Raw genomic sequence first — 60,948 nt, forward strand, 5'->3', positions numbered from 1 at the left:
GAAGCCTGACAGCTTGTCTTCGGGGACGATGATAAAATGGCTGTGCTCAGAGGGAAGGGTGTTTGATGGATATCAACTGATGGATGGAGTTGAGAAAGCAGGATGTATATCTTCAATGGAATCGGATACCTATTCGATTCTGTTGGATGGGCTGTGTCGAGGTAATCATTTGATGGAAGGCGCGAAACTTGCTAACCTAATGATCAAGAAAGGGATTGAGGTGAAATCAGATTATGTTAAAGATATTATCAGACATCTGAAAAGCTCTGGAGAAGAGGAGTTGGTGTCGCGCATTGGTAGGATTCAATGCTGATTGTGGACTGCAATTTTGTTCCAATTTGTTTCTACAAAAGTGTAAATTTTACACTTTTTTTTCCCCAAAACTTGTTTGGTGAGATTTCTGCCAACTTGATCAGGCAGTAGAAAGATTTTGTAGTCTAATTCTTTATAGAAATCTCGAGATTGATGTTCACACGTCTTCAATGCATATAAGCTAATGACAGATGTTAAACTTTGTTATAATCTTAGATAGAGATCATTTAAATTGGGTTATAATGCCCGTTAGTTAAAATCAGTCAGGTTATAATGCCCGTTAGTTAAAATCATACTAAAAAGATTGAATCCAATCAATTATTAAGGGTGTGTTTAAAAAAAATTAAAAAAAAATACTTCTGAAAAATATTTTTTGGAAAATAAATTATTTTTCAAAAAATAGTTTTTAGAATAATTTTTCTTTCCTGTGTGTTTGGTTGTATTTCAGAAAATTGTCTGGTGTTTTTGGTTCATTTTATAGAAAATAAGCAAAATTGTATAACTAAATCACAGCAAAATAATCGAGAACCAGAAATCACAACAAAATCTAGTGTATCTGGTTTCCGAAAGTTTCCGGCTGTGGGTTTTCGTCCCCACAACCGGAAACCATTTTAGATGGCGAGATTTGGAAAGAAACATACCTTGGTGGTAAGAAGATGGCAAGAAGATGAAGAAGCAGCTAGTGTAGCAAGAAGGTGAGAGCAAAGGAGATGTTCTTTGTTGGTAGAGAGAAGGTAGAGAAGTGTGGTCTTGGTAGAGAGAAGGTAGAGAAGTGTGGTCTTGGTAGAGAAAGGTTTAGAAAATGACTTCCCAAAAAAAAGAAAAAATCATTTTCCTAATCTTAGCTATTCTCCATTGATCAAAGCATTGTTTTTCATTGGCTTTATATTTTTCTCTTTGCCAAACACTAAAAACTCGAAAAATAATTTCTAAAAATCATTTTCCAAGTTTCCAGACGCACCCTTAGTCTAACTCATGATGTTATAAACTCATATATTCTCTCTTATGTGAAACTTTTTATAAGAAATCTCACGTTATCATTACCTATAAGATAGGTGTTAGACTCTTCATAAGAAATCTCAAAGGTTAATGTTTCACAAGTCGTTGCATATAAGCAGTGGTTATATGGAACAAATGCTGCATAACTTGATAAGATTTTCTTTGATTTGGCTGAACTTTGCCCAAATACCAGTCTGCAGATCAAGAAATCATTGAGAGTTATTTGGTACTAAAGAGAATAAGAAATTCTACAAGTACGTAGTACGCGCAACGAAAGAATCCTAGTCACTCAGAAAGAATTTGGGCAGTTTTTACAGTCTTGTATACGCAAACATGTTCGGAAACACAATAAATACTATAAGATCTTCAGCATAGTTGTGTTGAAAGTAAACTAATTACATTTGATGACACAACTATTACAAACAACAGGATTCCGACAAGAAATTTTAATGAATTGGAAGCTAAGGGGTGGAGGATAATATCAAAGAAGATCTTTTGCTAGTCTCACTGGTTTTTCATTCAAAAATGCCACATCACTATTTGCACCAGTAATCAGATGGTGGTCAGCCTCGTCATCACTATCTGCTGTTAATGATCCATCAGTATCTGAACCCTCATCTGCAGTTTCAACAATTTTGGAAAAGTAAAGCATATAGGAAACCGAAAGGATTACTGATAACAGGAACACTTTTCTGCGACTCAACACATGTTTGGATCAGTAATAGCACATAAGAAACTGATTGGCATACCAAAGGACCCCTACTCGTGTAGCCATTAGAGTCTTGATATTTTAATTCACAAGAGTATGATTATTCAGTTCAAAGCACTGTTACAAAAATCGGCCTAGGCGCCCCTAGATCGTGGCAATTTCCCCCTAGGCGGTTGCCTAGGGGCCTAACTCAGTCGAGTTGGCGGCGAACTATACCGAGTTAACTCGTTCAATTCGGTTGAGTTAGCCAAGTTAACTCGGCCGACTCGGCCTTCCTAATTTTTTTCATAATATATCTAATCTAATCTAAAAACATAATAAGTCTCAATCAAAGTTATACCCCTCATTTATGTCCATGTTTTTAATACTAATCATTTTGTACATTATGCTTTTAGGGTTGTACTATATAAATTTTTGAACAAAAATACCCCTACCGTTATAACTTCCGTTATCTTTTCCATTATTGCTACCATGCACATGCATCCACCATATATTTTCTTATATTCTTTAATGATAATAATATTTGTAGACATTATATATTTGATTATTATAATAAATAAATTTGATTTCATATACATTTTAATTAGTAGGGATTTGTTAGTTATTTTAAAAGATATAATATTTGGCATATGTTTTTGCGCATCGCGCATAGAAAAGACTAGTATAATATATATATATATATATATATATATATATATATACTTATTTATTTATTTAAATAAGAGAAGTAATATGACAGACACCCACACACGTGCACTGTTTTTTTCTTTTTTTGAGTTAGCTGCCTAGGCGCCCGCCTAGACTGTCTAGGCGCTACTCTACCGCCCGACTAGCGCCTAGCGCGTACTGCAACCATGCTTCAAAGGCATAGGAAACTATAACAACAATGAATATTTACTCCACAAACGAACATTCATTAAAATTTTGCCATAAACATTCATCATGAGACCTAGCGAAAACTACTATGGAACTCATTAGTGAGTTAAGGGTTGTGAATTACACAAGGACTTTCTCTATACAGGTTTCTAGTTATTAAGCTTCAGGAAATCTGGCACAGGATACACAAGCAACTAAACAGATGCCTTAGTTTCTTGTCTATGTATATCTTTATTTTAGATCAGCAGAAGTTAGCTCCAAATCAGTGTGCCCGCTTAGCATATTGGAAGGTAAAAACTTGGAAGTAACAAACAGGGGTCAAAACTAACCTGAACATGTTTGGCGATCAGGGAGACGTCTGACTGCCGCAACTTGAATATTTTCTGGTAACAGACAATTGCAGAATGAGCCTGAAACATCAATTATTGATTGTGTAAGATAATGTATTGAAGCCACTCAGCGCATACTACAATGCATTTGATATCCAAGTTATACGATTCTAATTTCAAAACTCTATAGATATCAGATTACCAATTACATGTCTAAACCAATACAGATTTCAGCTGAATTTAAAACTAAAAGACAGAACAAAATGTTCCAGTTCATAATTGTTTCCTGTATTGAATTTGGGTACCCAATGACAGGCAGACAATGCACCTTAGTGGCTTAGTTAACCCTTCAGTATAAATGTTAAAATGCAGAAGATAGTGTTCATTCTTACCTACACGGGCAAGACGATTAACCCATCCAGGAATTGGCTTTCCAGTGAGATGCATACAGACTTCATTAGAAAAATGATTGCAATTCTTGGCAATTAAATGATAAGAATCCCCATGATACTTATTAGAGAGGCGTTCCATAAAAGACCGAACTTCTGAACGAGACAGCTCTGTGCTACCCAGCAGTATTGACCGCCTAAAAATGAAGCCTGGGCAACTTCGTGGCTCCACCTCAAAAACCCCGCTGGATGGGAAATCATGTGCTCCAAATCCATACTCTAGACCATGTACTGCATTATAGGAGGAGCACAAGTATAACTATAACAACAGATGAATCTAACCATGTAAAATAACAGGAACTCTGGAAAAATCAATATCAAAACTTCACCAAACTAATCACAAATGTAGCATGTGACAAGTACAGATGCTCTCTACACGACTTGAGAAATATGGAAAACAGTAAAGTGGTACTAGCTCTCAGTTTGAAAACAGAAATCTAGGTTCCACTTTAGTGTGAATAATCATGTATCGAAGTAATTGTTCATCAAAGGGATGGTACTAAAGGAGTCCTATTCTTACTTCTTAGTGGGGCAACGATAATCGACTTGGGCTGATTTGAAAAAGCCATCCTGAAACATGTTGCATTATACTTGAAGACATGTTAGTCTACTCTTTAGGTTCTCTCGACACAGAAAAAAGAAAAGATTCTATGCTAGTTTGTATTGAATGATCCATAGATGTTTCTTCAGGAGAGGTGAGGGAAGGTTAGAAGAGAACCAAGGGATAGAGAAAAGCAGAAGTTAAAAGGGAATTTCAAATTTAAGTGGAAGGAAAAATATAGGCCAAAAGTTAGGGGACAAAACAGGCTGAACTATGAGTAGAGATGTAACTGCAATTAGAGCTGGTTACGACTAAGGGGGTCCACTATGCCTTTCACCCTGGATGAGTTATCAGTACTCTGAGGAAATATAAGCTAACTGAAAAAAAAAAAAAAAAAAAAAAAAAAAAAAAAATAGGTTCAAGGTCTCACTGGCTCACAGTGGCATAATCTGAGCCAGTTTTTGGAAGCATGGTTGAGAAAGTTATACTTATATCTACATTTGAGTCTTCTTTAACTGTACATGATTGATGTGCATTTTAATGATTTTTTTCTCTCCAAAATAAACAAAGGTCATCCCATGAAAACATTAATTTTTCTAAAAAAAAAAAAAAAAAAAATTGTTAAGACCAAATAAGACACAAGATGTGACCTTAGTAATGTATAGTTTTAATTCTTAGCAAGGTGGTTAGCTTTAATCTTTCAATCCATTTCTGGATAGATCTATGGAGTACAGATGATGAAAAACAATTAAGACACTAAAAAGGGAAAAACCTTCTAGCACATAATGCATTAAAAATTTGTCTCAGATAGACTATCTTCAACCAAATTGGCATCTTACAAACACCTTTGTCAATAACATGCCTCAAACAAAAGAAGTGACATGGAGAAACAAGAAAAGACCAAAACTTTGAAACCAGTGCATAATACTTCATTTCCCAAGGTAGTCCAGGAACTTTGAATAGCCACCGCAATGACGCATACATCTTATATCAAAACAAAAGAATTGCAAGTACTCTGCATAATAATTAATCAGGCATACTGAAAAAGTACCTTCAATACCAGAATGAAACACGCCGAGTCCAAACCAATACAAGTAGTTGTTTGCAGGTGTGAGATCATAGACATTAAGATATAACAATGCACGGCTTTTCTCAACATTTTTTTGCTGCTCCTTGCTCGGATACAATCGCATTTTATCTATTCCAAACCACCACAGTCCTCAATGCCCCCACTTCTAAGTCCTAAACAACAAAGAATATATTTCTACAACTTGAAGCTCAATTTCCACCAACTGCAGTCAATTGAAACTATAATTAATAATTAATAATTAATATAATAAATAACAACAAAAGCACTCAAAAAAAAAAAAAAAAAAAAAAAAAAAAAACCTTAGTAAATGACCAAAACGCAAAACTCAGTGGAACAAATAAATAAACAAAGCGTTATCGGCATTCACACGAGGCCATAATTACGATCAATTTTAACAAATTATATCATAGTACATTTGCACACTGGATGCAGTTAAACTGGAAAATGTGAAGATCAAGTAAATACGTTGATGAAGATTTAGTTTCTAGTAAAGACAAACAGATGGCTGTGGATGTATAAATCCGCGAGTGTATGTAATCGTGTATGTATGCATTACAACGAGAGGAGAGGGAGAGAGAGGGAGAGATTACGGAGATTTGAGAAGCGGAATTGGGAGAGCAGAGTGGCGTCGCCTTCAGATCGCCGCCGTGATTGGGGTGAGGGTGAGGGTGAGGGTGAGGGTGGGATAGAGAGCGAAATTGGGATTTGCTGGCGACTGGCGTGGGCGTGAAAATTGTTCAGTTGTCACCATGTCGGTTTTCTTTTACGCAACTATTTCCTTTTTTTTTTCTTTTTAATTAAACCATGTCGGTTTTTCATTCAAAAAATAAAATAAAAAAACCATGTCGGTCTTCTTTTTAAGGAAGTATTTCCTCTATTTTTTTATTACACGCGTCGAATTCTAAAAAATTCCAAATAAGCAATTGAACTTTTAAAAAATGATGCAATTAAACATTTTTTACTTACTATAGCTGGTTAATAATAGGTTATAGTTGATTTAGGGGGTGACAGTGGTTCTAGTTCTAAATCGACAGTTTCCAGTTTTATAGTTTCAATTTGAATTGTCGGTTCGAATCAAGTTTTTTTTTTTTTAATAAATTGTATTTCCTATACAAAAATTAATTATTGAAGTTAGAATAGTTTAAGAATATAAAATAGAATTTACCACCCCCCCGCCCCCCAAAGGTTCGAACCAGCAATTCAAATTGGAATTTTCGCTTTGTCATTTTCTGAAATCGGGAACCACCAATTAAGAACTAGAACTGTGGTCACCCTAAATCAGCTATAAGCCTATAATGTGTTGTTAACCTACTATAGAAAGTAAATTTGGTTCAATTGCATCATTCTTTCAAATTCAATGACTTATTTGAAACTTTTTAGAGTTCGATAACTTAATTGCACTTTTCATAAAAATTAAATAACTTATTTTGCATCACTACTACTACTATAAAACATAAAGGGTGAGAAGAACACATGGAATGACTTAAAAGCCCTTCATTTTGACGGTCAATAGAAAAAAAAAAAAAAAAATGTGACAAAAAGTTAAAAATATCCAACCTTTAATAAAAGTGACTAAAATATGACAAAATTTGTTAGTGAACTAAAAATGTACAACCCCGTGTACCAAAAAAAAAAAAAATGTACAACCCATAATAATTAAAAAAGGAATTAATTTGCCAATAACGTTTAGTCTAGTAACATAAAGTGACTCTTGTTAATATTTCAGTAGGTTGAGAAAGTAATTATGAATAGATACTACATTGTAACTAAGTCTACTAAAAAAAAAGAATTAATTTTTTTTTTGGCATCGAAAAGTTGACAATTGATAGTTTGACACAGTACTAGCATTGAATACTTCCTCTACAGCCATTAATATCCTCTTCCTCTTCCTAATCTTCTACATAGTCACCCTTCCTCGAATCTTTCCTGAACAACCACATCCACTCCTACAAGAATAAGATTCAACCATCATCACTGCCACATGTTCATCCTCGTCTTCGCCCCTCTCCAGCTCATATATTTGCAGTCTGGTGAAGAAAAAGGTGGAAGAGGGAGAAGCCGCCTGTCAAGTTTTTCTTCAGCCTGATGTGACATTTCAAATACACTAACTCAGCCTAACAGGTAAAAAACTTGTTTCAAATTTCATAATCATAAATTCACAATTAAACGTACTGTCAAATGACCACTTTTACTTTATCACTAATACATAAAATTCTCCCCTAGGTCCACACAAGACCACTTTTTAACAACTTCCAAATCTATGAGACTAGCACACTAAAAACAAAGCACTCGCCCGACTTCATGCTCCCACAACTTCACTAGTAAAGAAATAAGAAGGTTGTAATTGAAGCTCCAGATCTAGTCAACTTTAACATCTTCCTCGCCTGCATGTGAAAATCCATTTTGTTCACTGTTGATTTTAGAGGCTTCTCGTAACTGGATCAGAAGAATACAAATAGCAAACAGTTAATCAGTTGAAAAATAAACCCTGGAATCAACCTATCAAGACATGATTAACTGTAAAGCAATTTGAATAAGATGAGAGCAAAGACAAAAAACTTGTGTGAGACCTCCGTGAAACGAGTCAAGTCAAGATGAAAATGTAATACTTATTCTGGAAAATGTAATACTAAACAAGAATAAAGTGTTTGTTACTTATAAAGGAAAGTGTAATACTTTCAGTATAAGTATTACATTTCTATCTTGATCCGACCCGTCTCACGGATAAGGATCTGTGAGACGGTCTCAAAAGGAGTGTCACTTGAGAGATAAATAGTCTATCTGAAAACTCATGGATTACATGTCAATGAAATAAGAATAAAACAAGGCAAAAAGATACCTGCTGAAGTACTTTCTTTTGATAGCGGTAGCCCTGTGAGATTAAGGCCAAAAAAATGTAAGAAAAGGTTTGGTCTTACGGCCTATATAAATCGCTGTCGAGAATTGATCCAATATAGATTATTTATAATTTTATATACACACCTTGTCAGTTCCATAGATGTAATCACAATAGGTGAATACTGAAGCAAAATTGCTGTGACTTAGGCCACCAACATAATGATGGTAGTCATGGTGATCTGGACCACCATAAAAAGGAATATATTTTGTGGGAGTCCAAGGAAGGTCATACCTGAGTCAATATTGGCAATTGATGTATGAAGTAAATCTGAAGAACGAAAATATGACCCAAAAAAAAAAGGGCAATTGATTCTTATTCCTATTTTAATAGGAGCCAATGTAGCTTTTGTTAAAATTCCCTATCATTTCCATAATTTTTTTTACTCCAATTCTTAAGGTCAAGCATTCAAGCCAAATACCTTAATACCCCCATAGTTTAAACATAATGACGACACAAAAGCACCAAAATGGCCCAAATGAGTGCAATGATTAACCAGATATTCTCACATGATTTATTCATAACATTGCAACATTAAACCGCTTAAAGTTTGCAGTCGTAACTTTTACATAGATAACCAAACTACCAAAGCAATCAATTACGGAGTATTTTGTATGTTGGATTAATCATTTAATATAAGTTGCTTATTAAGCAAATGATCAACTTATTTACCAAGTTAGGTGAAATCAACAGAACTCAATCATTGCCCACCAGCTCAGATAGACTACATGAACCCTCATTTTCCATTAAGTTCTGTTAAAGACCAAATTCTACAGCAAAAGTCACAACTCATATTCTTCTTTGTTGTTGAGATAGATAATCAACAATCAATCAACTATGTGATATATTTTTAAAATGCCAGGCATAAATTCTTCTTTTAAAAGTGAAATTCCCCTACTTAGATGTGTCTCTCCCTTGGTTGTCTCATTGCCAATTATGTATGCAACATGTTAACATAGAAATTAGGAAGATAAGATAATCTATAGATAATCAAAATGCTAAGTATCCAAAATGTTGCTCCTCTACTGTGCCATTGAATCCAAATTTGTTATTGGTTAAATTACATTATAATTCAATATCAATTCAAAAAATTGCATGAAATAATAAATAGTGCAAAATTTTATTACAAATAAAATAAAAAAAATAAAGGACACAGCATGGTGCATTCAATATGGCTATATGTACACATCAAATAGCATGCAACTATAATAATCAAGAAGTTACTTTTCAAACTATTTCAAGGATATGTTTAGGATAATACTTTTTTATGTTGTCAATGTAGACCCATTGTGCCACATTTCACAAGGAAATTGACTGAAATATGAAGAAAACTAAAGTTATGGACAAAAATAGGAAACATTTGATTTTTGGACACACCTAGGAAAAAAACTTTTGGGAAATGTGTTTTTGGTGTTGACCGGACCATAAATGCATTTCCTAAAAGCTTTTTTTTTTTTTTCTTTTTGTATTAATTTTTTAAAAACTAATTTTTATTTATTTTTGGCCAAATGCATTTGGGAAATGCTTTAGGTGTATACATGCATGTATACATATGCCAAACGCATTTCCCAAATGCGTTTGGTAAAAAATAAATAAATAATTTCAAACCCACATGGGTCAGTCAATCTGCCGGACCAACTGACCACATGGGTTGGCATGGCTACTATACATCATTGCGAAAAGGCCTCTTGAAAGTGCATAAGCCTCTTGAGGAGAACCATTAAGATGAACAGATTTGGCATCATGCCCATATATTTTCTCAGCAAGGATTCCAGCAGTAGGAGCAACGAAAGAAGAGAAGGATTAAGGATATTTCAAATGCACAATCAAAAGCATAAATCATGGTACGGTGTTTTGAAGGCACCACTTTGGCAAACATGGGGCCGTTTGTGGCGGTGGCATTCCAGCTGATGCAAGTCCCATCAAGAATAGGGTTGTAGCAAATGTATAGTAGCTGCTTACAGATTGAGGTCAGTCAGTCCCGCATGTCCACCCATGTGGTCCGTCATTCTAGTAGACTGATCGACCCACACGGGTCAGTCAAATGGCATGACGCATGTGGGTTTGAATTTTATTTTTTATTTATTTTTGGCCAAACGAATTTGGGAAATGCATTTGGCTAAAAATAAATAAAAATTGTCAAACACATTTCGAAAAGGCGTTTGGCATATATACATACACCACACACATTTCCGATTTGCATTTGTGGTATACGTGAATATATCCCAAATGCATTTCGGAAATATGTTTGGGGTATAAGTTTTTAAAAAAAAAAATTAAATACAAAAGGAAAAAAGCTTTTGGGAAATGCGTTTATGGTGCAGTCAACACCAAAAATGCATTTCCCAACAGTTTTTTTTTTTCTAGATTTGTCCAAAAATCAAATATTTCCTATTTTTGTCCATAACTCTAGTTTTCTTCCTATTTCAATCAATTTCCGGCTCTGCAAAATAAACCTTTTAATCCTTCTCTTGATTTGGAAAACAAAGTTGTTTCACTATCCCATCCATACCATTTCACTATACTTACATAAATCCAAATTGAATAAAAACAAACATTACAAAGAAAGGGAAAATAAATGTCACTGTTTGAGGATGATTTGGTCAAACTACCAATAGAAAGAAATAATTAGCAACTCAATCAAGCTAAAACTCAACAAAAAAACAACAAAGGGAGAATTTTTCAGCAATGCTAGTACTGTGTCAATAGTCAAAGCAAAGAAAAAGAGAGAAGATGAATGCATACCCACTGTGCGTCTCAATGGCTTCAATCTGTCTCAGCCCAATCCACAACCAGAATGTAATAATGTGACCTGGGACCATGGCAGGCCCTAGAAAAGACGGGATCCCAAGGATCAAAATCTCCGCCCAGTGTGCATATGGTGCTGCAAATCCTATTGGAGCTGTGTACTCATGGTGAACCTTGTGAATATTCTCATACCCCCATTTGCAATGCATAAACCTGTGAATCCAATAGTTGGTATAGTCCTCTACTAAGAAATACACCATCAATTGGGCCACAATTTCCCATATTGGCGGCAAGGGCAAACTTGTCCTTATCCCAATCATCTACATTACCCAAAAAGAGTCAAGAACTCAATTAAATAGCATACTCTATAAGATTATCAATTATATATTTCCTAGAAGCTGAATTAAAACAAATATAAGTGGAAATACTACTTTGATAGAGGGATACGATACGAGTTGGAGAGGGCCGACGACGAGAATGAACATGCGCATGACTGATTTGTAGCAGCGGAAGGATTCAGAGAGGGTGAGATTGACTTTTGGTTGAAGCTTGTAGGAGCGGATATAGTTCTTCAGGAAAAATTCAAGGAAGTAGTAGTAGAGAGGGACAAAGGAGAATATGAGGAAGAGGAAGAGGATATTGTGGCAGTAGAGGAAGTAGTCAGATTTGGTGGCTGAGTAGTTGAACCAGATTGTCTCCACGCCCGTGAGGGGTCGGCCCAGGGTGGCTTCTGCCTCTTGTATGGTGGCGTACGGCAGCATACTAGATGCAGTTAAGCTGGAAAATGTGAAGATCAAGTAAATATGTTAATGAAAATTCACTTTCTAGTTAAGACAATGGCATATGGCACCATACTAGAAATGTGAAGATCAAGTAAATACATTAATGAAGATTCACTTCCTAGTTAAGACTAGGGGTGTAATCAAGCTGAGCTGAGCCCAAGTAGTCCATGCTAGAAGCTTGGCTTGATTCAAAAAATATAAGCTCGAGATCTACCAAGCTTTGATTTTTTGATTTCGTGCTCGGCTCTACTCTAGCTGGTCAATTTGCAATTTATAATTACAATTAGAAATTAATATATTATAAATAAATCACACAAATTAATTTTGACAAATTTCATAGTGAATATATTGTTATTTTCTAATTGATATGATATTTCTTAATCAATGACTGCAGAATGTGAGAATGTATTACCCTATCCTCTTATTACCAAGCTTGAAAGGAGAATTGATTGGTTGAAATGTATTCTCATATTATGAGAATGTATTCACTGGTTAGACATTTTCACTACCAATTCACATTTCTTAGTGGGAATAAATACATTTTCACTAACAATAACCAATGAACACAGAAGCAGTAAGAGAAAACTATCGGTACCAAAAAATAGATCTCAAGCTAAATATTTCAATTGTATTCAAAGAAGAAGAAAAATGACAAATGAATTTTCATTGCAGCAAAATGGAATTAAATTTCAAGAACAAATACTGGCAGACAGCGACAGCAAACAGTAATCAGATTGAGTAAATCAGAAGAAAAAAAAAAAAAAGGACAAATAAATTTTATAACAGCAAAGTGGAATTAATTTTCAAGTACAAATACTGGTAGACAGCTCGACCGTAAACAGTAGATTTGTGCAAATCAGAAGACAAAAAGGACAAATCAATTTTAATAACAGCAAGATGGGATTAATTTTCAAGCAAAAGTCAAACACAAATACTAGCAAACAGCTCGACAGTAAAATAACAATAAAAGTTACACAAATCAAGCAAAAATTACACAAAATAATTATTTTTTTTTAAACAAAAAAAAAAAAAAACAAAAAACAAAAAAGGCATTACCTGTGTTGAGACTTGCGAGGGTTTAGAGGCGGAACTGTGGCGTTGATGGGGAGATTGGGAGAGAATGCCGCTGATTTCAATGGGGAGATTGGATAAATTGGTAAACGACTATTTATTTACACAAATGTATGAGGTAGAATGCGATGTAGCAGACGGTAGCCGACTAGCTGGCTGTTGGAACGAAGTGGCCGCCGGGCAGAGAGATTTGGTCTGAGGAGAAGCTATGAGTGCAGGCTGCAGCTAGCCAAGGCCAAATTTTCCTGTGGAGAAGATTAAAAGATACATTTTTAACATGGGAAATGGTAGTTCACACGAAAGTGCAATTAATAATAAAATATACGGAGTATATTTCTTGTGCATTTACCCATTGAACTTTATATCAAAGTATAATTAAATTTTCAAACTTTAAAAATAAAAATACTACTTGAACTATAAAAATTTACTTCCACAGCCCTGCTAAGTGTTAAAATTTTATTAGAAGAAAAAAAAGAATATATACAAATCGTAACCCCCTTATATTAAGCAATCAAAGAATACATATCATAACGAGTAAAAAATGAATGTATATAATAGGAATACACATAGAATTACTCATTTTCATTTTAAAAAGTGCAATTAAACACTTGAATTTATCAAAATGAGTTAAATAAGTCACGTTTATAGATAACCTGTAAAATTATCACCGTTGTTGTCACAATTAAATCAATAGTCTGCCGCCGAAAGCGACCAAATGATTGTAGAGAAGGCGACACACGTCACATTCTCCATTGAAAGGCAAGTAGGCAACCCAATGATCGCTTTCTACATAGGGGGGGGCACAGCAAGAACACGAACCACACACGAAACTTGAACGGAGAAAATTGAAAAGCTATGAAACCACACCTTGGAATTTTATTTCACGAGCAGGGTTGCAATAATCGCTAAGTAGGTGAAATCATTAGAAGATTAAAACAAGTTTTCTCAAAATCATATCGAAGAAAACGACGGAAGAGCACGACAAGAACACGGACCATGCACAGAACTTAAACAGAGAGAATCGAAAAGTCAAGAAACCATACCTTGGAATTTCATTTTTACGAGTAGGGTTGCAACAATCGCTAAGTAGGTGGAATCATCATAAGAAAGTTTTCTCAAAATCAAATTAAATCAGATAATACGACAGAAGAGCACAACAAGAACACAGACGACGCAAGAAACTTGAACGAGAGAATCGAAAAGCTAGGAAACCATACCTTGGAATTCCATTTTCACGAACAGGGTTGCAACAATCGCTAAGCATGTGGAATCATCAACAACAACAATGACTTTGATGCTGTTGTTAGCACTCGCCATTTTCAACATTTCAGAGTGATGAAGGCAAGGAGTTTCAGAAGGGATAGTAGTGAGAAGTCAAAGATGTAGGAACAAAGATGAAAGGAGATAAAAGAAATTAGGAAAAAAAATGTCAACTCAACCTCCGTGTAATCAGGTAACTGGATGGGAGGTGTGGATACTGATTGCTAGGTGAAATCGCACACATTTAATTTGTTGAAGGGTGTAATTCGTCTGCATGGCTAGAAGTGACGATACCTAGGGGTGTTATGCACACACAAAAGGAAAAGCAAATATAGTTGTTCTTTCATTGTTACCTGTGTGGTGATAGATGAAATTTGTGTTTTGTGCCATAACTGCGGCAACAATGTAACAATACCTTATGTAAGCAGACATGCCATTGAAGCCCCCGCGTCTAGGTAGTTGTGAACAATGAAAATTGAATAATGTATATTTAATATTCAAAATTCTAGTTTACATATCAAGTATCAATGCAGTGTGGGTACAAGTCTCTGGATGATCCTCTGATTCTTCAATTGGATGCCTTGAACACTCCACCATTGAAGGGCCTCCGGGTTTCAAGTGGCTTGATCTTCAAAGAAGGGCTTGTATATATAGCTTGTTCTTCTTGAAGGGCCTCCGAGTATCAATGCAGTGTGGGTACAAGTCTCTGGATTATCCTCTGATTCTTCAATTGGATGCCTTGAACACTCCACCATTGAAGGGCCTCCCGCCTCTGATTCTTCAATTGGATGCCTTGAACACTCCACCATTGAAGGGCCTCCGGGTTTCAAGTGGCTTGATCTTCAAAGAAGGGCTTGTATATATAGCTTGTTCTTCTTGAAGGGCCTCCGGATTCAAATGGCTTGATCTTCAATTAGAGGTTTGAATTAACATGCATCAACATATGGAGGAGGAGGGGTTTTTACTTTCAGGATCACATTTTTATTGTGATCTCTGAATAAGTTTAAGAGTTCTTTCTATGATTTTTCCTAGGATGTCTACATAGAAATGAAATGCCCTATTTATAGCGGTAGGATAAAGAGTTTTGATAAGCTCAAACTCTTTTGATATTATCTAATTAAACAAATTAGATAATATCAATATTATCCAAAATATTTCAAATATATTCAAATATACTAATATTGATAAATAATCAATATTTATCAAAATTTAAGTGTCAATAGTAGTAACCTCCATAATTCCACGCAAACAAAATGTAAACACGAGGTCGGTGCAGGAAACAAAAAACATCATGCATGCATCCAGTGTTGTTTTGTTTGCTTGCGGGTGTCATGCATAAACCAGAGGTAACTATCCTACCTTAAAAGAAGATTTACGCTTGCAAGTGAATATCTTCTTGATGTAGAGTGGGTTATTGTAGGGATCTGTTTATAGCATGTTACTGTTATAGTGGGGAGAATTCTTGTCACAAGGTTCCTTAGTTAATGTGTGTGTAAGGCTTAGTCTAAGATTGTTAGTTGTGTTGACTACATATTTATACCTTGATCATTGTGTTGTCGTCCAACATTAGATGGGACTGGAAATCGCCGTCGATATGATGATGGAGGCGGCGACGGTCAAAATCCATGGAGCTTCATTTTTTTACACATATCAAGTATGGGTTAGCGTTTCTAGTCACGTAATCAACGATAATGCCTCTCTCCATAGCGTGGAAAACACTGATTGCAGTAGGGTTAGTGGAGAAATCTGGTTTGAGTTCATCATTTTTTAACATACATAAGAAATGGACAAGAGACTATTGAATGTACATTATTTGATAATATACAAAATAATATACCTTCAATACACAAATAATATACATTTAGTATATTAAAAATGTACATTTTATTCATGACTTATGCACTATGTGAACTATGATCCATAGAATAATGATTGATTAGTCAATAAGCAAAATGACAAATTTTACTGTGAACCATGGTTCATGTAGTAATGTGGTCATAAAGTAAGAAAATATCAAAGAGCTGCATCTACTAAAGTTCAATCCCACAACTTCCCACTTAAGAAAGTAACTTGGTGCCATTGAACTGCAAGATCCTTGGCAATTACACTTTAGTTTCATTTGAAAATATTGTTATGTTTTTCAATTTTATTTTCTACACTCAATAGTTTCATTATAGCAATACCAAAATATCATTTTAATTATACTACAATTTCATTTCACAATATACATTATTGTATGAGCTCTATTTTGTTGTTTCATTTTCTCCATACACTAGTTTAATTATAATAGGAATAAGGGTCAAATATGCCCTTGAACTACACATGAAACTACAATTGGGTCATCCAACTCAAACAAATTACAATTAGGTCCCTGAACAAGACAAAACCATACAATTAAATCAAAAGTGGCCTGTTTGACCTGATATCCGCTAATGTGGCAGTCATCAAATTTTTTAAAAAATATATTTTAATATTTTTTTGAAGGGAAAATATGTTTTTATATCTTTTAATAATTTTACATTTAAAAAAAAAACAAAAAAAAAACTCTCAAATTGTAACACCCCACTTTTATATCTCTTAATCACAACTATAATCCAAACATTAACATAAACTAAGTAGAGGAAATAATACTAAAAAGATAACTAGTGGGAATGTCACTGCCACAACCACACCTCCGTGGTGATTGCACAGACTAAGGGATAATACTAGAAATAACATAAATATCTAACTCCCAAAATAAATACTGAAAAACATAAGGGGGGAAAGTCACCCCAAAAGTCTACATCATCAAAACCATAATAACAACCATGAGTCTAAAACCCGAAAGCAAAGTCATCAACATATCTAGAGTTTAGACATCTCAAACTACGAGACTAATCTAACTCGATCTCTTCTCATTGCTGGGCCCACCTGAAAGGGGTTTTGCAAGCAACACATAGACAAATAGGAAAACAACCGTTAGCATGAAGCTAAGTATAACCACACTCAACCATGTAAATCATTATAGATATACTTTGAAAACATTTGATTTCTCTCGTAAACAACAAACTTATCTCTAATCATCTTCAGATCTATCACATACTTTCTAAATGCTTGCAACCTATAATATCAACTAGCATGCGTATAAACATATAAGACTAAACACTTAGATACTTCAACGTATAAACACTTCAATTACATTAACAAGCAACTCATGCTTACAAGTAGGATCATACTACTAAACCATATAACAGGTATTTTTATGCTCTCACATTCTCATAACATAAACTTGATATACAAGGCTTCAAATATAACAAAATAATCATGCTCGATGAACAATATTAAATCAACATTCTCATTATGTAATCTCATGCGATATTCTACTCAAATGCAATCTAGTGCAATACTATATATATATATATATATATATATATATATATATATATATATATATATATATATATATATATACTCATATGCAATCTCGTGCGATACTATAATCATACTCATATTCAATCTCGTGTGGTACTATAATCATACTCATATGCAATCTCGTGCGATACTATAATCATACTCATATGCAATCTTGTGCAGTTCTATATTCATATGCAATCTCGTGCAATACTATATATATATATATATATATATATATATATATATATATATATACTCATACACTCTTTATAAAAATATAGTACTTTCTGTGGAGGTCTCTTTCTTTATTTCTTTCTTACTTTTGAGTCTCTCTTGACTCGCTTTCTTTCTCTTGAGTCTCTCTTTACTCATTTTCTTTCTCTTGAGTATCTCTTGACTCACTTTCTTTCTCTTGAGTCTCTCTTGACTCGCTTTCTTTCTTTTGAGTCTCTCTTGACTCGCTTTCTTTTCTTCTCGCTCGTAGACGACTCAGGGTTTCACCGTAGCGTGAATTGCCCCATCGGGAACGGTGTAAGTCCGACCCAATATCTCCTACCGTCTACGGAACCAATCTCGTGGTTCTCGTGCTGTGGAATCAGGTATCGAACTTTAAGTGTGCACACCCCCTAACCAGGATTCCAAGAATGGCGGGCAGTTTTCAACCTCGTAACGTGGGAATACGCCACGTTACATATACTGGGACCGCAATGTTCATAATAATCATCCGAGAGGACATAGTCCAAACGGGGTCCTCCAAAACCTCACCGGTATAGATAATACATAGATATATCTCTCATGCATCAATCTCATGCATGCAACAACTCTACTACTCCTCAATGCAACAAAGAATGATATACCACATGCTTATGGTTTTTGAAAATATTTCTTGGGCTCACGTTGGCCCCTTATGCATTTTTGAAATATGACATATGTGAGATGCCAAATGCTCTACAACATGCTTCTAAACCATGTATAAAATAACATGAAGTACTGAAGAATATAACATCATGCTCGGTTTGCAATGTAGCAAATTCTATACATTTTTAACAACAAAAATATGCTTCATTTCTCATTGATCAAATATCACAATCTAGTCATGCTTTCATAATAAATCATATTCTCAAAGAATCATGCTTCTCTACTCAACACAAAAATATCAATATATCACAATATCAAGTATTTCTTGTTCACAGTGAACTTAGCTAAAATTATATTGTGTAGCAAATTCTTCAATAAATCATTCATATCTTATTCATTTTTTTACCCAAATTCAACAAAATCAAAGTCAAAACGTGCGTCGAGACGATCCCGAAGATCCGAGCCACAAGGGCCCGTAACACCCGGTCTAAAATGACACGTAGTTGAGCCACAAGGGTCTGGCCATTGCACAAAATCTCCTTAGATCAAAACTCAGGGACCTGGGGCGGGACTCCTCAAGAGCCGCCCCATGTGTCCCGTTGCATCATCAGGTCTAGGCGACGGCCCTCCTCTAGGGCCGTGCCCTAGACCCGTGTAACCACGACTCTAGCCGGCGGCCCTCCTGATGGGCCGCTGGTCTGATCTGGTGCACCAGAAGACTTTTTCATCTGCAATCTCAAACCAAACAAGTCCAAAACATTCTCAACAACTCACAAACAAACACTAGATCACTTCTAAGCATAAACACAACAAAATCTCATAGTTTCTACTCATTTCTACTCAATAACAAGGCTTCACAGAGCCAAATTTCAAGAAGGAATCCATGGGGTTATACCTCTTGTAGCTTCTTCTTATTGTGTGGTTCCCTATCCTTCCCTGCTCAGATGCTAACACCTTCACCACCTATTCCCTCACACAAACATAAGTATATGCTAAGCTTAAGACAACCTCAGAGATGGGAGGCAAGGGTGGATGATCAAAGAGCAAAAGGAAATTGATGGAGGAGAATGAAAGTTATAAACTTACTGCTTTGCTTCTTCTTTGTTTACAGAAAGCTCAAGGAGAGGAGAGGTAAAGAGATGGATCAAATGAAGGCAAGGTGAAATTGTTCTATTTATATGGGTGCAAAACCCTAGGTAGATCACCAATGATTGGTGGAGGGCAAAGTGGTCTTTTGACTTACATCTTTAAAATATCAGACATGGCCTTGTGGTTCACCTTGTATCACAGACCAAGGGCTAGAAATGCTAACTTTAAATACTTTGGGGTTGAAAATGAATGTTCTCAAAAAGCTATTTAGATGAACCCTTGTTTAAAGTCTTTTTGAATTCTCCCGGTGTCACTCAGATAAATTTCTCGATTTAAAACTTGGTACGTGAATTACCCGAAAATTTAGGAATTTCGAATAAAATAAGTTTTGGTGTCGAATTAACTTGAAATGTGAGAAAAATAATTTATTCACACACCAATTGATCACAAAAATTTTTAATGGAGTGAAAATGGCTATTTTGAAAATTTTTAATACCGGATTTATAAAATAAAATTTTGAGTTGTTACACAAACCCCGTCGTTGATTGCATTTCCCACCTGCCACAACCGCCGCATCCAACACCGTGTTCCGCCGTCAACGCTACTATGTATAATCATTTGTTATCTAAACTGTTCAAACCGTCTCTCAAGGCGATTCCCGACGAACTCAACTCAACCCCAACCGTAATCCAAACTACAAACCCATATCTATGGCGGTGGGTGGGTGTGGGGAGCGTCTAATAAAACCCACGTCTGATCAAGCCCACGTTGTAAGTGAATCCACCATCACATGTGATCTTTTGTGTAGAAAACTTGATTGTATAAGCACAGTTTTTCTTTTACCCAAAAGCCAATTAATTTAATAATCAGGATGAAATGTTGTTTCGCACAACTATACTCCTCAAGCATTATAAATCTCAATTAACAGAGTTAAGAAAAAACCAAAATCAGTACAGGAGCCTACTACTGCAAGCTATTCATTAACTCCCAATTTCTTTTTCTAAAAAAAATCTCAAACCCCCCTTCGTACAATGTGGGCTTGATCAGATGCTCCCCATCCTCACCCGCTGCCGTCGCACCACTAACATGGGTTTGATTGCCCGGTCAAATTGCAACCAGGGACACTTTGTTGGCTATTAGATAAGGCTAACATGGGTTTGATGTCAGGTCTTACAGTTTTGTACTACGACTGTGGTTGAGTTGTGTTCGCAGGGAAGCAACGAGAAAGGCTTTTCGAACATTTTAAATCACAAAGGATTATACATGGCAGCGTTGGCGGCTTAATGCGTTGGTGGATGTGGCGGTTGTGGGCGGTGGGAAATGCAGTCAATAGCGGGATTCGGAGTCTTTTTTTTTTAATAATAAAACTATTAAAAGATATTAAAAATATATTTTAAAATTTTGGTAACTGCCACCTCAACAGATATCATGTCAAACAGGTCACTTTTAATTTAATTGTATGATTTTTCATTGTTCAGGGACCTAGTTGTAGGTTTTTTGAGTTGGATGACCCAATTGCAATTTTGTGTGTAGTTCAGTGGCGTATTTGACCCTTATTCCATTACTAGTTTTTTTTTTTTATGCGCTTTGCGCGAATGGGATTGATGGTTTTAGGGTTTTCGGGCCCAAGGAGGTCCAACACAACCTTTGGCTGGTGGGTGCACCTTTCAGTAAAATGTATGCCTATCTCGGAGATAATGCGAGTACTCGGAACCTTTTTGGTATTCTCCCCCTCTGGGTGTTCAATCGTCTGTACTTTTACAAGAATGGAGGAGCCTTTATATAGTGGCTCCTCCTCTACCGACTTGAAGGCCTTTAATGGCCAACTTCAAGGCTAATTAAGATACGGAGCCGTTGGACGCCATTACTCGGTCGACCAACGGCTCTCCCAGGCTTGTAACGGCCCGACCGAGTCCTGCTTTCAATGTTTTAACGGCTCCCTTTTAAACGAACCTCTTCAATGCTCTCAACGGCTCCTTGAGCCGAGTCCTTTCCTGGGCTTGGGCCTCGGTCGACTCCTTGTCTCGGCCTAAGCTCCTACTGGACTCCTCTTTAGAGCTGTCAAAACGGGCCAGCCCAGCCCATATGGGTTGGCCCGTCACGGGTTCAACTAGAAACGGGACGGGACGGGCCGACCCATTTTTCACGGGTTGGGATTTTCCCAGCCCAACCCGTGTAGGACGGGCTGACGGGCTAAACGGGCCAGCCCGTTTATTATTATTATTATTTTTAATTTACGTGATTAAAATATTTATTGTCGTATTGCTTAAAAATTGAAGTCATGGCCTCTAAGTTAGTAACCAAGACTATTTCCAATCAACCACATTAACCATGGTTAACAAATATGTATATACACATATAACATATACACATATAAAAGTAGAATTTAGTTTTTAATATGTAATTATAATTTATTTAATTTATATTTAATACTAATATATTTTACATGTAATATTTTTTATTTGTAATTATAATATATAGTATTAAGTTATAAAGTTTATAAATATATAATTTATTACTTTATGTAGTTTATATAATAAATAAACTTTAAATTAATATTTATATAATGATACAATTAATTGTATTAATTAATATAGATATATATTTAGTATTGCTTGTGAATGATGTAAATAGATATATAATTATATTAAAATGTTCAACATGTGTTCTTAGTGTAGTTGGTTTCAATAGTAATAATTTAATAATAACTTAAATAAAAGATCAAGGGTTTAAGTCTTGTTAGCAATAATATTTTTAAACATTAATAAAATACCCAATTATACAACACATTTGGAAGTGGGGTGGGTGGGGATACGGGTTATACGGGCCGGCCCGTGTAACCCACGGGCCAACCCGTATAACCCGTATCCTCCACGGGTTACACGGGACGGGTTGAAAACGGGACGGGCCGGAAATCCTCCAACCCAACCCGTGTAAAATACGGGTTAAACGGGCCCAACCCGACGGGTTGGGCCCGTTTTGACAGCTCTACTCCTCTTAGCAGCTCTGAACTGGGCCCCGTGCTTGGGCCTGGGCCGACTCCCGGACTCGGCCCAATTGCTCTTCGGGCTCCTCTCGACGCTGGCCCACTTGTCCTATCTATTTTCTTTGGGCCCCTATCTCTTGGGTCGGGGTCCTCACCCCATCACCTAGTCCCTCACTTTTCCATACCCGGTCCGCTAGCCTGGGTTTGGAAAAGTAGCAACTGTCCATCTCCTTCAATCACCGTATCTTCGCCTTGAATAGCTTTCGGTAACGTCCGGATCCTCAGCCATTCCCTCCGGATCTCGCAGGGCCGTTTGGATTCTTCCGTCTAAACTTGGCACCTATAAATGACGTCCTTCCTTCTCTTTCACCTTCTCAAGTCTATCATGGGTCGTTCTCTTCTGAAAGGAAAACGGATTGACTTCAGGTCTCCTTGGCGTCCGCTGCCCTCCAAGCGGACTCGGCCTGAACGGGAACACAAGAAGAAGACTCCTCACCCAGCCCCTCAGAGGTCTCCTACCGGCGCTATGTCCTCAGCTTCTCAGCCGCCGACTCCTTCTCGACGCGAGGTCGCTCCGCCGCCACGCCATCCGCCTACTCCCACGACTGCCCGAGTGACTTCTCAAGATGGGTCCTTTGTTGAGGTGGCGGTTCCAGAGCAACTTACTTTCAGAATGACCTTCTCAATTCCGCTGGACGACCTGGACGGGCCGGTTACGGGCCTGATGAATGATGAGGATTACGCCCGCTACCTGGAGGTGTATCCGGATGACGAGGAGCCAATTGCGCCACCACTCATGCCAGCTTTCTGGGACTCGTTCTGTCCATCCCCGCCTGGACCATCGGGGGGGTTCTTTGGGGGCGACTCCTCCTCTCCTGGCGAGTGATCGTATGTACCGGAGTCGGCCATAGTTCGGATGAATTTCTTTTAGGAGCATTTTCATATTCCTTATTGTAATAAGCTCCTTGCCATTTGTATCCTCCTTTTTGCAATAATAATAATAAATGCTATCCTTGCCTTATGTTTTGTCGTGTTCTATTACGTACTCATCTGGACGACTGGTCAAGGGGTCGGTCACGTCATCAGAATCTTTTCGGTCTGACACCTGCAAGATTCCCCATATCTTGGGCGAATCCAATTTTTTCTGCGTTGGCGTGCGAATCTCGCTCTTCTCGAGCGGATCTGATGGAACTAATCTCTGACTGAGATTCACGTCATCCGTCTAATCCGGCTCAGTTATGTCAGTTATAATCTCCTCCACGATTATCGCCTAGGTATTTGCCTTCGCTGGGCTATATAAAGGCCCTTTACAGTTGATGCAAATCGCAACATTCTCCACTTTGCGAAGGTACGGCGCTATGAGTTATAGGGACGGTGATCGCCGCTGGTCCATTCGTAACAAGGAGCATGCTCGTCTGGAGCAACTGAGGCAGAAGAGGTTGGCTAACGGAGGTCGTTTGGTGGGCGACTCGGCCTCAGACCCCATCGTGGTGCCTCCAGACATGCTGGACCTGATGTGTAGGGAGCCCATTGACGTGGAGATGGAGCCTGTGGTGGAGGATCCCGAACCAATGGTGGAAGAGAAGTGGGAGGCTCCTCCCCTCTTCGGTGTGGCCATGTCGCCGAGCGCTCTGGAGAGGCCTTTGCAAATGATCGATGACGGGAAGCCCGCCGTGTATCTGGACGAAATGCCTGAGCCTGAGCCGAGTCCTCTGCCTTTCCGCTCTCAGTACCTCCTGGAAGGCCCTCCGACCGCTAGCCTGTCGACAGAGAAAGAAGCCAAGCCTTGACTCGTTTTTTCTCTTGTAATTTGCATCGGCCGAGTGCTGGGCCTTGTAATCTTCGTACTAATTAAATAAATTGTGTGTTTTTCTGTCCGACCCCACATCTTCTTAGTATTTTGTCGTCCGACCTCTGGTCTATGGGACTGATTCCTAGTCTCGCTATGGCGAGACCCTCCTGGTGAGGGAGTCGCCGAGTCTGATTGCCGACCTGGTTACCGGAGTCTCTTCGTCAACTCGGCTGATATCATTCGATGAGCCGGGTTCTACCGGGTCGTTCTAGAAGCTTCCAGCTCGTATCTCATGGGCCCAGAGGCCATGGCCCACTACGGGCTTCCGGCTTAGCAGGCCGGGTCACTTGACGTTCGACCCTAGCCTAGGACAGACGCGCCGTCTGTGGGCTAACCCTAGGCCTGAACCGTCGCCCCGCCTTTTGAGGCATTAAATGCGGCGTCCCTTCACGTCTCGTCACCTCCACTTCCTCCAACGAGAAGGTGGCACGTGGCCGTCCTTTGAAATTCCTCCCCTTTAAATAGTCATTTCGTCTCTCTTTCCATTCTCTTCTCCAGTCTTTCTTCTCAGCTTCAACTTTGAGCTTCTCCGGCCACTCTGTACTTCCTCCGATCTCTCTCCTGACTTAGGTAATGTCTTCTTCCTCACATTCTTCTTCTTCTCGTCGTTACTCGGTTGATAAACTTGAGGCGACCTCTCCCTCTTCTTCTTCTCCTTCTTCGTCTTCTTCTTCTCCTCCCCGTCGTATGGAACTTCCGGTGGACATTCCATCGACGTCCTCTCTTCGTCGTATGGAACTTCCGGCGGACGTTCCATCGACATCTTCTCTTCCACCGACCCCCTCTTCTTCGGGGGCGGTTACTCCGCTGAGCCCCGCTCCTCTAACGACGGTGGCGGCTCTGCTGGGTGGCATCGGACGGCCGCGGGGCAAGTTCGATTCCATCGTCCGCCCTTCCGGGCCACCGTCCGTTATTACTGCGGCGGACCTGGAAATGGCCCAGTACCTTCTTGGGCCCTCGGCCGTAGTCCTCGCCCCGCAAGGCCGGCAAATTTACGACCCACCCGAGGGTTGTGTCGGTATTCACCTGCACTCGGTTGCCTTTGGCTTCCGGGTTCCTCCGTGTCCTTTTCTTTCCCTTTTTTACCACCATTACAACTTAGTTCCGGGCCAACTAGTGCCCAATTCTCACCAACTCCTCACTTGCTTCGTCAACCTCTGCCACTGGTGGTTGTGCGAGCCGGACCTAGACCTGTTCCGGTATCTTTTCACCGTGAACAAGGTCGGCTCGCACTCGCCGGGCTTCGTTCAAGTCGCCGCTCGCCCGGTGCGGCAGCTTTTCGAGGGGCTGTCCGATTCCATTAAGGACTGGAAGCTCCTCTATTTCTTCGTCCGCCCTGCTTTTTCTTCCTTCACCTTTCCGACCTTGTGGCCGGCCGCTCTATTCAAGCCTTGCTCTCGACGTGCCGTTCCTTCCGATGATGCGGTCCTGGGCGGCGAGTTCTTGAAGGGCTTTGGGCCGTACTCCGTCAAGTACTGGTCCCGAGTCCGGGCCATGGCTAAGCGTGGCTTGCTACCGGAGGGTGCGGCCACCGTAGGTAGTCCTCGTTACCCCTCGTTCCTCTTCTTTTCTTATCTTGCCACATTCCGACTCGGAATACCTCATGGTTTTTCTCCCCTTTTCGCAGGTCCATACGACTCCGACTCCTCCAGCTCTGACGAAGCGGCTGAACCGACTCCCGAGATGGCGGATAGAGCCGAAAAGATGAGGCGTCGGCTGACCCAGCGCACTTCCGGCACTGTTGCTGCCTCTTCATCCCAACCGTCTCCTGCCCCCAGGCCGACTCCCCCACCACCTCGAAATGTGGTGGATTTGACTCCGTCGCCAGTGGTGTCGCCCACTCGGCAGCCGCCTCCTCCTCAGACAGAGAGCCCCAGCTCTAAGAGCCCGGCCGGTCAAACTGATGAGCCGGCTCCAAAAAGAATCCGGATGTGCCATGAGGTAGAAGAGGATGCCCAGATCTGGATGGGAGCCTCCTCCGTCCGTAAGTGGTGTGCTAACGTCCTCCTGCCTAAGGACGCGGAGGCGACTCATGCTCTGGGGGACGCGTACATCATCGAGGCCTCGATGCGTCAGTCGTACCGCGTAAGTGTTTCCCATCTAATTCCTCTCATTCGTTCTTTCCTTTTATTATCTGACTCGTGGCCGTTTCGCAGAACCTCACCTTCCAGATGGAGATGAGTAAGCGGCTGCAGAACTACAGGGCCGAAATGCGGTCTATGGCCCTCAAGCTGCGTCAGACGGAGTAGGCCTTTTTGGAAGAGCAGGCGAAGCACCTCAAGGCGGTGGAGGTGCACAATTCCGAGATGTTGAGGGTCACCCGTCAGTGGGAGGAGGAGCGGGACAAGGTGGCGACAATTGCGGCGACCTCTGTTGAGGAGTACAAGATGTCGGCCGCCTTTGAAGCGGAGGTGAAGGCGGTGATAGAGGCTCGCCAAAAGGAAATTGCTAAGGACTGGCTGTCGACACTGGACGGTGACGAGTTCTTCCTGGACTTGGGCGAGCGTGACTATCACCTCGGCTTTCGCGAGGCGTAGGCAGAGATCCATTCTGCCTTGCTGGTCCGCGACTCCTCTTTCACTCCCGAGAGCTGGGGCCTCAAGCCCGTGATAGATGCTCTTCCGGCGACTGAAGGACAGTCGGCGACTGTGGACCCGGCAGTTCTTCCGGCAGCCTCTGATCCGACGATTCTTCCTTCAGCAACACCTCCTGAGCTCGCCGAGTCCTCTCTTCAGGCCGAGGACCCTTCTTCTGTTCCCCTGACTGGACCAACGGCAGGGGCTCAAGTCGAAGGGATTGATGTCGACACCCCCTCCCCAGTAGTTTAGGGCTATTCTTTTGAGATAGTCCCTTTTGTAAAGGCTGGCCTCCTTCTCGGGCCTTTTTTAACTTTAATAAAATTCCCTTTTTCTCTTCCTTTGCGTATTATCTTGGGCTCGACACCTTTTCTTTAACCTTGTTTCTTTAATTGCTCACCGAGTCCCTTCAATCGAGGCGACTCTTCATGGCTTTTTCCACGGAAGCGACTAAGGGTCTGGCCCCTTGTTTCCTAACTCTTTCTCGCCGAGTCCCTCAGTCGAGGCGACTCCTTAGGCTTTTTCTTTCTCAGAAACGTTTAGGGTCAGTGCCTCGTTGTTTCTTTAAATACTCGCCGAGTCCCTTAGTCGGGGCGACTCCTCTTGGCTTTTTCACGGAAACGACTAAGGGTCTGGGCCCTTGTTTCCTAACTCTTTCTCGCCGAGTCCCTCAGTCGAGGCGACTCCTTAGGCTTTTACTTTCTCAGAAACGTTTAGGGTCAGTGCCCCGATGTTTCTTTAAATACTCGCCGAGTCCCTCAGTCGAGGCGACTCCTCTTGGCTTTTTCACGGAAACGACTAAGGGTCTGGGCCCTTGTTTCATAACTCTTTCTCGCCGAGTCCCTCAGTAGAGGCGACTCCTTAGGCTTTTTCTTTTTCAGAAACGTTTAGGGTCAGTGCCCCGATGTTTCTTTAAATACTCGCCGAGTCCCTCAGTCGAGGCGACTCCTCTTGGCTTTTTCACGGAAACGACTAAGGGTCTGGGCCCTTGTTTCCTAACTCTTTCTCGCCGAGTCCCTCAGTAGAGGCGACTCCTTAGGCTTTTTCTTTCTCAGAAACATTTAGGGTTAGTGCCCCGATGTTTCTTTAAATACTCGCCGAGTCCCTCAGTCGAGGCGACTCCTCTTGGCTTTTTCACGGAAACGACTAAGGGTCTGGGCCCTTGTTTCCTAACTCTTTCTCGCCGAGTCCCTCAGTCGAGGCGACTCCTTAGGCTTTTACTTTCTCAGAAATGTTTTAGGGTCAGTGCCCCATTGTTTCTTTATATACTCGCCGAGTTCCTCAGTCGGGGCGACTCCTCTTGGTTTTTTCACGGAAACGACTAAGGGTCTGGGCCCTTGTTTCCTAACTCTTTCTCGCCGAGTCCCTCAGTCGAGGCGACTCCTTAGGCTTTTACTTCCTCAGAAACGTTTTAGGGTCAGTGCCCCATTGTTTCTTTATATACTCGCCGAGTCCCTCAGTCGAGGCGACTCCTCTTTGGCTTTTTCACGGAAACGACTAAGGGTCTGGGCCCTTGTTTCCTAACTCTTTCTCGCCGAGTCCCTCAGTCGAGGCGACTCCTTAGGCTTTTACTTTCTCAGAAACGTTTTAGGGTCAGTGCCCCATTGTTTCTTTATATACTCGCCGAGTCCCTCAGTCGAGGCGACTCCTCTTTGGCTTTTTCACGGAAACGACTAAGGGTCTAGGCCCTTGTTTCCTAACTCTTTCTTGCCGGGTCCCAGGAGTGGTTAACCGTAACTCGTACTTTTATTCAAGTCTTTCAAGACCCGCGGGCCCAAACATGTTTTGTCCCTTTCTATTGATAAAACTTCTTCAGGTGGATAACGTTCCAAATTCGATCCACGGGCTTGCCCTCCATGGTTTCCAGTTTGTAGGTCCCCGCTTGGACAACCTCGGCGATGCGGTATGGTCCCTCCCACTTGATCACAAGCTTACCCCCTTCTGTGGGTTGACTGGCCTGTCGATCCCGTAGCACGAGGTCGCCGACCTGGAAGGCTCGCGGACGAATCCGCCGATCGCGATATCTTTTCACCGCCTGTTGGTATTCAGCCATTCGCGCACTCGCGGCTTTCCTCTTTTCTTCAAAGAAATTTTTCTCAATTCGAAGACTCTCTTCGTTCTCCGTGTCTGAATAGGTACGGACCCGGTGAGTGGGCTCGACCACCTCAATTGGAACCTTGGCCTCAAAGCCATACGCGAGGGAGAACGGACTCTCTCCCGTTGCTCGTCGTTGGATGGTGCGATAAGCCCATAGGACTCGGTCAAGCTCATCCGCCCAATTCCCTCGAATGTCTTCCAATTTCTTCCGAATTCCATCCACTAGCGTTCGGTTCACATTCTCGACTTGTCCATTGGCTTGTGGGTATGCTACCGACACCTTAGTGTGGCGAATTTCATGTCGGCGGCAGAAGTCGGTGAATGCCTGGCAATCGAACTGTCGTCCGTTGTCGCTAACGATGTGCTCGGGCAGGCCGAAGCGGCAAATTACCCTTTTCCACAAAAAGCGTCGGCATTGGTACTCGGTGATGGTGGCCAGTGGTTCCGCCTCGACCCACTTGGTGAAGTAGTCGATAGCTACGACACAGAACTTCAAGCCTCCGGGGGCGACTGGCAATGGGCCCAGTAAATCAATCCCCCACTTGGCAAATGGGATAGCGGTGGTGACCGGCGTGTAAAAAGTAGCTGGCCGAGTATCTTTCTTGGCGAATGCCTGGCAAACGCCGCACTTGGATATCCATTCAATACAGTCTCGCATCATGGTGGGCCAATAATATCCTTGGACGACTAACTTCCGAGCGAGTGTGTGGGCACCCTGGTGCGCGGCACAGATGCCCCTATGGGCTTCGTCTATTATTTTCTCGGCCTCGGGCCTGAGCAAACATCTTAGCAAAGGTCCTCCGAACGACCGTTTATATAACTGCCCATCAACGATCTGGAAAGAGGGGGCCTTTCGTCGAACCCTCGCGGCGACTCCCGGGTCTTCCGGTAACTCGCCTTTTTCTATGAATCGCCGGATGTCCTCTATCCAGAACATCTCGGGATTTTTCTCTCGGTCCCATTCCTCGCTAGTCACTTGCTGGACCCTTAGCGGTGCTTCTTCGATGCTTGGTCGACTTAGCTCCTCTTTCTGACAGATTTTTACCAGGTGGTCCGGTACTCCTTCCAAGGCAATCTTGGACAATATGTCAGCTTCTATGTTATCCGTTCGAGATATATACTCTATTTCGTAGGCTCCGAACTCTTTTAGCATCTCAACCGCGCGTTCTCTATATAGAGTCATCCGGGCATTCTTTGCCTCGCATGTGCCTGAGATCTCCCCGACTACTAACTTAGAGTCAGTCTTGACTCGTAACCTCTCGACCCCTAAGGCCCTGGCGACTCGGAGGCCGTTTAACACAGCTTCGTACTCGGCCTCGTTGTTGGAGGCTTGGAACAGATAGCTCAGGGCGTAATACAGTCGGAATCCTTCGGGGGTGATGAGCACAACACCTCCTCCGCAGTGCTGTCGACTTGATGCTCCGTCCGCATGCATTTCCCACCATTCGCCTAGGCAGCTCTCCACGGCGCGTTCCTTTTCTTCCTCACTCGCGGTGCATTCGACCAAGAAATCGGCCAAGGCCTGACCCTTTATGGAAGGCCGGGGCTGGTATTCAATCCCGTATTGGGTTAGTTCTACGGCCCATTTTACCAGGCGGCCGGACGACGATGGGTTTCGCAAAACACTTCCGAGAGGTTGGTCTGTTAGTACTCGGATGGTGTGGGCTTGGAAGTAGGGCGCCAACTTGCGCACGGTAATCACCAACGCGTATACAATTTTTTCCAAGGCGGTATACCTTGACTCGGCAGCCTTCAGAGACCGGCTTACGTAGTAAACCGGGTGCCGGACTCGCTCTTCCTCTCGGACCAACACCGAACTCACCGCCTTGCAAGAGGCGGCTAAGTACAGAAACAAGGGCTCGCCCGCCTGGGGGGTAGACAATACCGGGGGTGTCGAGAGGTATTGTTTCAATTCTTCAAACGACTGCTGGCACTCCGGGGTCCAAGCGAATCCTTCCTTCTTCTTCATGGCTTCGAAGAAGGGCACGGTCTTATCTGCCGCCTTGCTTAGGAAGTGGCTAAGGGCGGCCAATCGGCCGGTCAGCCGTTGCAGGTCTTTTATAGTGCTGGGAGGCTGCATGTCGACGATGGCCTGTACTTTCTCAGGGTTAGGCTCGATACCTCGCTTGGTGACCATGTAACCCAGGAACTTTCCACCTTGCACGGCGAACGCGCATTTCTTAGGGTTCAGCCGGAGGTTGTACCTTAACATTACTTTGAAGCAGTCGGCCAAGTCTTCTGCGTGTTTGCTCTCCTCTCGGCTCTTGACGAGCATGTCGTCGACGTACGCGGCCATCGATTTTCCCAGCAGGTGCTAAAACAATCGGGCCACCATTCGGGTATACGTGGCTCCGGCGTTCTTGAGCCCAAATGGCATGACTCGGTAACAATAAACTCCGTTCGGTGTCAGAAACGCGGTCTTTTCTTCGTCCGCCGAGTGCATGAATATCTGATGGTACCCCCTAAAGGCGTCCATAAAGCTCAACAGCGCCGACCCCGCCGTCTCGTCGACCAGTTGATCGATCCGAGGTAAGGGGAACGGATCTTTTGGGCAGGCCTTATTAAGGTCGGTGTAGTCCATGCACATCCGCCACGCCGGGGGCTTGGGTACAAGGACCACATTCGCCAACCACTTCGGGTACTTAACTTCGCGGACGTGTCCGGCTGCGAGTAGCGTGCTCACTTCCTTCTTCACAAATTCTCTTCGGTCGTTGGCCAAGTATCGCTTCTTCTGCACAACCGGTCGATGCCCGGGATCCACAGCGAGTCTGTGCGATATGATCGATCAGTCGACGCTTGGCATGTCCTCCGGGCACCAGGCGAAGACCATCCGCTGTTCCCGGAGCACCTTTATAATTTCTTCCTTTACTTCCTCGGGGAGGCCGACTCCAATTCGGACTCGTCGGTCCGGCTGCGTGGAGTCGATCTCGACTTCTTCCAACTCGACGGCAGGCTCCGGACGTGGTATTATCGTCCTTTTTGGGGGCCTCTCTGCGATCTCATGGACCTGTATCTCGCGTTTGCTCATCCCCTTACATGCCTGTAGGTAGCAGTCGCGGGCGACCTTACGGTCACAGCGCACCGTGCCTATTCCGTTTGGCATGCAGAATTTTAAACAAAGATGCTCAATTGAAATCAACGCTCCTAGATCCTCGAGACCCGGTCAGCCGAGTATAGCGTTATGTGAACAGGCCAGATTCACCACAATGAACTTCATGCTGAGTCTCTGTACGTCTAAGCAACTGCCGATCTCAACTGGAAGTGTGATCGATCCTTCCGCCTCCACCGAGTCCCCTGTGAAACCGGTGAGGGGAGTTTTGACAGGACTCAGCTGTTCCCAAGTCATTCCCATTTTGATGAAGGTTTCTAGGTACAGCACATTGACGCTGCTTCCGGTGTCTACCAGGATTCGTCGAACGACAACGCCATTGATGTCCATAACTATAACCAACGCATCTCGATGCGGTGTTTCACTGGCTGGTAAATCTCGGTCGGTAAACACAATGGGCTCTCGGCACACCTTTTTAGGGTTCCCCTCGCGCCCGTACACCGTTCTGACGTATAACTAGCGGGCCCAGGCTTTTCTGGTGTTCGTTGAGTCACCACCTTCCGGCCCGCCGACTATCATGTTGATAACCGGCTTCTGACGCCACTGAGCCTCCTCCTCTTCGGGAGTCGGCTGCTTGCCTCGACTGTTTTCGGCAACGGCGGCGGGATCCTCATCCCCCCGATTGACCGATCTCCGCCTCCACTGATTAGGAGGCGGGGTTCCTTGCTGAATGATACCCTCCATGATCTTCTTCAGGTAGAAGCATTCCTCCGTGCTGTGAGTATAAGATTTATGATAACGACAATACTTAGAGGTCTTACCCATTTCTTCGTTCGTCGGGCGATCGTCGGTCGGCGGAGGCAGAGGCGGGGCAACCGTTTGTATCTCATGGACCGGACGTTCGGGAATCGGCCGATAAGCGTGGACGACGGGTCTGTCGTACGGCCGTCTGCCCTCGGGTCGCCGAGCTACATCTGGGCGCCTCTCCTTGGTTTCAGCTCGCGTCCTCTTCCCGCTGGCGGATCCGCCGACTTCGCGCTGCCGCTTATACTTCATAGCCTGCTCCGTGTTGGCCCTCTTGTTGGCCATATGAATGGCTTCTGCGTAGGTGGCCGGGCGATTGTCCCTCAGGTCTCGGTATAGCTGGCCGGACCGCAAGGACTCGATGAAGAAGGTGAGCGCCGTCTGGTCCTCGACCTCCTCTATGGACTGGATTTCTTTTTGCCAGCGGGCCAGATAGGCTTTCAAGGACTCGACTTCATCTTGACGAATGTCGCCCAAGTGTGTTAGGTCTTTTTGTGGTTTGATATTAGCGGCATAATGGCTCATGAAGCGGTCTGCCAGCTCTTCAAAGTTGTGAATCGATCCCGAGGGCTGTGCCACTAGCCACCTTTGTGCTGACCCTTTCAACGTGGGCAAGAAAGCGCGGCACATGACCGGATCTCGTACCTCCAAAACCTGCATCTTAGCCTGGTAGCTCAGCAAATGCTCCCGGGGATCGCCGGTTCCATCGAACGTGGCCTACTCCGGGAACTTGAAATCACCCGGTATCTTAAAAGCCCTAACCTCGTCCGAGAAGGGTAAGGCGGTCAGTAACGTACGTCCTGGGGATTTGGTTTTCCCCTCCATCTGTTCTTTCAGATTTCGCACTTCTTGCACTAAGTTCGCCACTTCGACCCTCTCCCGGGTGCGATTTCCTGTGGATTCCGTGCTCTCACCGATTTCAGACTCAGCCGGTTGGTCGGGGTTGTGTGGAGGTTGCTCCACGCGACGAGTCTCAGTCCTGGCTCTTTTGGTACGGTTCTTCTCTCGTGCAGCTTGTCGATGGCGAGCGGCTAACGGGGCATGACTGGGTTCCATCCGACCCAATCGTTCTCTTGCTGACCGACGCCCAACGCTGGGACCCAGCCGAGAATGAACGGACTGTACCGGTTGGCTTTCGGCACGTCGGCTCTGTTGCCGGTTGTCGGGCCTATGAAGCGGCTGTAACTCGCGTTGCGGCTGGCGAGTGATGGACTGTTCTCTCACTCCTAGGCTTGCTTCGGCGCAGGCGCGTCTGATTGCACGCAGCTGCTCTGGGGTGAGCAGCACTTGGCGCAATTGTTGGTTTATCGGTGGTGTCGGCGACGGTGTTGTCTCGTTTTCCCGGCTCCGGGCATTTCTCCGATTCAGCTGGCTTCTCAGGTCTGCTTCCCGTCCATTGTCATGACGGCTCGATTGTTCTTCACTTCCTGCCATGTCTGGAGCTTTTCTAATTCGACTGGGATTCTAATTGTCATTCCTCGGACTTGCCTCACTCAAGAGGACACGTGACTCTTAGTTTCGATCCCCACAGACGGCGCCAGTGATGGTTTTAGGGTTTTCGGGCCCAAGGAGGTCCAACACAACCTTTGGCTAGTGGGTGCACCTTTCAGTAAAATGTATGCCTATCTCGGAGATAATGCGAGTACTCGGAACCTTTTTGGTATTCTCCCCCTCTGGGTGTTCAATCGTCTGTACTTTTACAAGAATGGATGAGCCTTTATATAGTGGCTCCTCCTCTACCGACTTGAAGGCCTTTAATGGCCAACTTCAAGGCTAATTAAGATACGGAGCCGTTGGACGCCATTACTCGGTCGACCAACGGCTCTCCCAGGCTTGTAACGGCCCGACCGAGTCCTGCTTTCAATGTCTTAACGGCTCCCTTTTAAACGAACCTCTTCAATGCTCTCAACGGCTCCTTGAGCCGAGTCCTTTCCTGGGCTTGGGCCTCGGTCGACTCCTTGTCTCGGCCTAAGCTCCTACTGGACTCCTCTTAGCAGCTCTGAACTGGGCGCCCGTGCTTGGGCCTGGGCCGACTCCCGGACTCGGCCCAATTGCTCTTCGGGCTCCTCTCGACGCTGGCCCACTTCTCCTATCTATTTTCTTTGGGCCCCTATCTCTTGGGCCGGGGTCCTCACCCCATCAGGGATAATGCGCAATGATTATTTTTAAGTATTTCAAAGTATATCAACGCAATATTATATCGGAGATATTCATGCATATGTAAATAAATATTGAATTTGTTTATTTAAATCGGTAATTCAAAATATATAAATGCAAGATAATATTTATTGAATTTTCTAATCGATATTTGGTAGTGGTAGTTTACCCCTACATGTTTCATGCATTGTGAGATGTGTGTCGTTGGTTATCATGTGAAATATTGAACAAAATATTAATATTTATTATATTTGTATAAAATACTTGGTAAATAAATATATATAATGTATTTTGTATTATAACTTTGATATTTAATTACAAGATAATGTAAAAAGAAGACAATGGACAATACAGTGAATATAATAAATTAATAAATTTGAAGGTATTGAATCTTTGAATTGTAGAAAATAAAGATAATATAACTAATGAAATTATATCTATTTTTAAATTTTTTATAATGAATAATTTTTTTTAAATAAAGACATTATATACATCTAATTCTAAATTAATTAAATGCATATGTATTATTTTTTGTTGTAGCTACTACTTTATTTAGTTTAAGAGCAATAAAGTGGGCAAATTATGCTATGGAACCGTGTCCACCTTGCAAGGTGGACATGCATATCGGAGATGTTCATGCATATGTAAATAAATATTGAATTTGTTTATTTAAATCGGTAATTCAAAATATATAAATGCAAGATAATATTTATTGAATTTTCTAATCGATATTTGGTAGTGGTAGTTTTCCCCTACACGTTTCATGCATTGTGAGATGCGTGTCGTAGGTTATCATGTGAAATATTGAACAAAATATTAATATTTATTATATTTGTATAAAATACTTGGTAAATAAATATATATAATGTATTTTGTATTATAACTTTGATATTTAATTACAAGATAATGTAAAAAGAAGACAATGGACGATGCAGTGAATATAATAAATTGATAAATTTGAAGGTAATGAATCTTTGAATTGTAAAAAATATAGATAATATAACTAATGAAATTATATCTATTTTTAAATTTTTATAATGAATAATTTTTTTTTTAAATAAAGACATTATAGACACCTAATTCTAAATTAATTAAATGCATAATACATTATTATTTTTTGTTGTAGCTACTACTTTATTTAGTTTAATAAGAGTAATAAAGTGGCGTATATACTTTTCATCAACAATAATGCAATCATTGATTTTTTTTTTTAAAATACATACAAAAAATATTAATGCAAAAGTATAATTGAAATATTACGTTTTTTTCTGATCTAAATAATTAAAAGAATATTAATTTTTTTTTTCTGATCAAATGATTTTTAAAGTTCTTGATTTATAATCTTTGATGCTTAACTTTGAATGTTATGTATTTAGTCAGACTAAATATTTGAACAACATTTATGTTAAATTTTATATTATATATATTTTAAATATATTTTAACATATTCGTAGTATATGTTTAACAATTATGCCAACTCTAATTGGGATGTGGTTCGAAACTAAGACTTTTCTTATAGAAATTAATGTGTAAGTTAAAATAATAAATACTTAACGGAATATTCCGTTACTAAAGTTTATGCTAACGGAATTTAAGTTATTTAAGGAAAGAAAATAATATAATAGAGGGTAAATAAGGAAAATCAATAAAAAATACTAAAACAAAAATAATATGAACCATTCATTTTAAGAAACAATAGTATAATATGAATCATTCATTTTAAGAAACAAAAGGACCGACATTTTTTTTGTTCCAGTTAAGGGCCTAACATTATTGGCTCTTATTAGAATTGTAGATGTAGATTGTAGATGTGGATATAATAATGCTAAAGTATTGTTTTAATTACACTCCACGCTCATTTGACAATATATGTTATTGTATGGTTCTGAATTTTTGTTTCATTTTCCACACACACTAGTTTCATTTTAACAACATTAAAGTATCATTTTAATTATACTACAGTTTCATTTGACAATACGTTGTTGAATGAGCACTGTTTTTTAGTTTCATTTTTCACACACACTAGTTTCATACTAATAACACTAAAGTATCATTTTAATTTTACTACAGTTTCCTTTGACAATCATGATCCACATAGCACTATGGACCATGGTCCACTGTATTACAACTGAAGCAAAATATGGCCGGGGAGATTGAGGAGTCGTTATGCTGTGCAACCGTGTGTACCTGCATGGTGCACACGGTTGCAAAACAACGTCGTTTTACATTCAGAATTAGCTGGTAATTGGATAGACCGGTAAACCGTAAGCGTTGAGATTTGAACCCATGACCTTTGATTTGACTCTGATACCAAACTGAAGTATGTGCTCCATCTCAACTAAAAGCTTAAGCTAATAGTTGGATTGCACGTTAATGGCTATATGCTCACACTACACATCCATAATTACACATCTATAACTTCATAACTATATATTCAGAATTGCATGCATAACTACACATCCATAACTTCATAACTATACATTCAGAATTGCATGCATAACTACACATCCATAACTTCATAACTATACATTCATAATTGCATGCATAACTACACATCCATAACTTCATAACTATCATTCAAAATGTGAAATTATAAAATTATGAATATATGTTTACGTAACTAACGACAATCAAAAATGATTTTTTTTTAAAAGTAAAACGATGCCGTTTTTGCATGGTGCACACATTTGCACAACATAATTTGCCGAGATTGAGGTAGAAATCAATAAAGGCCACGGCCGGATTAGCCCAATGTGGCGTATGGCCCATACACGAAACGACGTCGTTGACGTTGAAGCAGTTGTTCCATAAAGTTCTCTTTCATCATTTCATGCAAAGTGGGTTTTTGGCGGGGGGAGCGAAGAAAATGAAAGCGCGGGAAAATGCTCGGCGTCAGCCACTGCGGAGACGGACCCGGAAAGCCGAAATCAACGATCCGGTACCGGAACCGGAACCGGAACCCCATGAGGGCCCGGATATGGAGGTGGAGAAAGCAAGGCTGATAAGCTTAGCTCTTGAGTTCGGATTCGATGAAGACTCCGCCAGAAAGTGTTTGGATGGCCTAATTCAACTCTACGGTAAACCCTAGAGTGTATAGCTTTAATAGAATTTAAACCTCCTTGCTTTTCAAAGAAATTATCTGTATTATTATTATTATTATTATTTTTTTTTCAATTTGAGAAGGGTTTAAGTATATAAAACTCTGTTTGTGAAGGTGAGGATGGAAAGGAATTCATAACCGTGGAACACTTCGGGGACGATTTTCTTACGGCGTTGGCCGATTCACTTGAGGACACGGAGGATTGGGAGCAAGCCGTTGAATTGGAGGCTTGTGGGACTTTGGCCGAAATATTGGATAAGAATTATGAAGCTGAAAATGATGGAAATACGCCTAGCTACATTTTAGAGGATTCACCAGAGGGTAAAGGGAGAATGAATCCGGTTCTGTTGGATTCTTCCAGTGACAGTGAAGATATGGATTTTGGAAAACCTAGCAAGAGCAATACCCCACTTACTCCTGCATTTGGCATGAATACCCGGCCTTCATCCTCTGCATTTGGCCGTGATAGGAGTGATGAAGGTGTCACTTCAAGTTCACATAGACATCCTCCACGATCTACGGTAGTAGCTTTTTTTACTTGCTGTTTGTAAAAAATCCAATATTGACCTTTATAATATGGTTACCTGCATTCTTGTTGTGATAATACTGCACTTGATTCAGTTGATTGTTTATACTTGGGGTATTACTCATCTTGAACTCAATGTCATCCACAAGTTGTGCTAGACATGACTTTGTAGATCATCTATCTATCCACCTGTTAGGTCTTAAATAAACTGTTTCATGCATACTGAAGCATTCCTCCTCTTTTGTGCCTGTTTTGGAAGGAATGTGCAAGCACGGTGACTCAAGGTTCAGTTTCACCTCTATCCAGTAAAATGAGGCCCTCCAGGGCTTCAAAGAGTGAAGATGCAACTCTAACATATGAAGAGCTGCAGCGGTTGGATGACATTGAGTTGGCAAATGTGGTGGTATTTGGAAACCAAAGTTTCAGACCTTTGCAACATCAAGCTTGTCAAGCTTCTCTGCAAAAGCGTGATTGCTTTGTTCTTATGCCAACTGGAGGTGGTAAAAGTCTGTGCTACCAGGTATCATTTCTTTATTGTACAGTTGATTTTATTTTATTTGTTTGTCATGATTTTTAAATTAGCAGATCAACTGGGAATAAAAGTATCATCTGCCTTGATGTTTTTTTTTTTTTTTTTTTTTTTTTTTTTTTTTTTTTTTTTTAACTCTAGCCCTCAAAAGTTGCAAATGCATGCTATTTAAACTTTCCAAATGTTGTTATATCAAACAATAATATCATTGAACAGTCTACAATTAGAACAGAATTGTTGAGTCTTTAATGTACCATTTTTGTCGAAGTATTGTTTGGTGTTAGTATCAGTTGAGTCTTATGGTTTTCTTTTTCCTACTGTGCAGCTTCCTGCAATTCTGCAACCTGGTGTTACAGTTGTAGTGTCACCACTACTGTCTCTCATTCAAGACCAGATAATCACATTAACTCAAAAGTTTGGAATACCAGCGACCTTTTTGAATTCTCAGCAAAGTTCTTCACAATCGGCTGCTGTATTGCAAGAATTAAGGCAAGGTTTAGATACTCCTTTCCCCCTCCCCAAACCTGCCTTAACTAATTTCGAGATGCTTCAAATTTCCTTTAAAATTGAATGCCATGTTTCTGAGGTTTCCATGTAATTAGTTATGTTAAAATTAAGAAACTTATTTGTGGAGACTTAAAGCAAGGGCAGAATATGGGAGTACCAGACTGTTATGGTAGAGAAAAACAAGCTGACAGAAATGTTTGGCCAAGAGGCTGGTTTGAAATGAAAATGCACTATGTTTTAAAATTTATGTGATCTTCAGTTCCACTGTTTCTACTTTTTTATTTATTTTATTGCAATTTCCACTAGAAACTTGGGAAATGATTTTCGTAAAAAAAAAAAAAAAAAAAAAGAATGAAGACAAAGGAGAGAAAAAAAAAAAAGGAGGAAAGAACTGTACACATTATCAGTATTGCTAAGTGGATAATCAATTACTCCATATTTTTCTGCACAAAATTTCCACACAACTCATTTCCTTTCCTAGAACTATTTCTACCTTATCTCAGAGACTGAGAGTAAGTGAGTACACTCAGAGCTAATATTAGTGGGCTATCAGCCCAAACTTCTCAACAAGTAACTCCATTTTTTCTTCTTTCTTGTCACATTGGTTCACCTTGTGAATCGTCTTTCAGATGCCTATGTAGCCAGTAAGTGTGAAGAAATATTGTTGAAGTACTCACCTCATGACACTTCTATAATTTTTTTCACTACTTTTTAGGTATAAAACTCACTTTGAACTTTCTATAAATGTTTGGGTGCAGCTCCCTGGTGTGGCATTGTAGTTAACATTGCTTCTTATAAAGTGTCTTTCCATAGTTCTTTCAAGTCTTGATATTAATTGGACAGAATATAAGCTGTTTAACTTTTAACTCTGATTTTTTAATTAAAAAAAAAATCCAGGAAGGATAAACCCTCATGTAAACTCCTGTATGTAACTCCTGAGAGGATAGCAGGAAACCTACCATTTCAAGAGGTGCTAAATTCTCTCTATAGAAAGGTAATTGCTAAATTCATTGTCCATTGATGAATGCGAAATTTGAATTTGATACTCTTGTCAAATCCAGAACCCACGATGATGTTTTCATCATTTTTTTAAAATAATTTTTTTATTGTACACAAATTACAGGGGCAATTAGCTGGGTTTGTTGTTGATGAAGCCCATTGTGTAAGGTATTGCCCCCTTGTAGTTTATTCTACTAAATATATATATATATATATATATATATATATATATATATATATATATTATAGTGGCTTATATAATTCAAGTTGAATGAAATGAGTGATAAATCATTTGAATGCACTTGGTATTGAGGAAACCGAGAAACTAAAACAATACTTTTCAACACTTCTGTAAAAATCTTGTAGTGGGCATATATAATTCAACCGAAATGAGATGAGGGACAATTTATTAGAATGCTCTTGGTACTGAGAAAATCAAGAAACTAGAACGATACTTTGCTATGTGCAGTTGTGCACAAGTGCAGCAGGCTGATATTTTTGTTTTAAATCATGTGAGCATATATGAGTTTCTGTATATTAATTGAAAAACTGTTTTCAATTTCACTCAAATACTATTTCATCTTTTCTGTTCATATGAATGCTTTTCTCTATTCAATTGTTTGGATAGTCTTGTATTTCATCCCAGGTTTCAATTTCACTATAACCTCACAATTCCCAAAAATCTAATACTTGAAGAACTATAGTAAGAATATCTTCAGGAAGTAAACAGGCATTGACTACTCTCATTAGCTTTATTGGACCGGTTTGATCAACCCTTGTTTTCTTTGCTCTGTTTTTCAGCCAATGGGGACATGATTTCCGGCCAGATTATAGAGTTTTAGGTTGCCTCAAGCGAAACTTCCCACGTGTTCCAGTGATGGCATTAACTGCTACAGCAACCCGCACAGTGCGTGATGTAAGGACACAAATTCGTTATGAATTTTATTGATGACAGGATCTCTTGAACTTTTACTGATGATTAATTTCTGCAGGATGTCTTGAGTGCCTTAAATATTCCCCATGCTCTTGTCCTTGAGACAAGTTTTGATAGATCAAATTTAAAATATGAGGTGATTGCGAAGAGTAAGGAGCCACTCAAGCAGCTTGGAGAACTATTGGTCAAAAGATTCAAGAATCTTTCTGGAATTGTTTACTGTCTTTCAAAAAGTGAGTGTGTGGATGTCTCAAAATTTTTGAATGACAAATATAAGATTAAAACAGCATATTATCATGCTGGACTGTCAGCACGTCAGAGGGTTACAGCTCAAAGGAAGTGGCACTCTGGAGAAATTGATGTTGTGTGTGCCACTATTGCTTTTGGGATGGGAATAGATAAACCTGATGTTGTGAGTCCCTCCATTCTGATTCTCTACTTACTATAATATTCTGTCTTGTTACATGCACGCATAAGATTCTAACAGCAACTAAAATGAAACTAGATTTTAGTGTTTTCTAGTACCTATAATGTTCTGATAGTAAGATAGTAAGATGTTATTTTCTTCTGATATGCGACATAATAGTTCAATTTTATATATTCCAGCGGTTCGTTGTTCACAATACATTGTCCAAATCAATAGAAAGTTATTATCAGGAAGCAGGAAGGGCTGGGAGAGATAACCTCCCTGCCACATGTGTTGTTTTATATCAGAAGAAGGATTTCAGTCGAGTGGTGTGCATGTTAAGAAGTGGACAAGGATACAAAAAGGAAAGCTTGAAGTTGGCCATGGAGCAAGCTCGGAAAATGCAGAAGTACTGTGAACTAAAGGTGCCTTTATCCTATTCCTCTCATAAATAAACTAATCTCGTTTACATTCGAGGTTTTCATCTTTTCTTTTTTTGGTCTCTGAAAGCGCACACTTTTCTCATACTGAGCTTTCTGACTCGTGTACAACCTTGCAGGATGAATGCCGTAGATGTGCATTGGTCGGACACTTTGGAGAGTTGATTAACCGTAGTTCCTGCAGAAATGGTCCTAGTCCTTGTGATAACTGTCTCAAGTTTTCCTCTTGAAGTTTTATGGATTCCTGCCTTTGGGAATATTTGGCCAAGAATGGAGTTTTGCCAGAAGAGTCAAGTTATCCAAATTTGGAGTGTGGTAATGTGCATTGTTAATTTTGTCACTTAAGCATTAATATTCCTCCTGCTTGTTCTCTGACTGGACTCATCATACGGTTTTTAAAGAGAATTTTAGAATAATAATCGCAGTTTTATCAGTTGCCAGTAATGTTTACTTTATTCCAGCAATATTATTATCGGTAACATGTAAAAAGTTCTAGATGAAAAGAAATTTATGATTTATGGCTCTAAATATCACTTATTAAAGATCATGGTGCGGCATGAATAATCATGAAAGATTCATGGTGCGGGATGACACTTTAGTCAATTTAAAATTAATTAAGGTATATACGACATTTATTTAAACAACTGGCTTCTATTAAGTGACGTAGTATAACACAATATATTAGACGGCGGTTATTTAAAAAATCGATGTTTGTTAAGTGACGTAGTATACAATTTATGTAGTAGTGATTAGGGACGAAATTTGCAATTTTAATATAATTCAGAGACGAAAAGTGCAACGTCAATGATAACTTAGGGACAAAAAGTGAATATGATCAACACTTAGGGAAGAATTTTACAATTACCTTATAACTCAAGGACGAAAAATGCAATGCCAATGATAACTTAGTTACTTAGGGATGAAAAGTGAACATCACCAACACTTAGAGACGAATTCTACAATTACCATATAACTTAGGGACGAAAAGTGCAATTTTTCCCTACAAAGTATTTAAAATTAAAAACATCTTTGTAAACTACAAAAAAATCTATATTCTCATTTATCAGTAACTCTGGTTACACCGAAATTAATTAATCTATATATTAATTGCACAAGTTGGTATTAATAGATTCCTCATGGTTTTTCAAAGTGGAACAAAGGGTACGGCAGTTACGAAAAGCTCCGCATTTGCTGCTTCGCCTCTGGGATTTGCGTAACAGATGACGGCTCCGCCGGGGGCCGTCGCGCCCCCTCTTCGATCCTTTGCAGACATTTTTTCGACCGCTGCTGCACCCTCCCCGCTCCGTCCCCCTGAGAGATTCAAAGGGATCCCGGCAGTGTCCTTCTCGGACGACAATGTAAACCTCTTTGCGCAGAAGTTCCGCTTTGCTCTCGTTGGAAAATTTGCGACAAATCGACCGCCAATAGCCGACATTAGAAAGACATTCGATCAAATAGGGTTCGGTGGGGCATTCTCACTGGGACTTCTAGATCAACGACACATCCTGATGAATTTTAATCATGAAGCTGACTTTCAGAGATGCTGGCTTAGAAAGACATGGTCCATTAAAGGAGCCCTTATGCGTGTGTTCCGATGGTCACATGATTTTCGACCTGATATTGAGTCGCCCATAGTGCCGGTGTGGATCGCCTTTGAAGGTCTGCCGGCTCATTTACAGGATAAACGAGCGATCTACTCCATTGCAAATCTCATCGGCTCTCCGCTGAAGGTAGACAGCTCGACCCTTTCCCACAATCGGCCTTCCGTCGCCCGAGTTTGCGTTGAGCTGGATGTCAGCGCTGCCCTAACGGATCAAATCTGGATAAACAATGGATCATTTGGCGGATTTACCCAGAAAGTGACATATGAGTTCATTCCACCATACTGCATGGGATGCCGGAAGTTTGGTCATCAAAAGATAGAATGTACAGTGCAAGCAGATAAACTTCAGGATTTAAGAAGAGAGGCTACAACAGATCAGATACAACACCCTCCTCGACAATCGATCATAGTACCCCCCCCCCCCCCCCCCCCCCCGGGAAAAGATGGCGTCAAATACCCAACCTTGAAATTGTTCCTGAAGAGGACCAAAACAAAGATCACCAGCCGGAATCGGAGAACTCGGCATCTCCTTTGATTGTGCCAGAGACGAATGCATCCCTAGGTGTAACTTTAATTGATGATCAAGGAGTCCAACGCGCCCAATCTGACTCCCAGCCAGGACATTTGTCGGAAGGGGATGATCTTCAAAATGCTCAGGCTTACACCCCTACGCTGTTAGACTCTTGGAAGGATGCCAGTAAACTCTTTGCCCTCAAGCTGGGAGGAACAAAGCAGGATAATTTTGTTACAGTAACCAAGAAAAAAAACCGACCTAGAAAGGACTACTCCGCCCAAGTCCCGGCAGTTACGACTCGCCTAGCGGTTGGAAAAATCGCTAGAGTTTCGTTCTCCCACCGTCTAAAATGATTATGCTTACCTGAAATGTCAGGGGTCTACTATCCTCACGGCGTAGACTCAAAAGGCTTCTTCGACGTGAGCACATTGGTTTTGCTTCAATAATCGAGCCTATGCTAGCTCGGGATAGACTTCTACAGATGGCTATGGAATTCGGCTTCTCGGATGGCTTTGCCTCCGAAGCGTAAAAAATTTGGTTATTTTGGAATGCAGACTATGAGGTGGAAGTGTTGATTGATTCAGAGCAGTTTATCTTCTGTAATGTTAAATTTGTTCCTTGGCAACTGACCTTCAACTTTGCGGGAGTCTACGGTAAACACACAAGAGCGGAGAGGTCGTAATTATGGGCACAACTCACGACTATTTTAGAGGGACCTATACCAGTTCTCTTGGGGGGTGATTTCAATGTCATCTCATCTATATCTGAGTACAGAGGCGATGCAATACCAGCCACTAGCAACATTGCAGATTTTTCGCGATTTATTCTTGACAACAATTTAATTGACCTGCCTGTACTTGGCAATCAGTATACCTGGCACGGGACTCGACATACGGGACCGGTATGGAAAAGATTGGACAGATATCTCATGAACGCGGCATGTTGGGATTTGTTCACAGAGGTGCGAATCTCTGTTCTTGCGCGGTCTACTTCAGATCATGCGCCCATCTTGCTAACAGGAATAAATGGAACTTTGTCTAGTCCTAAGCAGTTCCGGTTTCAACGAATGTGGTTCTCGCACCCTGGGTTCATGGATATGGTTCGTCAGAGTTGGGCCTTGCCAGCGGGAGGTGGGGGTATGCGTGAGCTGGCATTCAAATTAAAGCGTCTTAAAGCAACTCTGAAAGTCTGGAATAGGGATACCTTTGGCAATGTCTTTGACCGTATAAAAGATCTGGAGTCACGAGTTACTGATGCAGAAGTTTCTCCCTCGGATAATCCATCAGGGGAAAACCAGTCTACTTTGCAAGTTGATCTTCTTCTTGCCCTTAAGCAAGAAGAGTGCTTCTGGAAGCAAAAGGCCCGGATCAAATGGCTTAAGGAAGGAGATGCCAATACGCATTACTTCCACTCTATCGTGAAAGAGAGACACCGGCGACAGCGGATCTCGGCCGTAAAAAATGCGGAGGGCAGAATTTTAACAACGCAGGCTGAAATTAAAGAGGAGGCAGTCAGTTTCTATTCGGGGCTCTTTTCTGCTGAAGACTGCCCTAATATGAATGGCCTTCTTGCTCATTTGACTCAAACCTTGAGCCCTCATGATTCTTCTGCTCTTCTAACGCCTCTCACGCGTGAGGAGGTGAAGGGCGCGGTTTGGAAGCTCGACCCACACAGTGCGGCAGGGCTTGATGGGTACTCTGGAGCTTTTTTCCATCATTGCTGGGACGTGGTTGAAGATGATGTCTTTAGTGCGGTTCATGATTTTATGGTGGGGGTCCCGGTACCACAGGCTATGGCGAGTGCACAAATTGTGCTAATCCCGAAAAACTCCAACCCAGATTCCTTTGCAGCTTATCGGCCTATTTGTTTATGCACCTTTATTAGTAAAGTGTTTACGAGAGTTCTTGCCTCCATGTTGAACCCGATGCTGCCAAAGTTGATTTCCAGGGAACAAGCAAGCTTTGTGGCGGGGCGAAGCATCCATGATAACATTCTCCTTGCTTTCGAGCTGCTTCAGTTTCTAGATAAAAACTGCCGGGGCTCTAATGTCGTCATTGTAACACCCCACTTTTCTAACTCTTAATTACAACTCTAAACAGTCATTTACATCACTAAGCAACGGAAATAAAATACTAAAAAGATAACTAGTGGGAGTGTCACCGCCACAACCACCACCCCGTGGTGATTGCACAGGCTAAGGGGTAAAACTATAAATAAGATAAAAATCGAGCATCCAAATAAATACTGGAAACATAAGGGGGGAAAACGTCACCCCAATAGTCTACATCATCCTCAAAAACATAGAGTCAAAATAAGTCTAAAATCCATAACATGATCATCAATAAGACTAGGGTTTAGACATCTCAAACTAAGAAACTAATCTAACTCGATCTCTTCTCATTGCTGGGCCCACCTGAAAGTGGTTTTGCAAGCAACACATAGACAAATAGGAAACACCCGTTAGCACGAAACTAAGTATAACCATACTCAACCCTGTAAAGCATTCTAGCATATATTTTGAAAACATTGATTTCTTTATAAGCAATAAACTCATCTCAAATCATCTTTAGGTCTATCACATACTTTCTAGATGCTTGCACCCTATTATATCAGCTGGCATGCTCATATATATATATATATATATATATATATATATATATATATATATATATATATATATATATATATATATATATATAAAAGACTGTTCACTTAAATTCTTCAGCATATAAACTTCTCAAGTAACTTAAAAAGCAAATCATGCTTACAGATAGGATCATGCTAATAAACCATATAACAGGTATTCTCATGCTTTCATATTCTCATCTCATAATTCGATAAACAAGACTTCTAATACAACAACACGATTATAAATCAACATTCTCATTATGTACTCTCATGTGATACTTTACTCAGATACAATCTTGTGCAATGCTATAATCATACTCATATGCAATATCGTGCAACTATATACTCAATTACTCATACTCATATGCAATCTCGTGCAACTATATACTCATACTCATATGCAATCTCGTGCAATAATATACTCATACTCATATGCAATCTCGTGCAACAATATACTCATACTCATGTGCAATCTCGTGCAATAATATACTCATACTTATATGCAATCTCGTGCAACTATATACTCATACTCATATGCAATCTCTTGCAACTATATACTCATACTCATATGCAATCTCGTGCAACTATATACTCATACTCATATGCAATCTCGTGCAACTATATACTCATACTCATGTGCAATCTCGTGCAATAATATACTAATACTTATATGCAATCTCGTGCAACTATATACTCATACTCATATGTAATCTCGTGCAACTATATACTCATACTCATATGCAATATCGTGCAATAATATACTCATACTTATATGCAATCTCGTGCAATGCTATAAACATACTAATATGTAATCTCATGACATACTATGATCATACTCATATGCAATCTCGTGCAATAATATATATATAAATACTCATACGCTCTTTATAAAAATAAAGTACTTTCTGTGGAGGTCTCTTTCTTACTTTCTTGAGTCTCTCTTGACTCTCTTTCTTTCTCTTGAGTCTCTTTTGACTCTCTTTCTTTCTCTTGAGTCTCTTTTGACTCTCTTTCTTTCTCTTGAGTCTCTATTGACTCTCTTCTTTCTCTATACTCGTAGACGGCTTAGGGTTTCACCGAAGCGTGAATTACCCCATCGGGAACGGCATAAATCCTACCCAATATCTCCTACCGTCTACGGAACCAATCTCGTGGTTCAAACTCTGTGGAACCAGGTATCGAACTATTAGTGTGCACACCCCCTAACCAGGATTCCAAGCCTGGCTGGAAGTTTCCAACCTCGTAACGTGGGAATACGCCGTTACATATACTGGGACCGCAATGTCCATAAATATCTTCCGAGAGGACATAGTCCAAACGGTATCCTCCAAAACCTCACCGATATAGATAATACATAAATATATCTCTCATGCATCAATCTCTTGCACGCAACAATTCTACTACTTCTCAATACATCAAAGAATAATATATCACATTGTTGAGTTTGTCTCATATATGGATTAGGAATATGAGTTTGTCTCATATTAGAAGTAGGAGTGAAACGGGTAGACCCATTGTATAGGGATTAGATGCCTATAAATATATTGGTTGTATCCCTAAGGGGTTGTGTCACCACTATCACCATCACTATGAATAAGAGTATTATTTCACTCCCGTGGATGTAGGCACTTTGCCGAACCACGTAAATCTTGTCTCCTTTACCCTTTTATGCCATTATTATTGTTTCTTGTTCCGGTTAATCTCAACAAATTGGTATCGGTATGCGCTTATATGGTATCGGTATGGGCCAGTATGACACTGTTATGGGTCGGGCTTGGCTGCCTTGGCATGAGTCACGGTTGGTATGGACGGACGCTTCAGGATGAAGCGGTTCGTGAACATGCACTGGGAATGTTTGATGCTGCATTGTGCGTGTTGCTAACTAGTGGCGATAGCTGGTTAGTGGAGCATTATGTAACACCCCGTGTTACGACCCATAAAACCAATTAATCATTTAACCAATTATCCAAAGAAAGAATTAAATTACAATAATTAATTAGGAAAAGGCCCACCATAGTCCGTGGGCCCTCATCTCTAAACCCAACCCCTAGTCCTAAAAGGAATAGAGTTAGCAAGCCTATAGTATTGGGCCCTAATTAGGGCTCTTAGATATATAAATAGGGGACATAGGAGGCACCTAGAACCCCCACCACAATAATCTCTCACCACACAAGGAGTTCCAAAAATTCCCCTAGGAGAAATCAAGAAAGAAGAAAGACTTAGAGAAAGACCCTTCATAGCCAAGGAAATCAATTAAGGCTAAAGAGGTAACCCATGTCTCAACAAAACCTATTTTCTTAGCTATGATCTCCATCTTAGGCATCCCCCTATATTCTTGTGTCTTGATGAATTGTTGATGATATTGATGATGTGATCTTGATAATTGGTGATATGGTTTTATCTTGATAATATTGATGATGATAAGGGTTTCTTGATGATTGTGTGATATTCTTGAGGAATTCGGATTCTTGATGATTATGTGATATTCTTGATGAATTGTATTGGTTCTTGATGTTAAAGGATGAATTACGTTCTTGATGATTTAAATATAATTAGATCCCTAGGATGTATCGTGAAACTCGTGTGGTGTTATTCTTGATATATTGGGTGGGAATTCGTATGTTTGGGCGTTAATTGTATTTAGGAAGCATGATAGGGTACGTGCCGTACGTTTCTCGCTTTTAATCCGTTAATTGTCTACGTGGTGTCATCGATTGCGTTTAAAAGTGTCTAAGCATGGTTTCGGGTTCCACAATGGATCCCGGGGCGTTTATTGTGAAAGAGAGTCAGTGGGGGGTAGGGGACCCGCCACCAACCCGCGGCCAGAATTGACGTCGCCGGCAGCGGGCAGCGGGCGGGCAGGCGACTGCCCGCCGGGCACCCGCTGCCCGAAGACTTGTCGCCGGCGGGTGACCCTTCACCCACCGGCTACCCGCTGGAAATAATCCCACCTCGGGATCCCGGCTTCCCCGTTTGATGTTCCCCGGACCCCCGTGGTGTCCCAACGGACTCCGTCTATCGTGCCTATGTCTGGTTTGATGTTTCGGGTACCGTTCGTAGGATAAACGAGTCTTATATATTGCATGCTAGTAGAATTGGTATCCCGTTGACCTAGGTGAAAGAAGTATGAACCCCTTAGGATTATTCCTAGTATGTGAATGATCACGCATAGGTTTCATTATACGATTCCCCCCCCCCCCCCCCTTCCCAATGTGTCAATGTGGGTTGCATGTACTCGTTATACGTTACGTGTGCATGATACCCCAATTTGGTTGCGATCAAATTGGTTATTCCTGAGCTGCGGTTCAGAAGCTGGTTGCGGTCAGATTTACACTCTCGGGCTGCGGTCCACCGTTTGGTTGCGATCAAACGTTTTACATGAGCTGCGGTTCATATTCCTGGCTGCGGTTAGATGACTACTCTTGGGCTGCGCTTCACTGTTTGGTTGCGATCAAACATTATGATGAGTTGCGGTTCATCGGTCGGTTGCGATCGACCCCTTCGTGTTGCGATACGAGGCAGGGTGCTGCGGGGCCGTGTCAGAGCTATATGCGCTGACCCTCATGTATGGGCATGCGATTGGTCCTGTGGCGCCATCAAAGTGTGCTATGTGATGAGATATGGATGGTTTGATGTTATGAACGTATGAAAGCGTGACCATAGGATACATGCTAGTAAACTGTATATGCTTGGTTATGACTATTGGCTGTGCTTATCTCTACCTGTCGAGTCTGTTCCCTATGCTAGTGAATTGTATATGCTTGGTTATGACTGTTGACTGTGCTTATCTCTGTCCGTCGAGTCTATTCCCTGTTTTTAAAGCTGGAGTCTCTCAGGATATATCTTCATGCTTCAAAATGGTTTTTCTTATATCTATATGTATGCCTATATGTATTGTATTTCAACGCGTTGGAGTGGGTTACCAGCATCTCTCGCTGAACAGATATATTTGGCTTTCAGGCACTGACGAGTAGACACTGGAGCGCGCTAGAGATCCGAAGCGTAGAGTAGATAGTTTCCCTTTCGGCCTGCGTGCCATACTTATGTATTGATATTGTTAAGGATTTTAGTTAGTGAGCCTGTGCACCTGAGTTCTCCAGCTTAGGTGTGGCCTAGCACCCCGTACTCTTTTATTATGTTTTGAGATTTAATGAGAATTTACCTTTATTATATAAGTTTCAAAATTTCGAGTGTTACACATTAGGCAAGGCACACGGGTTCAGTGTAACTTTGCAGGGGTGCTGTTGTGTTAGGGGCAGCGTGGATACCAGGAGGAGATATGGATCTGGTATGGCCGGGCTTGGCGTGAGTCATTGCTGGTATGAGTCGGGCTTGGCATGAGTCACGGCTGGTATGAGCCGGGCTTGGCATGAGTCACGGCTAGTGTAGCGGATTGCTTGGGACGAAGCAGTTCGTGAACATGCACGGGGAAACGTTTGATGCTGCGTGGTGCGTGTTGCTGACCAGCGGCAATTGCTGGTTAGTGGAGCATTGGGTAAGGAACACGAGTTTAGTGTGACTTTGCAGGGGCGCTGTTGTGTTGGGGCAGCGTGGATACCAAGAGGGGACATGGACCTGGTATGGGCCAGATGCAGGAGGTCAGCTGAACGGGCAGTTAGCATCAAACGTTTCCCTGTGCATGTTCACGAGCTGCTTCGTCCCAAGCAATCCGCCAGCTGTGACTCATGCCAAGCCTGGCCCATACCAGGTCCATGTCTTATGACAAGCCCAACCCATACCAGCCGTGACTCATGACAAGCCCGACCCATACCAGTGCCATACTGGCCCATACCGATACTGATAAGCTTAATTTATAGGCATTATTTAGAGTAATTTTAGTTAGTGAGTTGCATAAATAAATTAAGTTTTAGGGTTAATTATATTATAAATATGATATTTAGTTATATGTTACTAGTTTAGATGAGTTTTAATAAATATTAGTCTAATGTTGCATTTTTATTATTATATTAATAAGAGTTTTATTTTATCTAAAGTATTAAATTTACTTAATAGTTTTATATCTTCAATTTTTAAATAGTGCTTTAATACTTTTTTTTTTTTTTGAATGTAGTGCTTTAATACTTAAGTTTAATTAACTTATGTTATTAGGTTATAATAATAATTGTCTTTACTTTAATTTTATATTAGGTTATTTTTATATTAATTTTGTTTTTGCTTTTTCTTGTGGATTGGCGCAGCAAAAAGAGAAGAGAAAGGGATTATATATTAAGTTGGGGGTTATTTTTGTTTTATCGGGAGGAGACGGCAGAACAGAGATACGGAAAAAGACGAAGAAAAAGAATAGAGGAGAGTACGGAAGTTGGGAGCAGCGACGACGTCGGCCGCGGAGCCTCATCAATCATCTTCTTAGGCTTGAATTATTTTTCTTCCCTACTTTAATTTGTTTAAATTTTCAGAATGATGTTCCTTGCACTCTCCATACATTTAATTATGATTCTTGGCTAGAACATTAAATTAGGGATTTGGATTAGCCTAAATTAGATTAATTGACTATTTTTCATGTGTTAATTCTTCCAATTTCAATTTAATAATTGAATTTGATTATATTTATTTTATGTATTTTAATTGGGAATTGTGTGACTGGCCACTGCATAATTCTAACATCAGGGTTCATAAGAAGAACTGACAGGTGAATTATGAACCTAGAACTCGTAAGATAAACACAATTGACCTAAACTAGACATAGCTTTAGGTATTTGTGGTAATATTTGATTGTTGCTTAATGGGTTTAATTAATGTTGGTGAGATATCGACGGATGATCACAGTTGATTGGATACAACCTAGTAGCTCGACGGAGTATTATGATATATTTGAAGCAATCATCACTATAGTCATAAGAATCAATACTTAGGAGTTAGTTAATTATCTAATAGGTGAACCCCAAATCCCTAGTCTTCTCTCAATTGGAATTTTCTTTGCTTTAATTTCATAAATATTCTTTTTAATTATATTAATTCTAATTATTTGTGTTTTCCCTAATCAACAAATTGATTATTTAAGATAACAGTTAATAGTGTTCTTCGTGGGATCGACCCTGGAATACTCCAGGAATTTATACTGTGATTGACTCTGTGCACTTGCAGATTATAGCAATCAGATACCAGGCCCACGACCCCTCCTGGTATCCGCGCTGCCCAACACTACAGCGCCCCTCACCACCTTCTCATCTAGCATCTAGAAACGCCCAACAAGTCCAAACAATGTTCGAACTTGCTACTAGTTACCGCTGGAACATCACCTTCACTATAATAAGAGTCATCAGCATGTACCACGTCCGTAGCTTCCTGCTTCTTTAACTCCTTCCAATCAGTCTCTTTCAGATTAGCTGGCTTTTCAGCCCTCAAGGTTTTCAGAAGGCCCTGATATGCCAACAAATCCTTTACCCTAGACCGCCATAACCCAAAATTCCCTATACCAACAAACTTTGATACCTCGAATTTTGTACTTGAACTAGTCATCTCAACTATACTCTGATACCAATTTGTTGAGATTAACAAGAACAAGAAAAATATTAACAATGGCAAAAAAGGTAAAGAAGACAAGATTTACGTGGTTCGGCAAAGTGCCTACATCCACGGGAGTGAAACAATACTCTTATTCATAGTGATGGTGATAGTGGTGACACCACCCCTTAGGGATACAACCAATATATTTATAGGCATATAATCCCTGTACACTGGGTCTACCCGTTTCACTCCTACTCCTAGTATGAGACAAACTCATATTCCTAATCCATATATGAGACAAACTCAACACCATACAACCTTAGCCTAGAACCTCAAAGATCAAAAGGAACTTGAAGAGAAATGAAGGCTAAGATTGAAGAAGGAAATGAGCTTACTGTGATGTTGTTTTTTCCCTTTCTCTTGGCAGACAAAGTGTGTGGAGAGGCAAAGAAGGAGATCAGGGAATCACAATGGAATAGTGGAGTTTATATAGGGTTCAAAACCCTAGGTAGAAGGTCAATGATTGGTTGAGGGCAAAATGGTAAAAACTTGCATAAAATGTGTTTTTCAGCAAAGTCTTTTGGAGTGGAATGGTTCACCTTGTATCATGGACCAAGGCTAGAAATGCTAACTTTAAATACTTTGGGGTTGAAAATGAATTTTCTCAAAAATCTATTTGGATGAACACTTGTTTAAAATCTTTTTGAATTCTCCCGGTCTCACTCAGATAAATTTTTCGATTTAAATCTTGGTACGCGAAGTACCCGAAAACTTAGGAATTTTCGAATAGAATCCATTTTTGGTGTCGAATTAATTTAAAATGTGACGAAAATATTTTATTCAAACACCAATTGATCGCAAAAATTTTTAATGGAGTGAAAATGGCTATTTTGGAATTTCTTAATACCGGATTTATAAAATGAAATTTTGGGTTGTTACAGCCATCAAGCTTGACATGATGAAGGCTTTTGATAGGGTGTCCTGGCTGTTCCTTCGAGAGGTAATTAGGAAGTTTGGTTTCCTGGATTTATTTGCAAATATGATCATGCAAAACTTGACGGCAACTTGCCTCTCGGTGCTCATTAATGGTGTAAGTTGTGGTTTCTTTCGGCTTTCAAGAGGTGTCAAACAAGGTGATCCGCTGTCCCCGTTACTTTTCATTTTGGCCTCTGATGCTCTGTCGCGGTCTCTCATTCTGAAGATGGGTGTCGGTCTTCTCTCGCCTTATTCCACAGCCCCGAACTGCCCGATCATCACTCACTTGGCATTCGCGGATGACATTGTGATATTTGTGAATGGCTCTTCGGGGTCGTTGAGAGCTTTGGCCGAAATCTTGATTAAATACCAGGAAGGCTCTGGCCAAAAGATTAATTACAATAAAAGCTTCTTTGTGACTTCTTCGAGTTGCACACACGGTAGAGCTCTGGAAATGGCGCGCATTTTGGGCATGCAAAAATTGGCGTTGCCTTTTTGTTACCTAGGTGTGAGTATGTTTAAGGGCAAGAATAGTCCTATTTATCATCACCACCTACTGGAAAGAATTGACAAAAGATTAATCAGTTGGCAGCACAATCTTCTTTCATCGGGAAGAAGGTTGATTTTGATCCGCCACGTCTTAAACACAATACCCCTCTTTATTGCAGCTTCAATCCCTCTCCCGCGGCAAACAATTAAAGATTTGGAATCCAGGTTCGCCAATTTTCTATGGGGATTTGAGGAGGGAAAACCGAAACGCCATTGGGCGGTTTGGCGGAAGATCTGCTACCTAACAGATGAAGGAGGGCTCGGGATTCAATCGCTGGAGACGGTGCAGCAGGCCTTCTCTGCCAAGCTTCTCTTTGGATTCATGAGGGGTGGATCTCTGTGGAGTGATTTTATGCACTCCCTCTATCAGTTTGATCGGCGCGCAGCATCGATCACCTGGCGTCGAATGCAACACCTTCGGGATTTTGTAGAAGACAACACGCAATCTGATTCTGGCACTCCAGTTTGGATGCCTGATTCCTATGGAGACTTCACCCTATCATCGGCACATGAGGAGTTGCGTTCCAAGTCAGCCAAAAGCCTCTCGTCAGACTGTATTTGGGGTAATGGAATCCCGTCGAAAATTTATGTGTTTATGTGGAAACTGCTTCGGAATTTTCTGCCATTCCCAGATGTTTTGCAGCGTTTTGGGATATGTTTGTCGTCGGTTTGTCCACAGTGTAATCATGCCTCTGCGGATATGGAACATTGTCTATATCAGTGTCGGGTGTCTGGCCAGGTTTGGTGCCACTTTCGGGGTCTCTTTGGAGTGACGACTGCTGCTTCTTCTATTCGCTCAGAATGCCACGCCTGGTGGCTGCTCTCTCCTCCGGGTTCAGCGATCAATTGGTGTGCCAAGTTGCTGCCAAGCATTGTTTTATGGTGTCTCTGGTGCTCTTACAACCAGGGCGTTTATGGTGAAGGAGCTGCGACAGCCTTGCGTTTGATGGGTCAAATCAAGCAAGAGATGCTGCTGATTGCTCTTACTCGGCAGGTTCGTCGCACAGGTCCAGCTGATGATCTACTGCTGTCATCTGGGTTGCTGCTACGATTTCAACCGTCACCAAGGAAGATCACAGTCTGAGTTAAATAGCTAACCCCGCCAGCTGGCAGACTCAAGCTTAACACGGATGCGGCTTTTGGAGCCGCTGGGGCTGCGGGAGGAACTTGCTTGCGGGACTCTTGCGGGAGCCTTATAGCGGGGCTTTTCTTTCGTATGGAGGCCTCGTCGACTTTGGAATCCGAAGCTTTACCTCTTCAGCGTGCTTTCTACTGGTGTACCGCTTTTGCCAAAATTCCGTCCGTGGTGGAGGTGGATTCTCTAGCCCTTGCTACTTTGTCGGGGTCCGAGATTTCCAGGATTCATGACGAATCGAACATGCGGTGCTCTTCATTCGCTCTTGTCTGAGTTCATGGGGTTCTACAATCAGACATGTTTATCGCGAGGCCAACCAGGTGGCGGATGGTCTTGCAACAGCGGGTCTAAGTGTTTCTTTCCCTAGGCTTTTTTACTTCCGCTAATTCTTTGCCGGAAAAAGGCTAAATTGGCTTTATTGTATGATCTTGGAGGTTTTGCCTCCCCTAGGGCTGTTTGCCGTTAATAAACAAGCTTCTTACGTTAAAAAAAAAAAACTAATTTGTTATTTTTTGTTTCATTTTATTTTTTCCTTTTAAGAGTTGATGTCATCGATTCAGATAAAAAATAGTTTGCTTTGGTGGAGATGGAGGATTTGCTATCTTTGTGGGGAAGAGCCTGAATGACTTTCCAGAAATGTTAATTCTAAACGAAACTAGCATGGGTTTGAGTGAAAACATGTTGATAGCCGATAAGAGTTGGCGTATGACAAGGAATCGGTGAAGACAGAGCATGAAACATTGGTAACACAATTGACCGACGAGCAAAAGAATTTTTACGCACAAACACTGCTTTGAGTCTTTGGACAAAACTAAGAGGGATCTATTGAGGTTCACCATACTGGGTAGTGTTGAAAAAACTTTTGGTGGAAAGACAGTAGTTTTGGGTGGCCATTTTAGACAGATCCTACCTGTTATTCGAAAGCAACAAGACCATTAGTTGTCGGAGCAACTATTAATTCTTCATGTCAGTGGACAAATTTCGAGGTATTAAGACTCACCAAGAACTTGAGACTACGTACCTAGCTTTAGAGGAAGATATACAGACGGTTGATTGGTTTTCTTAATATTAATTAATTAATTTATTGGTAAAAGAATTAATAAAGTTTAATTGTTAACAAAATGTTATATGAAAATTAACTTATATCTATTAATTAGTATTTTTTTTTTTTGGAAATTCATCTTAATAACGTAATTTCATAAGGAAATAATGATTTATTAATTATTATGTAATTTTATAAGGAAATAATGATTTATTAATTATTATTTACACCAATAATAATAATTCGAATATTGATTTTACACCAATCTATATCTATACTATTAATGAAAGTAAAATCCTCCTCTTCAACTTTCTCACCCAAACTAATATGCATATTAATTAATCTATACTATTAATAAAAATTGGTGTTATCGGATTCAGATAAGAAACAATTGCCTCTGGTGGAGTTGGAGAAGTTGCTCTTTTTGTGGGGGAAGAGCCTGGGGGACTTTCCAGAAATGCCAATTCTAGACGAAAGCAGCATAGGTTTTGATGGAAAACATGTTGATAGCCAAAGAGTTGGCGTATGACAAGAAATCATTGAAGACAGAGCGTGAAATGTTGGTAACACAAGTGACAGACGAGCAAAAGAATGTCTATAATCTTGTGATGAATGATATTGATTCTTTGTGTATGGTTACGGAGGAACGGGCAAGATGTTTGTGTGGAGAATGTTATCGTCAAAGATAAGGAGCCGCGGTGATATTGTTCTCAATGTTGCTTCGAGTGGAATAACATCTTTGCTATTATCGGGAGGGCAGGACGACACATTCAAGATTTGCTATACCACTCTCTTTGAACGAAGATTCTATGTGCAATATATCGCAAGATAGTGACCTTGCTGAGCTTATAATAAGGATCAAATTGATAATATGAGACGAAGCACCGATGACACACACATACTATTTTGAGGCTTTGGACAAAACCATGAGGGATCTATTGAGGTTCGTCATACCGGGTAGTGCTTAAAAGACATTTGGTGGAAAGACAATAGTTTTGGGTGGAGATTTTAGACAGATTCTTCCCGTTATTCCAAAAGGAACGAGACCAATAGTTGTTGAAGCCAAATAACCGTGGACCAAAATTACAAGATTTGAAAGTAGTGGATCAATCCTGATAGTGCCACTATAGTCATGTGACTAAAAGTGCAAAAAATTCACCTCTTTCATTAGATAAGTATAAAACATATATGTATAACACTCCCATTCCAACATTATCTTGTCATGTCTGGCTTCCTACTTCGTTAAAAATTTTCATAAAACAAACTCGTGGGACAAAACTAGTTGAAGAAAATAGTACATGATTGACGGTAAATATGTTACCGGAGTATAATTTGAAAGAAATTGTTAAGTAGAGTGTACAAGGTCCAGAGCGTCTTTCCCCTACTTGTTACAGAGAGTCAGAGACTCAACTTTTACACTATACAATGATAATTACTACAATAATGCTACTAACGGCCTCCTAATAAGTGTAACAACCCCCGTGTCAGAGCTCCTCAGTAATTGTTGTGCGCTCTCCTACATAACTTTGATTAGGCGGTGTCCTACTAAGTGCATTGAACTTTAAGAACCATTACACTTTCTCGTGCTTCACTCTTGACCGTTACTAACTAACCGTGTTGATTACTTTAACTGCTTCGGGTCAGTCTAAATTAAATGTGCTTCAGGTCGGGTCTAATGACTAATCTAATTATCCTATCACCAGCCCCCTACTCCCAAGCTAAGAGCATAGCGGAGTCAACTAGGGAGTAATGATAGTGTATACTCATTAAAAATCCCATCACTAGCCCCCTACCCGCAGACTACGAGTGTAAAAAGTAGGTCGACTAGAATTTTTTAAAAAATTTTGTATTATAATAATAATTTTTAATTCTATTTCTATTTTTTTATTTATTTTATTTTTTTCTAGACTCGGAGTCAAACCGACCGGGGTTGAGGCATTGCCTCGGCGATGGTGGCTGAGACGTGGCCTCAACCAAGGTGGCCGAGGCACAGATCTTTGAAATTTAGACTAGGTGTGTGACACCCCGATATTTTAAACAATCTCATTTTAATAAATATATTCTCGAAAATTTTATTTATTTTTCAATCCTAAATATTTTAACATAAATGCTTTCAAAACAAATTATTTTATTTCAAAATTTTAAACAAATTATTTTATGACCCATGATTATTATATGCCTAGCGATTTTTCAACCATGACAAAAATAAACGTTTTGCACCAATTGTGTAAAAAAATGTACTTAATAAAGACAAGGTGGAAAATGATTTGCAATTGTTATACCATTGACTAGCGTCCAACTTGCATGGTAAATCTTAGTTCTTATAGTTGATATATATACACATAATATGTTAACAATAGAAACCCTTGTCCAAGGTATAATTTGCCAATGAGTTACTAGTTGTGCAACCAAATATGAAAATAATTATTGCTTATATATCTTCTTTCAATAAATACATTGTTTAGGCAAGAGTTGTTAACAACATTTTGTATGCCCTATTCTTTCTTAAACACAAGAAATTTGAACAGAGTATTTACATTTGCTATTGGACTGAACTAGAACATGACACCAACCAACCAACCCTCTTACAGAGTATACTCAATATAACATCCTTCTGGGAGTGGTGGAGAGTCTCTAGCTGAACCTTGCAACTATCAACCCTGACAGAGCCTACAAAGGCAAATACAATGACAACCAAACATATATAGGTATATGTACGAAGAACGATCTTGATGGTCGTCCAGGATTCTATTCTTTTCCGCTTTAGGTACATTTCCACTGAGAAATACACTACTACTAGCCAAAAGGTTATTGCTCCTGAAAATCCCACCACCTGGTTGAAGTAGGGGAATAGTACCGCGGTTTCAGTGACTGTAGCAACATAAGCAGTTTGGAAAACCAATTTCAGTAAATTCAACTTAAAACCTGGTAACAATAACCGCTTTAGATCATAATCTTTGTGCACAACACCACTCTCCGGGAATTTCTTCCCAAGCCAGCTCTTAAAATTTTCAAACAATGGCTGGCTGAATACCTAAGAATGTACTACATACAACAATAGCGAGCGAGAGAGAGAGACTGTTAATTTGACTAAAATTAGTAGAGTGAGGTAATTTGGAAAAGAAGTAGAATGTACCTAATATGCTCCAACAAGATGAACCACGACACATGCATTTGCGATATCAACTAGCCAATATGGCTCATAGAAACCGAATCATGTCAGAAGGTTCCCAGGCGTGTTGGTGCCAAAGGCTGCATATATGTTAGAAGTTTGTTAGAGGGTTGCTCTCAGCTACCCATTTGAATTTCAAATAAGTGGCTTATCTTTTGTTAGACTATGTATATATAGGCTTCTCTATACAGCTTATCATTTATTCAGTTCAATACATACACTTCACTACAAAGTTCTACATGGTATCAGAGCGGTGAGTGTGGGTGGTGGGCTTTGGTCGGAAAGAGGAGGCGACACCGTCGGAAGGAGCGGAGCTGCCACCGGAGGTCTCACGCGCCGCCGCGGTCATAGGTTTCCGACACCACGCGCCGCCGCGTGCGCAGTTCTCCGGCAACTACTCCGGTCGAGGCCGATACCGTTGGTCTCGCCTCTGAACACCCAGTACGGCTGTAGTGGTGGTGTAGTCCGGTGTTGCGAAGGTGTTTCTTGGCTGTACGG

At 40.7% G+C, this 60,948-nt stretch overlaps 5 protein-coding genes and 1 long non-coding RNA gene across 6 annotated transcripts in view; 2 read left to right on the forward strand and 4 right to left on the reverse strand.

Annotated features, from left to right (window-relative positions):
• Window positions 1-540, forward strand: part of LOC109147071 (pentatricopeptide repeat-containing protein At5g47360-like) — a 1,859-nt gene extending 1,319 nt beyond the window's left edge. The window contains exons 1-2 of the mRNA XM_019294709.1: window positions 1-338; window positions 385-540. The exon at window positions 1-338 is cut by the window's left edge and continues 1,319 nt beyond it. Of these exons, the coding sequence (XP_019150254.1) occupies window positions 1-313 (313 nt within the window). The 3' untranslated portion in view covers window positions 314-338; window positions 385-540. The remainder of the gene's footprint in view (window positions 339-384) is intronic.
• Window positions 541-1,520: 980 nt separating this feature from the next.
• Window positions 1,521-6,061, reverse strand: LOC109147073 (deSI-like protein At4g17486). The gene is made up of 5 exons (XM_019294711.1): window positions 5,896-6,061; window positions 5,267-5,507; window positions 3,618-3,905; window positions 3,226-3,306; window positions 1,521-1,929 (listed from the first exon to the last, which is right to left on the reverse strand). Exons 2-5 carry the CDS (start codon window positions 5,406-5,408, stop codon window positions 1,793-1,795), a joined length of 648 nt encoding a protein of 215 aa, XP_019150256.1. The 5' UTR covers window positions 5,409-5,507; window positions 5,896-6,061; the 3' UTR covers window positions 1,521-1,792.
• A 1,364-nt stretch (window positions 6,062-7,425) lies between these two features.
• LOC109147072 (methylsterol monooxygenase 1-1-like) lies at window positions 7,426-13,098 on the reverse strand. Its single transcript, XM_019294710.1, has 6 exons — window positions 12,788-13,098; window positions 11,381-11,726; window positions 10,947-11,269; window positions 8,288-8,435; window positions 8,145-8,177; window positions 7,426-7,741 (listed from the first exon to the last, which is right to left on the reverse strand). The coding sequence occupies exons 2-6, from the start codon at window positions 11,708-11,710 to the stop codon at window positions 7,664-7,666; spliced, it is 912 nt and encodes a 303-aa protein (XP_019150255.1). The 5' UTR covers window positions 11,711-11,726; window positions 12,788-13,098; the 3' UTR covers window positions 7,426-7,663.
• A 15,513-nt stretch (window positions 13,099-28,611) lies between these two features.
• Window positions 28,612-32,352, reverse strand: LOC109147035. Its single transcript, XM_019294674.1, has 5 exons — window positions 32,103-32,352; window positions 31,762-32,000; window positions 29,372-30,780; window positions 28,993-29,305; window positions 28,612-28,890 (listed from the first exon to the last, which is right to left on the reverse strand). The coding sequence occupies exons 1-5, from the start codon at window positions 32,350-32,352 to the stop codon at window positions 28,612-28,614; spliced, it is 2,490 nt and encodes an 829-aa protein (XP_019150219.1).
• A 5,371-nt stretch (window positions 32,353-37,723) lies between these two features.
• On the forward strand, window positions 37,724-42,801 carry LOC109147007 (ATP-dependent DNA helicase Q-like 1). The gene is made up of 10 exons (XM_019294650.1): window positions 37,724-38,000; window positions 38,138-38,544; window positions 38,809-39,069; window positions 39,404-39,567; window positions 40,483-40,579; window positions 40,709-40,752; window positions 41,386-41,500; window positions 41,577-41,930; window positions 42,125-42,349; window positions 42,484-42,801. Exons 1-10 carry the CDS (start codon window positions 37,754-37,756, stop codon window positions 42,592-42,594), a joined length of 2,025 nt encoding a protein of 674 aa, XP_019150195.1. The 5' UTR covers window positions 37,724-37,753; the 3' UTR covers window positions 42,595-42,801.
• Window positions 42,465-60,532, reverse strand: LOC109147008. The gene is made up of 3 exons (XR_002048540.1): window positions 60,415-60,532; window positions 60,247-60,312; window positions 42,465-42,476 (listed from the first exon to the last, which is right to left on the reverse strand). It is a non-coding gene; the product is annotated as an uncharacterized LOC109147008 (long non-coding RNA).
• Between the last annotated feature and the right edge of the window lie 416 nt (window positions 60,533-60,948).

This window comes from Ipomoea nil, unplaced genomic scaffold (genome assembly GCF_001879475.1).
Source record: "Ipomoea nil cultivar Tokyo-kokei standard unplaced genomic scaffold, Asagao_1.1 scaffold1971, whole genome shotgun sequence".
Lineage (NCBI taxonomy): Eukaryota > Viridiplantae > Streptophyta > Magnoliopsida > Solanales > Convolvulaceae > Ipomoea > Ipomoea nil.

What these genes read in the sequence shown, in the direction of transcription:
- LOC109147073 (XM_019294711.1), bottom strand. Translation starts at nt 5,408, where the DNA reads ATGCGATTGTATCCGAGCAAGGAGCAGCAAAAAAATGTTGAGAAAAGC. An exon ending in GTTTCATTCTGGTATTGAAG is followed by an intron (nt 3,906 to 5,266) that starts GTACTTTTTCAG and finishes CCTATAATGCAG; the next exon opens with TACATGGTCTAGAGTATGGA. An exon ending in TGATCGCCAAACATGTTCAG is followed by an intron (nt 1,930 to 3,225) that starts GTTAGTTTTGAC and finishes TTGAAACTGCAG; the next exon opens with ATGAGGGTTCAGATACTGAT.
- LOC109147072 (XM_019294710.1), bottom strand. Translation starts at nt 11,710, where the DNA reads ATGCTGCCGTACGCCACCATACAAGAGGCAGAAGCCACCCTGGGCCGA. An exon ending in ACATCTATGGAACTGACAAG is followed by an intron (nt 8,178 to 8,287) that starts GTGTGTATATAA and finishes TTAATCTCACAG; the next exon opens with GGCTACCGCTATCAAAAGAA. An exon ending in AAAAGAAAGTACTTCAGCAG is followed by an intron (nt 7,742 to 8,144) that starts GTATCTTTTTGC and finishes CTTCTGATCCAG; the next exon opens with TTACGAGAAGCCTCTAAAAT.
- LOC109147035 (XM_019294674.1), bottom strand. Translation starts at nt 32,352, where the DNA reads ATGGACATCAATGGCGTTGTCGTTCGACGAATCCTGGTAGACACCGGA. An exon ending in CATTGTGGTGAATCTGGCCT is followed by an intron (nt 32,001 to 32,102) that starts GTTCACATAACG and finishes CAAACGGAATAG; the next exon opens with GCACGGTGCGCTGTGACCGT. An exon ending in TAAAGGAAGAAATTATAAAG is followed by an intron (nt 30,781 to 31,761) that starts GTGCTCCGGGAA and finishes TCTACCCCCCAG; the next exon opens with GCGGGCGAGCCCTTGTTTCT.
- LOC109147007 (XM_019294650.1), top strand. Translation starts at nt 37,754, where the DNA reads ATGCAAAGTGGGTTTTTGGCGGGGGGAGCGAAGAAAATGAAAGCGCGG. An exon ending in TGGCCTAATTCAACTCTACG is followed by an intron (nt 38,001 to 38,137) that starts GTAAACCCTAGA and finishes CTGTTTGTGAAG; the next exon opens with GTGAGGATGGAAAGGAATTC. An exon ending in GACATCCTCCACGATCTACG is followed by an intron (nt 38,545 to 38,808) that starts GTAGTAGCTTTT and finishes CTGTTTTGGAAG; the next exon opens with GAATGTGCAAGCACGGTGAC.